Below are 72,089 nucleotides of genomic sequence, written 5' to 3'. Positions count from 1 at the left end.
GGTTTTGCAGCCAAACATTATGAGCTGTATTTCTGATGGTAGAAGTTCAATTAGCCTGTTGTCCCAGTGTCTACACATCCCTACTCTGTAACTTATAACAAAGCAGTGACCACCACCCTTTTAGGAAATCTCCAAACATCCTTAGTCCTCAACTGGGCTCCTAATAAGGCCTGATCTCCCAGCCCAGTAAAAGCATTGGAACGAAGAGGTTTTAGATAGGAAATTCAGCCAGTAAATAAGGTCAGAGAAAAGGTGGGGATTGAGCCAGAGGAAGCATAACTGCATGGATCCCCTGGCCATGCCCATCTGCTGTGGGAATCACAACTGCAGACTGGAAGCTGCTTTAGAGGTTGCTGAATGGCTGTGTTACTCTGTGGCCTGATTACCCATAAGCTTAATGGGCTTCCCCAAGAAACTAAGAAGAGAACCTGGCCCTTCTTCATTAAGGTAGCAGCCTTCAGTGGCACAGCCACAGAGATCCCCCCAGGCAAGTCGAACCCTGTGGAGAGGTTTGGGACTGCATTTCAGGGGCACCTCCCTGTGACTTGGAACCCAGATCCCTGTTCGTCAAAATGCAAGTGCTGAGCATGGTCAGTCTAGGGATGTGCACATCCTCCCCCAGCAGAGAGGGTGCATTAAGGGCGCGTCTGGCTGCTTCAGCAATGGGGCTTATACAGCCTCCTTGAGTAGTCATGGAACCATTCAACAGACTTCAGTGTGTGAGGGATAACTATATTCCCCTGCCCTCCAACCAGTGCATCTCATCATCATGCAGTTTAGCTAGTTGGCTGATTGGTAGAAGATCTGCCCCTAATTTGCAATAGATCATTTGTGCAAATGGGTGAGGTTCACTTATAGTCCACATGAAAGAGGAAAACACAGGGCGAAATGGATGCATGAACAAGAGGGAGGGAAGATTTGACCTATTCCCATTCCAAAGGCACAAAGCACGACATATTCCCATCAACAAATCACAACTCAGATTGAAATGAAGAAATGGACCCAAGTTTTCTGCCTTGATAAGACAGGAAGAAAAGGGCCCTCAAAAAAACATCATTCTCTGAGAAAGGACAGCCCTGATTCTCCTTGCACCTTGCGTCAGCATTGCTAATGCTTGTGATATTTGGTGTTTTCCTTAATGCCCTAGCTCCTGGAGTCACGTGATTTTGTGAGAATCTCAGCTTTCATTTAAAAACAAAAATGAATCTCTATCCCTCATGACAAGGGAGAAAAACTGAACATGGGTTAAAATTTTCAGAAGTATCTAAGAGGTTTAAAAAGTCAAAGGCCCATTTTCAAAAATGGCACTTTAGATTCCCTGATTTTCAGTGAGACTAAGGAGCCTAAGTCTCATTCAAAGTCAATGGAACTTAAGCGCCACTTTGGAAGATTTTACCCCCCTGAACTCTAAGGGCTTAAAAAACTAGAAGGCAAACACAAAAAAACCCCTAAAATTGGCTTTGGTTTAAAATCATGATTTTTCAGCCAATCTAATGATTTCTGGGGAGGCTGGGAAATCATTTTGGTACACTTGGGGCTGGTGACCCTATTTATACTTTTGTCAAGTATGTATAACACTACCACCAGTGAAAGTGGTGAACCTCCATTTGGTAGTATTTTACAGTCACCTTGTAGAGGTGCAAATGACTACAAACTGCAAAGCAATGATATATATCACACTCACACAGACTATTTAAAGCCATTTCAGTTTTCAATGATATTCAGCTGAGATCCCCCATAGATTTTTCTCTTGCTGTTCACATGCGGGAGGTGGGGGTGGAGGACGCAAGCACTGATGTGAATTTGTTACAGAAAACCCAATGCATTTTTCTCTGTTAAAATATCACGGGTGAATTAACTTGAAAGGTTAAAGAAAAAACCTATTGGTAACATTGCCTTTGTAATCGTTCTTCAGACATTCACTGAATTTTTCTCCACCTATTTTTTAATGTTGACTGCTGTTTGAGTACAGACTAAGCACAAGAGAAATTACAAGAATAAAGTGACAGCTACTGTAGTTATAGTTGTTGAACTGAATCCTCAGAGCAAGATTTAATATTCGCACCCAAAAGTATTTTTAAATAATATTAAGGTTGGGTTCTGCCACAAGCCAACAAATGCCTGGCAATTCAAAGTAAAGGATGATTCTTCATCACTGATGCTCATAAACCAAAGGAGGGGAAAATATGTAAATTAAAGACATAATTTCTGCCTCTCCTTTGCATTCTCTGGGATTTGTTACAATAAGAATGGCATTTTAAGCACAGCATTTTGTATATTACATGCAAAAATAAAACCCGGCATTCAGGCAATATTAGGTTTGCAAAATAAATCAGAAAATTTAAAAGCTAAGGTCCCTATAGAACTGCAAAATAAGTCACACTATAAATCCCACTGTTGGTGTTTGCGTACATACCTCACAACCTGCCAAGTGTAAGCGTGGAACATGATGTGTGACAGAGACCCAAAATCAGCGATACAAAAATATTATCCTCGCAGCAAGCATAAAATACGGTGGGTGTGATTTCTACAGTGTAAATAATTTTTTTGTGTAACCCCTATTTTTCTTATTCTTCATTCCTGATGTCAATAGTTTTCAGCAATAAGACAGGGAGCACTGAATCTTTGAAGAGGTTAGTTAACTTGGGGAGCAAAATGAGTTTTGCCCCTTGGAACAACAGTGAATTTTTTTTTAAAGTAGCAGCTGTTCTTGCAATCCTTTCTCAGGCTGGTAAGGACTAATTGTATATATTAAGGCTGTAGACCTGGGTTCATAAACTGCACTGTTTCAAGCTGTACATTAAAAAAGTAACCAAGAATAGAAAGTTCTACATAGATACAACATGGGTGAGTTTACACTGATATGGGGACTTTGATTTTTGCATTTACTGAATTTTGAAACCCTATTTCAGCTGTGCAATTTCACAATGGCATTGATTTGGGTATGTGTGTGGGGGGGGGGCGGGGGTGTTGTGTTTGCATTAAGTGTCCTAATATTTTGTAGGGAGGGGAAGAGGATCAAGACTCTACCATGCTTGGTTTTGTACAGCACGAACAAAAACATGAAGTTTATAATCCTAGGCCTCAATTTGCTCCCATGCAGAGTTCCATTGAATTCAGTGGGGTTGCCTGCATGAGTAAGTTTTTGGGAGTTTAATTTAAAGCAAGATGTAACAATGTTGACAAACTTGAGGAAAAGATGGAGGAGGGAGGACTAGGGCAACAGTAAGAACATATGGCTCCACAGACTAAGGAAACTATATGCATGACTTGATACATAAAAATAATTTTAAAGGACTGCTTTTTAAATAAAGACATATATATATATATATGCAAATCACAATGCACCTCTAACTAGCCATCACACAATTCCACAGTATATTTACATGTCCAACATACGTTTACCCCAGAGACATGTTTTTGTTGCAATTTTTGCGGTGTCCATTAAAGACTGTGAATTAAGAAGGCCCATTGTACTTTACATTTTCAAGGCTTGTTATATTTGGTGTTAGGCAAAAGAGTTGTCTCAGTTTGCCAAGATAAATGTGAGTCTCCAGATATGTTTCCCATGCGAGTTTACCTGGTTCCAAGCTATTGTCCATCCACTCAACTACATTGCAAACACAAACAATTCATGTAGTCACCACAGGGCTGTGTGTGTTAAGATGGAGGAGAGATGGGGGGAAAACACAAGAGAAGGTAAGAATACTCACCAGCTGGCAGAGCAAGCAGTTACAGAATGGTCATTTCAAGGTTGCAGCCATTTCTCTCTGCCAAATTAAAAGGGCCAGCTCCAGAAAGGCATGCTGGGAAAAAGTTTCGATAGAAATGCAAGTCTCATTAAAGGTCCTTTTGGGAAAGGAGTTGCTTCCACCTATGAAGCAACACAAGGGTTAGCAGGTAATGGAGTGAGGGTTTTATGAATGAGAATGGAACCTAAATTTTGGATTTAGCTGCCTAATGTGTGAGTGAATCTTTTGTGAATCTAGCCTGAACTGCCTATTCCTGTTAATACTACAATGTCTTCAAATCAAGATTAGATGCTTTTCTGGATGATCTGCTTTGGTCAAACACAAGTTATGCTTTCATCACACATCAGCTACTGGGTACAATATAGGGGCAGCTGGATTCGATGTAATGGCCTGTGGTATATGGGAGTTCAGATTACATAATCAAATGGTCCCTTCCCAACTCTCAAAATCTTTTAATCTATCAATGAATTTATTGTGCTTTCCTGAAGCAAAATACCTGCTTCAGCTCCCATCTGGGTTTTGTAGTTCTGCACCACTTGCAGTGCAGGGCAATCAGACACAACTGGGCCTTGTACAGGCCGTAAACTTTTCCACTCCCATCAGAACAGTATTTGAGAGGAAACAGGGTTTTTAATTTGTTGACAGGCTACTTAATGTAAAAGCCATTCCAGGTTACTCCTAGATCACCCACAAACTTTGCATGGCTAAACAGGCAATTACAAGATGTACAACAGATGTTACTTTGATCGTCACTCAGTGTAGGAACAACCAGTTTTGTGCAGTGTCGCCGCCATTTACAAGGGTCACCAGGTTTCAGAGTAGCAGTTGTGTTAGTCTGTATTCGCAAAAAGAAAAGGAGTACTTATGGCACCTTAGAGACTAACAAATTTATTTGAGCGTAAGCTTTCGTAACCTACAGCTCACTTCATCGGATGCATTTGGTGGAAAATACAGTGGGGAGATTTATATACACACACAGAGAACATGAAACAATGGGTTTTATCATACACACTGTAAGGAGAGTGATCACTTAAGATGAACCATCACCAGCGGGGGGGGAAGGAGGAAAACCTTTCTTGGTGACAAGCAAGGTGGGCCATTTCCAGCAGTTAACAAGAACGTCTGATGAACAGTGGGGGGTGGGGTGGGGGGGAGAAATAACATGGGGAAATAGTTTTACTTTGTGTAATGACTCATCCACTCCCAGTCTCTATTCAAGCCTAAGTTAATTGTATCCAGTTTGCAAATTAATTCCAATTCAGAAGTCTCTCGTTGGAGTCTGTTTTTGAAGTTTTTTTGTTGAAGGATAGCCACTCTCAGGTCTGTAATCGAGTGACCAGAGAGATTGAAGTGTTCTCCAACTGGTTTTTGAATGTTATAAAATTCTTGACGTCTGATTTGTGTCCATTTATTCTTTTACGTAGAGACTGTCTAGTTTGACCAATGTACATGGCAGAGGGGCATTGCTGGCACATGATGGCATATATCAGATTGGTAGATGCGCAGGTGAACGAGCCTCTGATAGTGTGGCTGATGTGATTAAGCCCTATGATGGTGTCCCCTGAATAGATATGTGGACAGAGTTGGCAATGGGCTTTGTTGCAAGGATAGGTTCCTGGGTTAGTGGTTCTGTTGTGTGATGTGTGGTTGCTGGTGAGTATTTGCTTCAGGTTGGGGGGCTGTCTGTAAGCAAGGACTGGCCTGTCTCCCAAGATCTGTGAGAGTGATTGGTCATCCTTCAGGATAGGTTGTAGATCCTTGATGATGTGCTGGAGAGGTTTTAGTTGGGGGCTGAAGGTGATGGCTAGTGGCGTTCTGTTATTTTCTTTGTTGGGCCTGTCCTGTAGTAGGTGACTTCTGGATACTCTTCTGGCTCCGTCAATCTGTTTCTTTACTTCAGCAGGTGGATATTGTAGTTGTAAGAATGCATCATAGAGATCTTGTAGGTGTTTGTCTCTGTCTGAGGGGTTGGAGCAAATGCGGTTGTATCGTAGAGCTTGGCTGTAGACAATGGATCGTGTGGTGTGATCTGGATGAAAGCTAAAGGCATGTAGGTAGGAATAGCGGTCAGTAGCTTTCTGATATAGGATGGTGTTTATGTGACCATCGCTTATTAGCACGGTAGTGTCCAGGAAATGGATCTCTTGTGTGGACTGGTCCAGGCTGAGGTTGATGGTGGGATGGAAATTGTTGAAATCATGGTGGAATTCCTCAAGGGCTTCTTTTCCATGGGTCCAGATGATGAAGGTGTCATCAATGTAGCGCAAGTAGAGTAGGGGCATTGGGGACGAGTGCTGAGTAAGCGTTGTTCTAAGTCAGGAAATCAATGCTACAACAGATCTTTTACTGAGTACCTGGCACATATCGGATACTTTATGCGCATTTTGCGCTGGTGTAAACCCAAACGCAGGAAGCAGATTTCTGCTCTTAGATCTGCATAGTTGATTTAGCATTTCGTATCCTGTGTTCCTTCCAGGCAGAGCCCTTTGTCCAACATCAGTGGCTAGGCTGCTAGTCCTTCGTTCAATCAAATCCAGGGAAGGAATCTGCCGGGTAGATCTGACAGAAGCAGCTTGCCCCCATCATAAATATAAAGGGAAGGATAAACACCTTTAAAATTCCTCCTGGTCAGAGGAAAAAACATTTCACCTGTAAAGGGTTAAGAAGCTAGGATAACCTCGCTGGCCCCTGACCACAATGACCAATGAGGAGACAAGATACTTTCAAAGCTGGAGGGGGGAGAAACAAAGTGTCTGTCTGTCTGTGTGATGCTTTTGCTGGGGACAGAACAGGAATGGAGTCTTAGAATTTAGTAAGTAATCTAGCTAGATATGCGTTAGATTATGATTTCTTTAAATGGCTGAGAAAATTAAGCTGTGCTGAATAGAATGGATATTCCTATCTTTGTGTCTTTTTGTAACTTAAGATTTTGCCTATAGGGGTTCTTTATGTTTTGAATCTAATTACCCTGTAAGGTAATTACCATCCTGATTTTACAAAGGTGATTCTTTTTACCTTTTCTTATATTAAAATTCTTCTTGTAAGAAATTGAATGTTTTTTTTCATTGTTCTTAAGATCCAAGGGTTTGGGTCTGTGGTCACCTATGCAAATTGGTGAGGATTTTTATCAAGCCTTTCCCAGGCAGGGGGGTGCAAGGTTTTGGTGAGGATTTTTGGGGGAAAGACATTTCCAAACGGCTCTTTCCTAATAAAAAAACCCGGTTAGACATTTGGTGGTGGCAGTGAAAGTCCAAGGGCAAAAGGTAAAATAGTTTGTACCTTGGGGAAGTTTTAACCTAAGCTGGTAAAAGTAAGCTTAGGAAGTTTTCATGCAGGTCCCCACATCTGTACCCTAGAGTTCAGAGTGGGGAAGGAACTTTGACACCCCCACTTTGTACATAAGAGGATTGCTGCTGCTGCTAATCTAATGCTGACAGAAAGCATGGCTCACAATTTGCCCCCAGAATACGTGAAATGTTTGGCAGGAAGTAAAGGAAGTTATCAAAGAAAAGGCTCCTCTTCTTACCTAAACCTGAAATGGCGCTCCTAAAAAGTCCAGGCAATAATCACGAGAAAACAGTTCTTGTAAGAAAAGTCACCACAGAACAAGAGAGTTTTTCTGCTCCACAGGAAGGCCACTTGTAAATTCACATAGGAAACATTAGCATTCTGGTTGTAGGACATAAAAGGTTCTACACATTGTAGAGGGTTTCAAGAGGCAGAAAGCTGCGGCAACACTAAGTGGATTCTGAGGACATCATGAGTCAGATGGCCAAATTTAGTTTTGGGGTCTGGATTGTCAGCTGGTGTAAATCAGTGTAGCTCCAAGAGCCATGTGCTGCTTTGCACTCAGTGAGGGTCTGGTTTTGGAGTGGAAATTGTGCTGGACCCAACAGGTTGAGGCTGATGATCCTCCACTATTTGAAATCAGGATGTGATACCTGTAAAGCAGAGGTGATTGGAAAATTTCTGCTGAAATTAATTTTCAGATGATCAACTTTGAGATGGTGATTATGGAGAAAGGAATATTTTCTTACAAGCTCTGCTTTTTAGAGTCCATACTTGGACAGGAGTTCTTCAAGGAAAACTCAGTTGCTTCAAGAAGCAGTGCTCCAGATGCAATAGATTACACGCACTCCTCTGGGTCATCTTAACCAGTGCTCCAGCACAGAGGACACTGCTGCTAGCGGTGTCCTCTGCCAAATAATATGAGCAGAACGTAGAGAAACTGGATAATTTCTTTCCCCCAGGGCTTGACCAAACTTTCCCTTCTGTTTGAATCTGCATGGATAAGCTTCTCTGTGAGTTTAGAGTAAGAAGAGAGCAAGCTCCGCTGAAAAGAGCCAAGTTTCAAAAGGTTTTCAAGTAGAAACTGTAAAAAATACCACAAATGGGAGCGGAGTTTGCATGAAACACCAAACGTTTATGAGCCTTAAGTCTAGATCTAATGCCTGTTGAAATCAATGGAAGAGCTCCCATTGACATCAGTGTGGTTTGGCTCAGGGCCCAAAGAACTATTCAGAGAACCCTCATCTGGGTTTTGTGAATTTCACAGGTTTTGGGGTTTTCTGGCAGATAGTTTTGATAGCTCTAGTCATTTTTTTGGTTATTACAAATCTCATGGCAGTTTTCACAAGGAACAGGAATACTGGCCCCATAGCTTTGGCTACATTCCAAATGAGTAAGAACATTCTGCCTATGTAACATTTCCAATGCAGTTTCAACTGGGTGTCGTCAGCCTTCATCTGCTGTTCTGAACAGCTACCTGATGTTTCTTTAAGACATTTAAAGGTGTCTGCCTTCCAGCCCGCCCCAGAGGAGGGAAGATGAGGGGATCCTGGCGCTGATTCTCAGTTCCTACATTGTTTCCTCTTGGTGCAGGGGCAAACATGGTTTTAGACTGGCCTTGCATCCCCACTGCTTTGGTACCATTCCATGGTCTGCCCAGTCCCTAGTGTAAGTCAAAGCCCTTTGTGAGCCATGGGAAGCAGAGAATAACTGTGGCAAAGGGTGCTCTGACTACACTTCCTCTCCAATCCCTCCCTCCCACTCCAGCCTCTCAACCAACCCCCCCCAACTCACCCCTTAGGCCAGGGGCTGGGAGTAGGGATAGCATATAGCCCTTATATTCGTTCTATGCCAGCGAGGGAAGCCCCCAGCATATTAGGCATTCTCAAGGAGCCATTTCTGTCCCTTGAATGCTGACATTTGTATCACAGATAACCAGGGTCCTGTACAAATGGGGGCCACTCCTCAGTTGGTATAAACAGTCATAGCTCTGTCCACTTCAGAAGAACTGCATCACTTTACACCAGCGGAGGATCTTTGCAATCATTCTATCAAGTGCTCTGGGATTTGGTGCCAATGGGTGCTGTACAAATGTCAATCATTCTTAGCATTATCATCAGACTTATGCATTATCCATCATTTATTCCAAATATGTATTCAGTATCTGAGATTAATTTAAACCACTTGAAGCAAATCTGGTTCTTACGGTAGTATTAGCTGAAGAAATTCTGTAACAGAAAAACTTTACCAAGAAAGGAGAGAGAGAGAAAAAAAATTTACTAAGCCGATTGATCCCACAGCTGTCAAATCGTATTATTACCAGTAAACTAGACACTGCTGGAAACACAGATGTTCATCTAATATATTTGGTTGTTGATCTAATATATGCCAACCTCCATCTCACACTTGTTACATTTTCAGACAAGCACCTTTGTGTTTTCTCCCATGCTTGGGAGCTGCTTCAACAGAGTACATCTACCCTGCAATTGACAGCTGCGGCTGGCCTGTGTCAGCTGACTCCGGCTCCTGGGGCATGGGCTAAGGGGCTGTTTAATTGTGGTGTAGACATTCAAGCTCGGTCTGCGCTCTTGGACCCTCCCACCTCACAGATTCCTAGGGTGGGGAGTACCGGAGGTGCTTACCTGGGGCAGCTCCCAGGAAGCATCCGGCAGGTCCCTCTGGCTCCTAGGGGTGGGGGAGTGTAGGTGGGGGGAGCAGGGGGAATGGCCGCTCCCCCCCACTGATCACATCAAAAGTGGCACCTTAGGCGCCGACTCCCTGGGTGCTCCTGGGCTGGAGCACTCAAAGGGAGAATTTGGTGGGTGCAGAGCACCCACCTGCAGTTCCCCACCCTGCGCCCGGCCCCAGCTCACCTCACCTCCGCTCCACCTCCTCCCCTGAATGCGCCGCCCCGCTCTGCTTCTCTGCCCCCCTCCACTTCCCGCGAATCTGCTGTTCAGTGGGAAGCCGGAGAGGGCAGAGAAGCAGGCAGCAGCTTTGCGCTCAGGCCCAGGAGGCGGAGGTGAGCTGGTGCAGGGAGCGGTTTCCCTGCGCACTCCCCCCCCCCCGGGGGGGTTACCTGCTGTGGTACAGGCGGCCCTTCTCGCGCCCCCCCACCCCAGCTCACCTCCGCCTCCCTGGGCCTGAGTGGGAAGCCGCTGCCTGCTTCTTAGCCCTCCCTGGCTTCTCGCCGAACAGCTGATTCACGGGAAGTGTGTGTGGGGGGGAAAGCGGGGCGGCGCGGCGCGTTCAGGGGAGGAGGCGGAGCGGAGGTGAGCTGGGGCCGGGGGTGGGGCAGGCAGCTGCCGGTGGGTGCTCTGCACCCACCAGATTTTCCCCTTGGGTGCTCCAGGGCTGGATCACCCATGGAATCAGCGCTTAAGGTGCCACTTTTGGCCGGTGAAATTTAGAAGCCCTTTTAGAACCGGTTGTCCCTTGCGGAACAACCAGTTCTAAAAGGGCTTCTAAATTTAACAACCGGTTCTAGCGAACCGGTGCAAACTGGCTCCAGCTCACCACTGGTTGTAGGGGGTTGTAGATCATGATAGCAGTGGAGCTATGTCTGCAGGTTTTGCATCTGTTGTTCTGGCAGGGTCTGGTGCCGCTTTGAATGGGTGTGTCCTGGCCTGTGGGGAGCTTGCTTCTGATGATGAGCTTGGAGAGGTTGGGGTGGTTTTTTTTGAAGACCAGAAGAAGGGGTTCAGGAAAGATTTCTTTTAGGATGGAGTCCCCATTGAGTAGGAGTTGGAGTTGTTTGATGATACCCTTTGGGGTGACAACTAGGGGTGTGTGGTTGGAGGGGGTTTTATTTCTGTGTTGAAGCAGGTGCTCTCAGGTTATTTGGGTTCCATTGTTTGTTTCATGGAACCAGCTGGAAGACATTGTCAAAAGAAAAGTTTAACCCAAAGGTCTAATTTCAGTTCAAAGAAAAAGATTAAACAAGTTTAGTTCCCCTCCCTCAATGTCTTTATCGGCTGGAACAGTCACCCTGAATTTTCCCCATCTCCTGGCAGGAACAATACCTGATTTATCTGAAAGGGCTCAATGAAAATTCCATCCCATAATTTCTAAGATGTCCTCTCTCTCTCTCTCTCTTCGCCACTGTTTGAATAGCTCAGCTCGTTTGCTTCTCCTTTTTCATATGTTACACTTCATCTTCAGTCATGAAACCATCAGCATGATTTCCCTGTGCATGGGTAACAATTCAAATGCCTTATTAGAGGTTACGCCCTCTTTGGAGAAAGTTGAGAAGGGAAATATTCAAACACACATGCACCTAAGGACACTTGAGCAGCCAACAAGTGCTGCTTCGGGATGGAAGTTCTACGGTGCAATGGAAAGCATAATTGCGCAGAACAAAAACACTTTTAAAGCATTAACAAGAGGCAGGAGGGTCTAGAGACAAAGCTTAGCAACACAGGGCTCAGACTGTGTGTGTGAAGAGCTGATGCAAAAAGATACGCAAAGGTAGCCACTTCCAGTGTGCAAAAAATGAGACTCCATTGGTCCTTTCAAACCCATAAACAATGTTATTTATTCTGAAGCACCATCTACTGGCATATTTTCTCTTAACTATTTACAGATATATTGATGTGGAGCACTCTTGTAACAACATGCTGGCATCAGTGTCAGGCCAGGAAACAAAGACATCTAAGTCAGGGTAACAGCTGGGTAGTGCTATGGCTTGTGTTGTACAGCAGTTCAGACGAGATAACAGTGGTCACGTCTGGCCTTACATTCAATTAAAATAATTTCCCGATCTACATATTGGAGATAGTAACTCACAGAGGTGGCATGAAGTTTCCTTCATTATGGCTTGAGCTTCGCTTGGAGAATCTGTTTGTTTATTTAAGACTTTGAGCTTTTGGGATAGGAGGTGCCATAGGAATGAAAGGTATTGTTATTCTATAGGTAAACATGCCTGTCACCTGTGACAAATATCAGAAATGGGCCTTGGAGGCACTGATGTGTTTATGTTTTATTTGACACTCAAGGCAGGCAAGATCCCTTGTACCACACAATACATCCTGGAGGCATCCCATGGAAATTCATCCAGCCTGGCCATGTTTCCCATTGCTCAGCTCTGAAGCCTGGGAAGCTGTCATGTTCAAACCTCCACATCAAGTTATGCTTCAAAGGCCCAAGCCTGTACAGAACACAAGCTCCGTCTGTGTGACTCCATGATCCTGGTCTCTCCTGGAATTTAGATTTCAGCTGACAGCTGTATGTTAAACCTCTCATAGAAGTGTCATTTCATGCTCTGCTAACGTCCCCCCAGAGGACTTGCTTAGAGCCTTCATACTCCTGATCTGTATGACAAAAGGGAAACAATATCTAATTAGCATGCATATTTTTTCAGCTGCAGCAACACCGTCTGCTAGAAAAGTGCTGGATCCTAATTGATACCAAACTAAGGTTTCTAAGTCTCCCCTGATTTACACATCTATTACACCAGTGTAATTCCATTGACTTCAACGGATTTAATGCTCAGTGCCTCTAATTTATTTAGTTGTATTTGTGGCATGTGAGGCAAGAGTCTTGCGGTGTTGTTCCCCATTTGCTTGAGACACAATTTTTTTAAAGGGCCCTGGAGGTTTCCGAGCCAGGCATCTCGCACAGAGTGAGGGATATTAACTGAAACATTGGGTTTCTTATGTGAACGATGTGTTTGTCTCTCATGGCATGTAAGGAATCAATCTATCCAGATACTGTTTTCCTGAGCGTGTAGCCATTGCCTTCGATGAGGCGATGCCTCTGAAGCCTTTGGGGCAATATGAAAACAGCCTTCTGAGGCCTTCATAATCTTATGACCAAGTGAACAATCCTACTGAGATGGGCGTGAAGCTGGGATCAGGATTTCATTCACATTTGAGGTATGTTGATGGCTCCCATCACTGCAATCGGTATTGAAGACCTCACACACACTAATTTATTATTAATTCTCCCAACCCCCTGTGGGGTAGGCTAGTATTATTACCTCTTGGGAGCCAGTGCACAGACAAAATCCAAAAGTCTGCTCCAAAGGCCATTTTTGCCAATGGAAGGACTCCTGAGACAGAGACATCTTGTGGACATGCCTCTGCACTTCCTGTTGGTTCAAGCCAAGAGGATGTAGCCTAGACTAGTGGCTCTCAACCTTTCTGGATTACTGTACCCCTTTCAGGAGTCTGATTTGTCTTGTTTACCCCCAAGTTTCAAAGGTACAAAATCAGACATAAAAATACAAAAAAGTGTCACAGGACATGATTGCTGAAAAAAATGCTTCCTTTCTCATTTTTACCATATAATTATAAATCAATTGGAATATAAATATTGCACTTACATTTCAGAGTGTAGTTTATAGAGTAGTATAAACAAATCATTGTCTGTATGAAATTTTAGTTTGTACTGATTTTGCTAGTGCTTTTTCTGTAGCCAGACCTCTGCGTTCCCTCAGGGGTACGTGTACCCCTGGTTGAGAACCACTGACCTAGACAGCTATATGGAGGCAGAGTTTGGTGACTAAGGAAGAAGTTAAATCCTGTTTCACCCTTGATGTTCTTGATGTAATTCATAAAAGCAATTCATAAAAGCAATTTGCTGAAACCTGAGACTTCCTTGCTTCCTCGAGAATTCTACCATGCTCTTTTAGGACAATTCTCTTTTAACAGTGAAGGTAACTAACCACTGGAACAACTTACCAAGAGATTCTCCATCACTGGACATCTGAAAATCAGGACTGGATGTTTTTTTCTAAGATATAGAAATCATAGAAAGGCTACGAGGGACCACAAGAGGTCATCTGGTCCATCTCCCTGCAATCAGGAGGGCCAAGTATACCTAGACCATCTGTGATGGAGTATGTAAACTCTGCACTAGCATGGAAGAGGTGAAGGAGCTGCTTTGGATTGGAGTGACTGTTCACTTCCACACCTGCAAACCATTCCAGGACTGGAGGAGGAGTTCAAAGATAGAAGTTTGTGGCCAAACTGTAATTTGAACCCAGGTTTCCCAAATCCCAGTCTAGTATCTTAACGAGAAGACCATTCTTTTTCCTATGCAGCTAGAGTTTTAGCTTGGGCCCATCTTGAGGGCTGACCTCATATTTCTGAACGCTTTCTGTCTGTATCTATGTAAACAGTTACAAGACAAGGTGCCAGAAGGTGACACTGAAGAATATGGGATTTGTGAGACCAATATAACTTGTTTTGCACTCAGCAAATGTCCTCTTCTAGCAGCTCTGAATATCCACGTGGTTTCTGAAATAAAACAATTTCAAAATACTCTGATTTTTTGCACTCTGAAAGGCAGGACAAAAAAAAAATCTTCCAGACCAACTGAACAGATTTTTTTTTAAATCCTTTTCAAATCAAAACATTGTCAGGGTTACCATTTTCTTTGACAAATATTTTTGAATATATCCCAAAGATGAGGGATCTAGGAATTTATTTTTTCCCCTGATGTGTTCACAAAGCTCCTGAATGTTATATAAGGCAGTGCTGTAGGTTAAAGATGGAGGTTACTGGTGTCAAAAATATTTGACATGCGTTAAAAACAAAGTGACTTTTAAATGAGCACCTCCTCCCATCCCTGCCACCACCCCATGGAGATTTGATTGATTTCCTGATGTTTCCGGTCAGGGAACAAAGTAACTAAAAGGTCAACACCACCACAATAAACACATGTAGTGACAGGTTTCAGAGTAGCAGCCGTGTTAGTCTGTATTCACAAAAAGAAAAGGAGTATTTGTGGCACCTTAGAGACTAACAAATTTATTTGAGCATAAGCTTTCGTGAGCTACAGCTCACTTCATCGGATGTAGTGAGAATATTTGCTAGCCTGGTTTAGTTTGAACCTCTAACCTGTTTATATCACATATTCAGCAGAAACAGCATATGCTTGTGGAACAATAGTCCATTTGTAAACACAGATAAGGTTCCAAGAGAAATATTCATCACAAGCTGAATATGCAAATTATTTGGGTAATGTCATTTGTCTTAATTTCATTCTAGTTAAAGACTGCCATCTTTTGAAGAACTCCCGTCTCTACTGCCTCCAACCATTTGATGTCTGTTTCATTTTGCAACTGTTTACAGACCCATGGAGTAATATTGGTAGTACACTGTTTTATAAATTTTCACTTTGGTACCAAACATGATGTTTTTAATCAGTCCATATGTTCATCAATTTCTGTGCAGCACTTGTAGCTAAAGCACATCTCCTTTTAACCTCATCCTTGATGGAATCGTCGGCACCAATCAAGCTTGAGATAAGATTTTACTTATTCTATAACTTCACCACCACTGAATTTCAGCACTTCATTATCCTTTCCCAAGATGCAATCACTATGTCTTCTTGGCATTCATTCTAAGCCCAAGTCTACAACACCAATTCTCCAAGACAGTGAAGAGTATTATCCTGAAGTCAAATGTGGCTGCCAATTGTATGATGTCATCTGCATAAATTAAGGCGCTTAATTCTAGATCCTCCAGTGCCACGCCCTCCAACTCATCTCACATTCCTAATGGACAGTTTAAAAACCATGACAAATGAAGTCCAGTTTAAAAATAAGAACTGAAGAAGTTAGGAAAGTAGGCTGTGAAATCAGTGTTTGGGATTGGCTGTAACAGAAACAATTATGATGATGGGAGCACCACAAGAGACATATAGATGATAGGATGCCAAAGAAAATAATGCAAACACAACCAAGTCAGTCCGACATATGGGTAGCCCACCAACCAGATGGCAAGATATTGTAAGCAGAGACATGACCAGGCTGGGCAGAATGGAGAAACAAGCCATGTCCAGGAATAAATGGCCGTGCTCTACGGCTCTCATTGTCTGTAACAATGCTTTGGGATGAAAAGAAGAAGAAGAAGAGGAAGTGCAACATGAATAGATAGTTATTTCTCTTTCTATGAAGTACTGAAAAATGCCCCTGTTCAAGAGTTTCCCAAGAGCCTGCAGTTTCGGCCAAATTCTCAGCTGGTGAAAAGGGGCATAGCTCCATTGATGTCAGTGGACCTGTACCCATTTGCACCAGATTGGGATCCATGTTTGGATCGTCAAAAGTATGTGGCTCCCAACGCCCATGGATTTCAGTGGAATTTAGGAGTTCTAAATACTTTTGAGGATCTGAGCCCTTGTTGTTTGTTTGGAAATTTGACTGGTTTGATTTAAACTGTGCTTTAAATGCACAGGGAGCTAAACTGAAGGTTCAGTTGTGGCCTGGAGATCCAGTGAAGTGTCTGTCCTTCAAGTCCCTCCTTAAAATTCTCATCTCCTGTAATATCCAGAAAAAACATGACAACACTTACGCAGCTAATGTGTCAAGACTGCTGTCTATCATGTTAATTAGTGCTGGCTTGTTATTTCTTTGCATTTCTCATTTGTTGCCTCCACCTATTGTCATCTATTGCCTTATACTGAGATTCTAAGTTCTTTTGGGGGTTGGACTGTCTCTTTGTCATGTCTTCTTGCCGTGTCTAAGATGCTAGGGCCTCTAGGCCCTACCATAAATAATAAAACATAATACTATAAGTGCAGGAAGGGAGACATTTTCTAGTGGCTGTTGCTTCCAAATATGTTGAGTAGGAAAGAAATGGCCCAGTTCCTCAGCTGATGTAAATAGACTTCAGTGGCACCATGTGGATTTATGAGAGCTGAGATTATCTTGTCTGCAGAGTGCAGCTGTAGGCATAATGCTTCCATGGGGTGCCTATGGGTGAGTGCACTAGAATCAACAGCAATGTGACAAAGTCTTTCATACCAACAAGTCTACCTTATAGCATGGTAGTATCCAGCTCAGGAGCTATAGTACGATACCCTGTGCAAACACGGAAACCCTGATCCCTTAATACTGTTCTTCAGTCAGGACATGGCCAAGTTCCCTCCTCATTTCATATTAAAATCTAATTAATCTTAAGCGCTTAGATAACTTTTAAATGAAGGCTAGAAGGGACTGCAGAGAAGCCATAAAGCCCATGGCTGGTATATTATTGAGCAGTTTTGTGGAACAAGGAGAAGAGGAGAAAGAGGGAATGATGGGCCATCAGGCCAACTCTATGAACAAATAGTTTACAGTTTTGCTTCTGAAGGTAGATGACTTCTGGCAAAAAGTGCTTGCAAGGGGGCAAGCAATTAACATTGCAAGCGACTGCTGCCGACTGGGAGAATGGCAGATAATCTCACCTTGCATCTACAAGTATCACTGCTTTTCTGCTTGTTTGTCTATGGGTGCCAGAAGGAAGTGGTAATATCACTCTCAAACATGTACAGTTAAAAGGATTTCAGTCCATTAAAAGGCAAATCAGCAAAGTTGCCTTTAAAAATATTTCCAGTATACTACTTTTTTTTATGGATTTCTTTTAAAAATACAAATATTAGTCACTTAATATGTATATATTTTAAAAGCGATTGGCTAGGATTTAATTGGCTACAGGGCTAAGAGAAAACGAGGGGATGAATGAGACTCAGAGGCACAATGTATTTCCTGGTTCCCCCTCTTTCTCTAGAGGAGACATAATCTGCTATTGGTCTATACCGGTAAGAGTTTACTTCCTATGCACAAGCCCAGCTGCTCTGGCCAGTACATTGTGGGATGTGTTTGAGGCTCCACCTACTCCCGGCCCACCTGCTTAGGAGAAGGATTTACTTCCAAGCAAGGTTATACTCTCCCCTGTGCTATGAGCTGTGAGGAATACAGGCAACAGTGTGGAGGAACCTAATTGCCCTTGACAGAACGGTCCGTCTCTCACTATGTGCACATACAGCACTTGGTATGGTGGAGTCCCGGTCTCAGTTGGGCTCTGGGCACTATAATAATAAGCAAAAAAGTGTTCCCAGTGTCAAGACTATACAAGACTTATCACTATGGTATCTCAGCAGCTATGAAATACTTTACAAACTACAGGATCTATAGGATTACCTCACCCACCCCAGATCTATAGGATTACCTTACCCACGGCAATAGCCCCTTTGCAGTGAAACATGGCAACTGCTTACCAGTACATAGCACCAACCGGTTAGGACAGGAAGTGAGAAAGAATATTGTATGAAACCACAAGGCGGGCATGGGGATTGAAATACTGCAGGAAGAAAACAATCACTCTAATTAAAAATTGTCCAGGAACCATATAACGAACAATAGTCCTAGTCTTGCAAAAGAGGTTTGGCATGTTAGTCGACTCAGTGATGGGTCAGTGGGTGGAGGACAAGTGAGATGGTCACAGATGCCTGAGAAACGAACCTATCTAACAGCTCTGCGATTTAGCACAAAGTTACTGCACCACCACATACAGGACAGATGCTTTGTCTATTGTTTGGTGGGTTTTGTGCTTAGTTATGTGAAACGAGGGAGACAAATATGTGTGTGTGTTAGAGTGTTAGAGAGAGAGATTTGGAAACATTCAGTCCAGATGCCAAAAGCAAGTTGATGTAAAATAGGGCAAGCAGTCAGGATTGAGTTAGTCACTTCCAAACTCTTGCCTTGCTTGGTTTTGAGCAGGTGCTTAACTTTAAGCACATGTTCACTCACTCGGACTGCAAGTGGAACTACTGTTCTAACAGAAACTCCTGGCTGAATCAGGGCCTCAGTGAATGAATATAAACAGCTCAAAGACATTCTGGGCTCAAGAGCCATTGTTAAAGGTAATCACCCTGGTCCTCCCCCTCCCTGAGTCTGCTCCTTCAGCAGACACCCATTCCAAGCGTTGTAATTCTACATTTATATTTTCTCCTCTCTGTTGTAGAAGGTGGGTAGCGGCTTCTTTAAATAGTCCTGATAACATCCAGTTGTGGTTTTTGGTAAAAATCTGCATTTCAGAAATCCTCTCATATCCACTCCCATTGTCCATTTCACCTGGCCCGTTTCAATCCTACCTGTGGGTACAGACAGCACATTTAATCTACTGTCTGTTGGAGTTTCAAAATTTATTGGAAGATGCTTTTTCTAAAAGGATGCTCAGGTGCAATTTCAGATTTGTGAAAACTGTCGATTATTACAGGTTTGTTTGCCCTTTTCTTTTCCTCTTGGCCTTCCAGCTTATAAATTCGGTGAGTTTGTTGAGCCTCTAAGCAGTGGGAGATGAAGGTTTGAGTTCAGGGATTGCCGAAAACATTTTTCTTTGTGGTTTGTCAACGCTGATACAGTGTACATAGATTTTAATAATATTAATTGTCCCCAGAGCTTTTGAATGGAAAACATTTTAAATAAGTACAAGAAATAAATAACTAAACTTGTTTTACCTAAGGGTAATGATCTCATTTACTCAGATCAATATCTATTGACTAATGGCTGATGCTTTTGTCTTTATGTATTACATTGGCTTGGACTGATCCCTTGGCTTTACTGCCTAAATTTACAAGTGTGCTCGTGGAAGGTATATGCTCCATTCAAATATGTGCAGAAGGCAACAGAAATGCTGATTTAACATGCAGTGTTGGCTGCTCTTCCAACTCAATATTTAACAGAGTTTAGACATGTATAAGTTAGTTCAGGCAAACACACACTTCCAAGAACCAGGCCTATAGAGTAAAAGATGCAACACATGGTCATCCTGGCATATTCATAGCCTAGACAAAATTTTGGCCCAGCCCATGATAGAAAGCTTAGTATAATATCAGTCTGTCACATATTAATAGTAATAATAAGAACTCACGCTTTTATAGCACCTGCCATCTGTGGATCTTAGAGGTCTGGACAAATAATGTCAGCCCCGTGAACTAGGGAGGTATCGCAATCCTCCTCTGGGGAGAAAACTGAGGCAGGGAGATTTGCTGAAGGTCACACAGGAAGCTTGTGTTGTCTCTGGAAAGAGTTTCCAGATCTGCTGATTCACTCAGATATAAGCCTATCCCTTTAATTGTTACCACATGGCGCATACTGGCTCCTACATTGTTTAATCTCATTCCTGCTTCAACATGCATTCTGTGATGTTCAAGAGGGTGTCTATCTTAGCACTAGACACGATGGAGGATTGTGTAATATTGCACGGTTCAGAGCCAAGATGAAGGTGAAGGAGATCATCATCAGGGACCTGTTTTGCGGATGATGCAAACCTTGTGGCTCACAGTATTGATGCCTTACTACATCTTATTACCAAGTCCTCCGATTCATGAAAAATCTTTGGGCTAGCAATAAGCGTGAAAAGGACTGTTACCATGCACCCAGGCTCTTCAGAACCAGTTCCAAATATCATCTTAGATGTTATTTGTCTGGATGTTGTTGACCAATTTTGCTACCTTGGCTCTACTGTTACCAGCCATGTAGATCTTGATGCTGAGCTCACTAGTGGAATTGGCAAAGAAGCCAGGAACTTTGGTCTTTTGCAAGACAGAGCCTGGAAGAATAAATTGTCCTCTAAACTGATAATCCATATTCATGAGACATGCGTTTTATCCACTCTTCTATATGGCTCAAACATGGACAACTTATGCAAAACATACCAAAAAAGGCTACACAGTTTTCATATCAGATGCTTGCATAACATTTTTCAAATAGGATGGCAAGACAGGGTAACAAATGTGGAAGTGTTAAATCATGCTGGTATGTCATTCATGGAAATGTTGATTAGTAAGAAAAGACTCAGGTGGCTTGGACATGGCAAGTAAATGCCGGATTACAGGATCCTGAAGAGTGTTCTGTACTTTGAAGCTTGAGACGGTCTAGAAAGAGAGAGAGACTGACGCACAGATTTTGGGATGCTTGCAAGAGGTGACTTAGTATCTTTTGGGAAAGGGGAGCAGAATGGCATTGCAAGGCAGCCTGGATCAAGCTTTGTGATGACTGGCATCAGAGGAAGAAAGAACCTGCTGCTAAGATTCAGAGCATTGCTAGTGCATAGGTGTGCCCTACCTGTGGATGGGACTTTCACACACATCTCGGACACAGCAGCCATCAAAGAACTCAGTGCATACACCATGCACTGTATCATTAACTGAATTATACAAAGGCAGATCCACATTCTTGTCTTGCACCTGCCAGGCTGATTAAAACATGAGTAGGTGTGTACTAGTGGTGGGGAGGTGATCACAAACCTCCTGCTTGTCTGGGACATTTATAACTACCATAAGGCTCAAGGGAGCCTGAACCAGGACGTTTTCAATGCCAGACTCACACCTCTGGTGCTTGGTACCTCCGGAAGACTGATCTAGGACTGAAAATAGCCACATTCTGAAAATGTTCTGGGGCTTTCCTATTTGGCCAGACTTCTGCTCATCATCTATTGCCAGGGTTCTCCTTTTTCCTTCTAAAGCTTTGGTGCTGAACGTGAGTCTAATTGTGCTCGTTGTCCAGGGGAACTGGTTTTGCGCCACGTATAAGGTATATATGATGGCAGTGATGGATTCTACTCATATGTTTGTAACTAATTACAATGCTGTCACATGCTGGGGTGCAATCAAGACCAGTGAGAGGTTGTTTCATCACCTGCCCTGGGTTCCTCACTATGCTTTGCTGTTGTAGCTGCCAGCTATGGCCCCTCACAAACAGCCTGCCAGCATGCTGGTCACACATTGATAGTCTGTGTCTTGCTACAGCCCTGGTCCAGCCACTCTGACTCCAGCAGCCTGTCAGCAGCACACCAGCCACAATTGGACTTCCTGTAGTTAGTAAACCAAGGTTGCGGGGTGACCCCAACACATGTCCAATCCTGAATTTTCCCCAGAACAGTGTTCTGCATTGTCCAGCCCTCGCATGCACAGTTCAGATATTAGAAATTGGGTCAATATTCAACAGTTTGTTACTTTACCTGGCATTACCAAACAGTTCTTCAGTTTAAACACAACACTGGATTAGTTTTAATCACAAAACAAAACAAGATATATAACTACAAAGAGAGAGATTTTAAGTAAGTACAAGCGACAGGTATTAAAGTCAGAAATGGTTACAAGTGAAATAAAGATAAAATGCTTAACAAGTTAGATTTGGTTCAATGTAACATCCTTACCACAAAAAGAAAAGGAGGACTTGTGGCAGCTCAGAGACTAACAAATTTATTTGAGCATAAGCTTTCGTGAGCTACAGCTCACTTCATCAGATACATTCAGTGGAAAATACAGAGGGGAGATTTATATACACAGAGAACATGAAACAATGGGTGTTACCATACACACTGTAATGCAAGTGAGCAGGTAAGGTGAGTTATTACCAGCGGGGTAGGGGGGAACCTTTTGTAGTGATAATCAAGTTGGGCCATTTCCAGCAGTTGACAAGAATGTCTGAGGAACAGTAGGGGGCGGGGAATAAACATGGGGAAATAGTTTTACTTTGTGTAATGACCCATCCACTCCCAGACTTTATTCAAGCCTAAATTAATTGTATCCAGTTTGCAAATTAATTCCAATTCAGCAGTCTCTCCTGCTGGTAATAACTCACCTTACCTACTCACTCTCACTTTCTTTTTGCGGATACAGACTAACATGGCTGCTACTCTGAATCCTTACCACAGGCTCCCAGCAATATAGCTGACCAAATGCTCAGGTCAGAAATTCCCCCAAAGTCAAAGGGCTGGTTCCTTTGTCTTTGAGAGAGACAGGGAGGGCTTGTGTACACTACCTGCTGGATCGGTGGGCAGCAATCGATCCAGCAGGGGGTCAATTTCTCGCATCTAGTATACATGTGATAAATTGACTGCTGAGCGCTCTCCCATCGACTCTGGTACTTTAGTAAAACAAGAATCGCAAGCGGAGTTGACAGAAGAGCTCCAGCTGTCAACTTAGCACAGTGAAGACACTTAGAAGTAGATCTAAGTACGTTGACTTGAGCTACGCTATTCACGTAGCTGAAGTTGCGTATCTTAGATTGACCCCGCACAGTAGTGTAGACAAGCCCACAGATGGAGAGAGAACAAACCTGGGGTAATTTTGCCCCTCACTTTTAGAGTCCAGTCACCCTTTGAAATGCATTTTCCTGAGGGTCATCCCTAGATAAAGTTCATTCCAGCTGTGAGGATGGAGACATGAAGTCTCACGGTGAAAGAGATTCCATGTTGCTTGCTAAATCCATATTGATCTGTTCCTGTACTGTTTTGTTGCCAAAGAATGGCCATTTGACAGGTGATTGCCCATCAACTTTGATGACACCTGCCTAGAGGTATTGTACTGTCCTTTGTCTTTGAGAAACTGGCCTACACACTCCCTAGGCTTCTCTGGTAAACACAAACTGAAATTATGAATACAATATATTCCTAAAATTCTTAATACACATTTCGTATGTACATTACACAGGAATATTGATGATCAGTGCACTATTAAGTTTTAAATGATACCTCACCAGGTGTATTTTGCAGAAAGATTATTACAGTACTGCATAGGATGTGAATGGAGGGGTACATTTGGTGACAAATATATATATGGGGAAGCTGTGCCCCCCAAATGACATTGTTCTGTGGGTTAATACAGAAACAACAGCACATTGGTGAGGCTGAACTCACACTTCTAAGCCCAGGCAAAGTGTTACACAATACACAGCACCGAGACCTAGCCTTTCTTGTTGGATTTCCAGCAGCCTGTTGGACTGTTCCTTCTGATGCAGATTGTTATGGTTACTTACTACTCGCTGTAGTGTTCTGTCCCCCTCTAGTGGTAGTTGGGTCCAATATAGAGGTTGATGAGCCTGCTATGCTAACAGAAGTGGACCTTTTACCTCAGGCAATACAGTCTCATGCTTTTAGAATCTCAGGTTGTAGGATCTGTTCCTGCTGCCAATGACCCACATAGGGGCATCTCTTGACACTACCATGGCAGGACAACAGCTAACCAAAATCTGCAAAGTGTTCTCCATAGAGATTGAGTTTTTGGACTATTTTTTTCTTCCAGGGACATGTCTCTGGTATCCCACCCATCTCACGTTTTATACAAAAGACCTGTCCTTCTAAGGTCCACTCTAGGAATTATTTTGGGGGAACTTCTAGTCTAACCTCTGTATAATACAGGCCATAGATGATCACAGTGCCCTTTCTGGTTTTGGAATCTCAGAGAGATGCTCTAATTAAGGTGAGCCCCTGTTTATCCTCTGAGCTGTTTGCACTTTGCATCACCAGACCTCCATACCTTGCAGCATTGGTTCTAAAGGCAGAGACACAGCTATGGACAACCTTAACAGGTCAGGCTGGGAAACTTCAGCTGGAAGTGAGAGCCACTGGAGAGGTTCAAAGAGGGGAGTGACACAGTCAGAGCAGCAGGTGAGGATGGTATTAGCCATTGCATTTTGGATAGGGGAGGAGAGCAAAAGGGGAATTGAGGAGCCCAGAAAAGATGATGGTGCAGTAATCAAGGTGGCAGATCAGGCGTAATGGAGCATTTTAGCCATAGGGGCAGAGGGGAGGGGGTTGGGTCTTTTAACTTGGATGCTGTGTAAACCAACATTAACATCAAAAGACCTATGATGATTATACGATCTAAGGATCTGGCCCACTAGTCTAGAAAGCACTAGCGGGGTCTGGTGGCAGCCTGGCTGTGCAGGCCTTTGTATCTGCCTCATTATGCTCAAATGACACAGTTGCCCTTCACTAAAAAAACAAAGCTCAACAATAACTTTCACTAACTTGACTCTAATTGAACTGTCCTGTGTGTAACTGTTCTAGAGAAATGGTGATTTCTGCAATCAGTTGAGAGGAAAGAGGCTGGGGGAAAGAAAATAAGCCACAGACACAGATAAGGAGATTTTATTCAGCTTTATTTGACAAGTTTTATTACACTGAGAAAACATAAGGTATCTAATCTCTTTGCAGCTGTTGCAGCCCTTCAGCCTTTATCACTTAAATCCTATTAAATATAAAATTGTTTCTATTTGTCAATGGCATGATATCTTTTTTTATTACTATTATTATCATCATCAGAGAGTCCCGTGAGTGTGGCCAAGAACATAATTTCTGGTTTATCTTCTTACCAAGTGGCAAAGTTACCCAATAATTTTGGTCTGCTTAAATGTCCTACATTTTAAAAAGGCTGGAAAGTTGTGCATGCTTTTTAATAGACATGTAGGGACACTAAATAGTGCTCAGGAAATGATGGAGCATTCTGTTTCTTTCCAACTAATCTGTATTAGAAGTTACATGAATTGCAAATCCCTGCAAACTATCCCATTTTATTAATTATTTCTATTATGATAGCTCCTGGAGTTCCCAACTGAAATTGCAGCCATGCCATGCTAGGTGCTGTACAAATACAAAGCAAAATAATCCCTATGCCAAAGATCTTCAAATTACAGCTGGTAAAAATGTTTTTTTCTTTAATCTTTAAAATTTCAGCACACTTCCATATTTTCCACAAAAAAATTCTATTTTTTTCAGCAGAAATTCAACCCCCAAAATATTTCAACTTGGAAATTCTGCTGTGGTGCACTGGACCTCAGGTACCTCATTCTCCACTATATCTGGGTTCCCTGCTTAGATAAAAATCTCCCGAGATGCACAACAGTCCCCACTCTTTTAGGGTTGCCAACTTTCTACTTGCATAAAACCGAATACCTTTGCCCTGCTCCTTGCCCCACCCCTTCTGAGGCCCCACCCAGGCCCCACCACTTCTTGAGGCCCTGACTCCTGCTTACTCCATCCCCCCTCCCTCTGACACTTGCTCTCCCCACCCTCACTCACTCATTTTCACTAGGCTGGCTGAGGGGACTGGGGTTCAGGAAGGGCTGAGAGCTATGGAAGGGGTGTGGGCTCTGGGGTGGGGCTGATGGGTTTGGGATATAGAAGGGTGCTCTAGATTGGGATTGAGGGGTTCAGAAGGTGGGAAAGGGATCAGGGCTGGGGCAAGGGGTTGGGGCCCGGGAGGGTGTCAGGGGTGCAGGCTCCAGGTGGCGCTTACCTCAAGCAACTTCTAGAAGCAACAGCACGTCCCCCTCCAGCTCCTACATGGAAGGTGCGGCCAGGCAGTTTTGCACATTGCCCCATCCGCAAACGCTGCCCTGCGCAGCTCCCATTGTTTGCGCTTCCTGGCCAATGGGAGCTGCAGAACCGGCGCTTGGGGCGGTGCCATATGAGGAGCCCCCTGGCTGCCCCTACAGTAGGAGCCAGAGGAGAGGCATACTTGCTGCTTCCCAGAAGCTTCGTGGTACAGAGGCTAGCAGGGATCCTGCCAGCCTCGCTGCACATTGCTGCCAACCGGACAGTGAAAGGCCCAGTCATTGGTGCTGACCAGAGTCGCCAGGATCCCTTTTCGACAGGGCGTTCCGGTTGAAAACCAGAGACCTAGTCACCCTACCCTCTTTCTTGGACAGGGGAGACAATGCATCAGGGAGATCCCTGGCCATGGTGCACGGTGGGAGGTGGATTCCAGCCCAGAATAGAAAATGAGGACCTGAGACAACCTAATTCCAATTCCCATGAGGTAACAGTCCAGCATTTCCAAATCAAAACATTTTGGTTTTCAGCTAAACAGTTTGAGTGCAGGGTATTTGGATTGTCAACAACTCAAAACACTTCCTGGACACTACGGTGCTAATAAGCGATGGTCACATAAACACCACCCTATATCGGAAACCTACTGACCGCTATTCCTACCTACATGCCTCTAGTTTTCATCCAGATCATACCACTCGATCCATTGTCTACAGCCAAGCGCTACGATATAAGCGCATTTGCTCCAACCCCTCAGACAGAGACAAACACCTACAAGATCTCTATCATGCATTCCTACAACTACAATACCCACCTGCTGAAGTGAAGAAACAGATTGACAGAGCCAGAAGAGTACCCAGAAGTCACCTACTCCAGGACAGGCCCAACAAAGAAAACAACAGAACGCCACTAGCCATCACCTTCAGCCCCCAACTAAAATCTCTCCAACGCATCATCAAGGATCTACAACCTATCCTGAAGGACGAGCCATCACTCTCACAGATCTTGGGAGACAGACCAGTCCTTGCTTACAGACAGCCCCCCAATCTGAAGCAAATACTCACCAGCAACCACACACCACACAACAGAACCACTAACCCAGGAACCTATCCTTGCAACAAAGCCCGTTGCCAACTCTGTCCACATATCTATTCAGGGGATACCATCATAGGGCCTAATCACATCAGCCACACTATCAGAGGCTCCTTCACCTGCGCATCTACCAATGTGATATATGCCATCATGTGCCAGCAATGCCCCTCTGCCATGTACATTGGCCAAACTGGACAGTCTCTACGTAAAAGAATGAATGGACACAAATCAGACGTCAAGAATTATAACCTTCAAAAACCAGTTGGAGAACACTTCAATCTCTCTGGTCACTCGATCACAGACCTAAGAGTGGCTATACTTCAACAAAAAAGCTTCAAAAACAGACTCCAACGAGAGACTGCTGAATTGGAATTAATTTGCAAACTGGATACAATTAACTTAGGCTTGAATAGAGACTGGGAATGGATGAGTCATTACACAAAGTAAAACTATTTCCCCATGGTATTTCTCCCTCCCACCCCACCCCCCACTGTTCCTCTGGTATTCTTGTTAACTGCTGGAATTAGCCTACCTTGCTTGTCACCATGAAAGGTTTTCCTCCTTTCCCCCCCGCTGCTGCTGGTGATGGCTTATCTTAAGTGATCACTCTCCTTACAGTGTGTATGATAAACCCATTGTTTCATGTTCTCTGTGTGTGTGTGTGTGTGTGTGTGTGTGTGTGTGTGTATATATATATAAATCTCTCCTCTGTTTTTTCCACCAAATGCATCCAATGAAGTGAGCTGTCGCTCACGAAAGCTTATGCTCTAATAAATTTGTTAGTCTAAGGTGCCACAAGTACTCCTTTTCTTTTTGTGAAAACAGACTAACACGGCTGCTACTCTGAAACTCAAAACACTGACATCCAATTTTTTTCTGTTGAAAAATTTTTTTTGATGGCAAATTTTCAACTGCTGCTTCTCACAGTCTAAACACTCAAGACAAATGGTGGGAGGAATATTTTGCTGAAAATGATTTGCTCAAGATCAGGCAGTGGAGCCATGGACTAACACGTCTCCTGAATCACAAACCCAAGCTCCCACACCACTTCTCAGAACCCCTCAAGAACATTCATCTCATTACTGAGGGAACACGTTTGTTCCTTATCATTGCCAAAAGGAATGATAATGTGAGAATCCCTTACAGACTAGGCCATAAAAGATTAAACAAATGACTAAGACAGTGATCCTGGATGTATACCATTAAGGAATGGGGTATTTTTTCCCATTTTGTTTTTATTGATGGAGTAATCTCTCCTGTGCTTTTTATTGGTTTAATTTTCTTTGTGTAGCATTGGTTTTATGGAACGGATTCGTTCCTGCTGCTTCTCCAGTGGAGATTCGCTGGGGAGCCCCCTTTATGTCTTCGGGAAATAGATGAAGGTTTTTCCAAAGGTATTAATGTTTTATTTATGTATGCTTTGGGCAATTGCTCTACCGCATTCTCTTCACTAGCTATGGCCTCTATTTGGCCAAGCCCCTACGCGAATGCTTTACATTTAGCCTGGAAGTGACCACACTGGGTTGCTCAAAGTTAAATACATGCTTAAGTAGTTTGCAGGAGCAGGGCCTGTGGGCCCAATCCTGCCATCCTTACAAAGACTCTTGCGCCCATTGAAATCAACAGAAAAATTAAAGGCCAGCAGGATCAGGTGCTCAGCCAAGAGCCCCACTGACTTGGTGTTCAGTTTCTGCATGTGTTGTTGCAAGGACTGGAATTCTGCTGTGGAACTCAGCGGGTCAAATCTGGCCTCAGACCCTGAGGGGCGAAATCAGCACTGAGCAGTCCCAAGGGTTTATACTAGGCCTGATTTTGGCCTGGTGCATCCATGGAGATGGGCTTTTTGCAGAGTCATTTTCAAGGATTATTTCCAGTGTTTCACTGAACTGGTTTTGGATTATTTTTTTCAGTGCAACTCCTGGTAAAGGTGTTCACCTTTTAGCTGCAACCTAAGAAATCTCTCAGGTGTACAAGGGGAATATCACATGGGACACTAGAAGACAAAGCACAGTGAAATCCTAGTTAAAGAGCAGGGTTAGGATAGTGGTGGGATAACTTCATACCTGCAGGTTTCAGAGTCGCAGCCATGTTAGTCTGTATCTGCAAAAAGAACAGGAGCTTAGTCTCTAAGGTGCCACAAGTACTCCTGTTCTTTTTGTTCATACCTGCAGATTCCCTGAACCCAAGATCATACCATTCTCTCCGCTCACTTCCTTCCTGGGCCTGCAGAGACAATAAGCAGGCCGAGTAGGCACAAAATGGTCCTGATTCAGCAAATCGCTTAAACGTGCTTAAGCATGGTTGAATTTTCACTGACTTCAACTGGGATTACTCACGTACTTAACTTTAAGAGTGTGTTTAAGCCCTTTGTTGAATCAAAGCGAAAATTCTGATCCATAACTTGAACCCCCTTAATGTTCAGATATGCTCAGACACAAAGTTTTGGAAGGGTCGGGCAAAGAGAGAAGAGAAGGGCCAGAAACACCCCCAATTCAGACCTGGATCCAGGCTCACGGTGTAACCCCTCCACTCCAGTGCTCAGTTTGCTTGGATGTTTGGTTTTGGGGGGGGTGCCCATGTCAGCTACAGGCACAGAACTGAACCAGTGACTAACTGCTCAGAATGCTACTACTCACTGACAGTGGTTGAAACAGAACAGTGCAAAGGCTTATTTCCTGGAGCCTTTGTACATTTATAAACACAAGACAGTTTTTCAGCAAGACAGATTTGCCATGTTTTATGCTAGAGTGCACATATTATCACTGTTTTCTGATTAATAACTAAATAGCTCCTATCCGACCCTTTGGCATTAAAATCATGTTTGTAGAGTGTACCTGGAGCTCAGTTGTGCACATTTCAGGGTATTTACAAGTGTCGGCTTTGGCAACTACACAAAATCACTGTGTACTGTGCAGAATTTACATCCTAGAGAGTGTAAAATTACAGTGGTGGGTTGGTTTTTTGTCGTTTTTGTGTTACTTTGTCATTTATAATGTAAAACATTGAAGACAAGCTACACATTAGAAACAAAACATTCACATTCACTGGATTATAAGTCACAAGGATTTCAATAATGACAGGTTTCAGAGTAGCAGCCGTGTTAGTCTGTATTCGCAAAAAGAAAAGGAGTACCCGTGGCACCTTAGAGACTAACAAATTTATTAGAGCATAAGCTTTCATGAGCTACAGCTCACTGCATCCGATGAAGTGTGCTGTAGCTCACGAATGCTTATGCTCTAATAAATTTGTTAGTCTCTAAGGTGCCACGGGTACTCCTTTTCTTTTTAAGGATTTCAATGGATCACATTGTATCTCAAATTTCGACTGATTAAACTCATTATAAATGTATTGACCAGAACCTCAGCTGGTGTAAAATGGCACACCGGTACGTATCTGGCCTGTTGTCCACAGACAGGTGAGCGCGACATTTAGTTTAGACACTATGGTCAGGGGGCCATATACATAGCTAAAATAGATAGACTGAACAGACGTAAAGAAGATCAGACTCAGGCAGGTTCTCTGAAAGTGTTGCTAACTACCAGGAAAATCTGTGTCCATCACATATTGCGTAACTGTCCATACAGCTACTGTATCAGCTATCCAACTTCATTAACACAGTCAGTAATTTGTTCCACCCTGCCTGGCACTAAAAGCCCTTGCTGACAAAACAGTACTTAGCCAGAGAGCCTAAGTAACAGACAAAGTTCTGTACAAACATGAACTAATTAGCCCTCAGAAGTCTCCTTTGGGCAGGAAATATTTCCCCCTTTTTACAATGGAGAAACTGAGGCTGAGAAGAGTAAGACTAAAGCTTTTGCTCTGAACTTTTAAATCCAAACTGTTACTGAATTATTTGGATTTGTAGTTGTTGGTTTGGGCACATCATCAGTAAACATGGCCTTTTCATACTAAATGCAGTGGGGATTTTGCTCGAGTAATGACAAAAAAGATTCAAGGCTCAGATGAATTATATATGCATACTTTACTGACGATATATATATAATTTTACTTTTTAGCACATATGAAAGAATAAAGTTGTTTCTATTCTCACTTGGTAAAAATCAATCAGAATTGTCCAGTATTTTCTCATTGATACACATCTTTATTACCAGTGATGAAGCAAAAAGCAGGAAGACCACAATGATCAGCTTTCAGGTTGACTTTGTTGGGTTGGCACAGGCAATTAGAAAAAACTGTCCCTTTTCTTTTAGCAGTTGATACCAAACAGAGAAAATTTGGTATGAAACTCACAAAAAGAGACCAGATTCTGCTCTTACTTGCATTGGAGTCGATCAAAAGCTACCTTCCAATGAAGTCAATGGATTTACAACAGTGGAAAACCAATGTAAATGATAGCAGAATCGGAGCGTAAGTAAAGGATTTCTTTTGCTGTCACTTTCCTGACTTACTCTGAACAGTAGATATGCTATGCATAGTTTAAATGAAGTTGCTTAACTAAAAATCAATCCAATGTATTTTTGTTCTTATGCCTGCCCTTTAAAATCACAGGGCAGCCAGATGCTCTGATGTGATTGCTTTACGGGTTAATGCTCTTAATACAGAACATAAATGAATTAACATGCAAGTGTGCTGCATATTCCTTTGCTTTTCAGTACCCTGGTCAGTCTTTGTGGTTCTATTACTCCATTCTAAACACTCACTGTCAGAGGGGATGGGGAAAATGAGTAAAAAATTTCATAGAGAAGCTACTGAACTGGATTTTCACTATAAAGCATGTGTTGGGATGCCCCACTAACCTTCCTATGGCTTAACTTTGGCGGTGACATTTTATAATTACCCAGGACAGACTCTGCTTATCAACATGTAATGGAGAGATGGGTCAATAATTTATTGCAACAAGCTTCCACGAGATATAAAACATGACTTATGAATGGATGCACTTCAAACAAAGTTCTCAACAGAAGTTGATTTTTCTCCCCTTTTTCTTCCTTGGCTCTTGATTCAGGCTAGAGGAATCTGCATACAAGGAACAGATGTTACCACAAGACTAATTAGGTACTAAAATAATAACATTATGTTACAGAAACTCTTGTGAAATTTTTGGAATCAGCTAAATGTAGCACATTAAAATAAACTAATTCAGTGAGCATGATTTAGTAACAACTGATCTGGTTCATCTCCGAGGGATGCAAAAAAATGGAAGATGGGAAATGATTTTCTAGGGCCAAGATTTTCAGAAGTGACTAGTGATTTTCGATCTCAAGGAGTCCAGGAGAGCTGGCTGTATTTTATGTATTCTGTCCACATATCTATTCAGGGGATACCATCATAGGGCCTAATCACATCAGCCACACTATCAGAGGCTCGTTCACCTGCGCATCTACCAATGTGATATATGCCATCATGTGCCAGCAATGCCCCTCTGCCATGTACATTGGCCAAACTGGACAGTCTCTACATAAAAGAATGAATGGACACAAATCAGACGTCAAGAATTATAACATTCAAAAACCAGTTGGAGAACATTTCAATCTCTCTGGTCACTCGATCACAGACCTAAGAGTGGCTATCCTTCAACAAAAAAGCTTCAAAAACAGACTCCAACGAGAGACTGCTGAATTGGAATTAATTTGCAAACTGGATACAATTAACTTAGGCTTGAATAGAGACTGGGAATGGATGAGTCATTACACAAAGTAAAACTATTTCCCCATGGTATTTCTCCCTCCCACCCCACCCCCCACTGTTCCTCTGATATTCTTGTTAACTGCTGGAATTAGCCTACCTTGCTTGTCACCATGAAAGGTTTTCCTCCTTCCCCCCCCCCTGCTGCTGGTGATGGCTTATCTTAAGTGATCACTCTCCTTACAGTGTGTATGATAAACCCATTGTTTCATGTTCTCTGTGTGTGTGTGTATATAAATCTCTCCTCTGTTTTTTCCACCAAATGCATCCGATGAAGTGAGCTGTAGCTCATGAAAGCTTATGCTCTAATAAATTTGTTAGTCTCTAAGGTGCCACAAGTACTCCTTTTCTTTTTGCGAATACAGACTAACACGGCTGCTACTCTGAAACCTGTATTTTAAAGAATCCTTATTGAGAATGCAGGAACAAACCATCCTGATGTGTAGAAAGAATAGTAAATATGGCAGGCGACCAGCTTGGCTTAACAGTGTAATCCTTGCTGATCTTAAACACAGAAAAGAAACTTACAAGAAGTGGAAGACTGGACAAATGACCAGGGAAGAGTATAAAAATATTACTCGGGCATGCAGGAGTGAAATCAGGAAGGCCAAATCACACCTGGAGTTGCAGCTAGCAAGGCATGTTAAGAGTAACAAGAAGGGTTTCTACAGGTATGTTAGCAACAAGAAGAAGGTCAGGGAAAATGTGGGCCAATACTGAATGAGGGAGGCAAACTAGTGACAGAGGCTGTGGAAAAAGCTAGTGTACTCAATGCTTCTTTTGCCTCTGTCTTCACGAACAAGGTCATCTCCCAGACTACTGCACTGGGCAGCACAGCATGGGGAGGAGGTGACCAGCCCTCTGTGGAGAAGAAGTGGTTCGGGACTATTTAGAAAAGTTGGATGAGCACAAGTCCCTGGGGCCAGATGTGCTGCATCCGAGAGTGCTAAAGGAGTTGGTGGATGTGATTGCAGAGCCATTGGCCATTATCTTTGAAAACTCATCACAATCGGGGGAGTTCTCGGACAACTGGAAAAAGGCTAATGTAGTGCCCATCTTTAAAAAAGGGAAGGAAGAAAGATCCGGGGAACTACAGGCCAGTGAGCCTCACCTCAGTCCATGGAAAAATCATGGAGCAGGTCCTCAAGGAGTCAATTCTGAAGCACTTAGAGGCGAGGAAAGTGATCAGGAACAGTCAGCATGGATTCACCAAGGGCAAGTCATGCCTGACTAACCTAATTGCCTTCTATGATGAGATAACTAGCTCTATGGATGAGTGGAAAGCAGTGGATGTGTTATTCCTTGACTTTAGCAAAGCTTTTGATACGGGCTCCCACAGTATTCTTGCCAGCAAGTTAAGAAGTATGGGCTGGATGAATGGACTATAAGGGGGATAGAAAGCTGGCTAGATCAGCAGGCTCAATGGGTAGTGATCAATGGCTCCATATCTAGTTGGCAGCCGGTATCAAGCGGAGTGCCCCAAGGGTCGGTTCTGGGGCCTGTTTTGTTCAATATCTTCATAAATGATCTGGAGGGTGGCATGCATTGCACTCCCATCAAGTTTGCAGATGATACTAAACTGGGAGGAGTCGTTGATACGCTGAAGGGTAGGGATACGATACAGAGGGACCGAGACAAATTAGAGGATTTGACCAAAAGAAATCTGAGGAGGTTCAACAAGGGCAAGTGCAGAGTCCTGCACTTAGGATGGAAGAATCCCATGCACTGCTACAGACTAGGGACCGAATGGCTTGGCAGCAGTTCTGCAGAAAAGGACCTAGGGGTTACAGCGGACGAGAAGCTGGATATCAGTCAACAGTGTGCCCTTGTTGCCAAGAAGACTTACGGCATTTATATATGTATAAGTAGGAACATTGCCAGCAGATCGAGGGATGTGATCATTCCCCTCTATTCAACATTGGTGAGGCCTCATCTGGAGTACTGTGTCCAGTTTTGGGCCCCACACTACAAGAAGGATGTGAAAAAATTGGAAAGAGTCCAGCGTAGGGCAACAAAAATGATTAGGGGTCTGGAGCACATGACTTATGAGGAGAAGCTGAAGGAACTGCGCTTATTTAGTCTGCAGAAGAGAAGAGTGAGGGGGATTTGATAGCTGCTTTCAACTACCTGAAAGGGGGTTCCAAAGAGGATGGATCTAGACTGTTCTCAGTGGTAGCTGATGGCAGAACAAGGAGTAATGGTCTCAAGTTGAAGTGGGAGAGATTTAGGTTGAATATCAGGAAAAACTAGGAGGGTGGTGAAGCACTGGAATGGGTTACTTAGGGTGGTGGTGGAATCTCCTTCCTTAGAGGTTTTTAAGGCCCAGCTTGACAAAGCCCTGGCTGGGATGATTTAGTTGGCGTTGGTCCTGCTTAGAGCAGGGGGTTGGACTAGATGATCTCCTGAGGTCCCTTCCAACCCTGATATTCTATGATTCTATGAAGTGCTGGATGGCCGACATGAGACATTGTAAAGAAGCTCTGATATCAAACATTGCTGAGCACATGGCCCCATGAAAATGCCCCAGCAGTCGGGCACCCAAAAATGGAGGCTCCCAATGTCACCAGTCACTTTAGAAAAACGTGGCCTATATACATATATGAACTGAAGATATACAATTATTTGTAGCACTATAAATTCTCTGAGCCAGAGAATGTTAATACTCTTTATATGATCATGATAGTGCCTAGAAACTCCATCAGGACTGAGACCCACACTGCACTAGGTGCTTGCAAAGAGACAATATGTGTTCTGAAAAGTTTACAGTCTAAATAGCTAAAGGCTGAGAGGGAAAACAGAGGCACGGGATGATTAAGTGACTTGCCCATGGTCACACAGTAGGTCAGTTGCAGAGCTGGGGACAGAACCCAGGTTTCCCAGTCCAATATCCTATCCACTTGGCAACCATGCCTCCCAACATATTATATAACATCTCTAATGTGGAGTCTACTATTTCGCAGCAATTCAGTGTTAGATAAGATCATGTAATCACACAACTGAATTCACACAATTTCAGTTCAGCTCATTGGGCTCCCATTTACCCAAAAGGCAAAGTTTTCCATTGGTTTAGAGATGGATGGAATCCTGGTCCTACTGAAGTCATTGAAAGCTATGCCAGCTATTTTATGGTGCTGCAAGACTCAAGTCTGTTCTTGGATGTTTCAGAAGGAACAACACACAAAGGCTGAGGTTTTTGGAAACAATAATGCTTTACAATCTTATTCTTGAAGCAAATGCCCTGGGATCTATTGGATTCAGATCACTCAGCATTTCAGTTTTATCCTACTAAAATATATGTCTTTTAGCTAGATTTGTTTCCCTCATTATTTAAGTCAGGATTTCTAAACAGACCACATATCCCCATGTCTCTCAGTGGATTGTCTCTGAATTTAGCCAGCTTTATAAATTGCTGTGCACATAATTAGGTTCCTCGACCAAGTATGGTTTCATCAACATGCCAGCAAAGGACTTTAATGCCAGGCATGGTGGAATAAATTACTGATGGTGTTAACAAACTTGGCTATCTGGTACAGCAGCTGTATGAACAGCCATGCAGTATGTGACAGACCTAGATTTTCCTGGTAGTTGGCAACGCTTTCAGAGAACCAGCCTGATTCTGGTCTTCATTATGCCTGTTCAATCTATCTATATTAGTTACTTACATGGTTCCAAATACTATAGTATCTGAGGTTTCAGAGTAGCAGCCGTGTTAGTCTGTATTCGCAAAAAGAAAAGGAGTACTTGTGGCACCTTAGAGACTAACAAATTTATTAGAGCATAAGCTTTCGTGAGCTACAGCTCACTTCATCGGATGCATTTGGTGGAAAAAACAGAGGAGAGATTTATATACACACACACAGAGAACATGAAACAATGGGTTTATCATACACACTGTAAGGAGAGTGATCACTTAAGATAAGCCATCACCAACAGCAGGCGGGGGAAGGAGGAAAACCTTTCATGGTGACAAGCAGGTAGGCTAATTCCAGCAGTTAACAAGAATATCAGAGGAACAGTGGGGGGTGGGGTGGGAGGGAGAAATACCATGGGGAAATAGTTTTACTTTGTGTAATGACTCATCCATTCCCAGTCTCTATTCAAGCCTAAGTTAATTGTATCCAGTTTGCAAATTAATTCCAATTCAGCAGTCTCTCCTTGGAGTCTGTTTTTGAAGCTTTTTTGTTGAAGTATAGCCACTCTTAGGTCTGTGATCGAGTGACCAGAGAGATTGAAGTGTTCTCCGACTGGTTTTTGAAGGTTATAATTCTTGACGTCTGATTTGTGCCCATTCATTCTTTTACGTAGAGACTGTCCAGTTTGGCCAATGTACATGGCAGAGGGGCATTGCTGGCACATGATGGCATATATCACATTGGTAGATGCGCAGGTGAACGAGCCTCTGATAGTGTGGCTGATGTGATTAGGCCCTATGATGGTATCCCCTGAATATTTCCAACACACCTCTGACCAACATATTAAACCACAGAGACCTTCCTGCCAACACTACAAAAAGAAGGATTCTGGGTGGACTCCTCCTGAAGGTCGAAACAGCAGCCTGGATTTCTACATAGACTGCTTCCGCCGACGTGCACGAGCTGAAATTGTGGAAAAGCAGCATCGCTTACCCCATAACCTCAGCCATGCAGAACACAGTGCCATCCACAGCCTCAGAAACAACTCTGACATCATAATCAAAAAGGCTGACAAAGGAGGTGCTGTCGTCATCATGAATAGGTCGGAGTATGAACAAGAGGCTACTAGGCAGCTCTCCAACACCACTTTCTACAAGCCATTACCCTCTGATCCCACTGAGAGTTACCAAAAGAAACTACAGCATTTGCTCAAGAAACTCCCTGAAAAAGCACAAGAACAAATCCGCACAGACACACCCCTGGAGCCCCAACCTGGGGTATTCTATCTGCTACCCAAGATCCATAAACCTGGAAATCCTGGACGCCCCATCATCTCAGGCATTGGCACCCTGACAGCAGGATTGTCTGGCTATGTAGACTCCCTCCTCAGGCCCTTCGTTACCAGCACTCCCAGCTATCTTCGAGACACCACCGATTTCCTGAGGAAACTACAGTCCATTGGTGATCTTCCTAAAAACACCATCCTAGCCACTATGGATGTAGAAGCCTCTACACCAACATTCCACACAAAGATGGACTACAAGCCGTCAGGAACAGTATCCCCGATACTGTCACGGCTAACCTGGTGGCAGAACTTTGTGACTTTGTCCTGACCCATAACTATTTCACATTTGGGGACAATGTATACCTTCAAATCAGCGGCACTGCGATGGGTACCCGCATGGCCCCACAGTATGCCAACATTTTTATGGCTGACTTAGAACAACGCTTCCTCAGCTCTCGTCCCCTAATGCCCCTACTCTACTTGCGCTACATTGATGACATCTTCATCATCTGGACCCATGGAAAAGAAGCTCTTGAGGAATTCCACCATGATTTCAACAATTTCCATCCCACCATCAACCTCAGCCTGGACCAGTCCACACAAGAGATCCACTTCCTGGACACTACGGTGCTAATAAGCGATGGTCACATAAACACCACCCTATATCGGAAACCTACTGACCGCTATTCCTACCTACATGCCTCTAGCTTTCATCCAGATCATACCACTCGATCCATTGTCTACAGCCAAGCGCTACGATATAACCGCATTTGCTCCAACCCCTCAGACAGAGACAAACACCTACAAGATATCTATCATGCATTCCTACAACTACAATACCCACCTGCTGAAGTGAAGAAACAGATTGACAGAGCCAGAAGAGTACCCAGAAGTCACCTACTCCAGGACAGGCCCAACAAAGAAAACAACAGAACGCCACTAGCCATCACCTTCAGCCCCCAACTAAAACCTCTCCAACGCATCATCAAGGATCTACAACCTATCCTGAAGGACGAGCCATCGCTCTCTCAGATCTTGGGAGACAGACCAGTCCTTGCTTACAGACAGCCCCCCAATCTGAAGCAAATACTCACCAGCAACCACACACCACACAACAGAACCACTAACCCAGGAACCTATCCTTGCAACAAAGCCCGTTGCCAACTCTGTCCACATATCTATTCAGGGGATACCATCATAGGGCCTAATCACATCAGCCACACTATCAGAGGCTCCTTCACCTGCGCATCTACCAATGTGATATATGCCATCATGTGCCAGCAATGCCCCTCTGCCATGTACATTGGCCAAACTGGACAGTCTCTACGTAAAAGAATGAATGGACACAAATCAGACGTCAAGAATTATAACATTCAAAAACCAGTTGGAGAACACTTCAATCTCTCTGGTCACTCGATCACAGACCTAAGAGTGGCTATACTTCAACAAAAAAGCTTCAAAAACAGACTCCAAGGAGAGACTGCTGAATTGGAATTAATTTGCAAACTGGATACAATTAACTTAGGCTTGAATAGAGACTGGGAATGGATGAGTCATTACACAAAGTAAAACTATTTCCCCATGGTATTTCTCCCTCCCACCCCACCCCCCACTGTTCCTCTGATATTCTTGTTAACTGCTGGAATTAGCCTACCTGCTTGTCACCATGAAAGGTTTTCCTCCTTTCCCCCCCCTGCTGTTGGTGATGGCTTATCTTAAGTGATCACTCTCCTTACAGTGTGTATGATAAACCCATTGTTTCATGTTCTCTGTGTGTGTGTATATAAATCTCTCCTCTGTTTTTTCCACCAAATGCATCCGATGAAGTGAGCTGTAGCTCACGAAAGCTTATGCTCTAATAAATTTGTTAGTCTCTAAGGTGCCACAAGTACTCCTTTTCTTCATGGGGAAATAGTTTTACTTTGTGTAATGACTCATCCATTCCCAGTCTCTATTCAAGCCTAAGTTAATTGTATCCAGTTTGCAAATTAATTCCAATTCAGCAGTCTCTCGTTGGAGTCTGTTTTTGAAGCTTTTTTGTTGAAGTATAGCCACTCTGAGGTCTGTGATCGAGTGACCAGAGAGATTGAAGTGTTCTCAAACTGGTTTTTGAATGTTATAATTCTTGACGTCTGATTTGTGTCCATTTATTCTTTTACGTAGAGACTGTCCAGTTTGGCCAATGTACATGGCAGAGGGGCATTGCTGGCACATGATGGCATATATCACATTGGTAGATGCACAGGTGAAGGAGCTTCTGATAGTGTGGCTGATGTGATTAGGCCCTATGATGGTATCCCCTGAATAGATATGTGGACAGAGTTGGCAACGGGCTTTGTTGCAAGGATAGGTTCCTGGGTTAGTGGTTCTGTTGTGTGGTGTGTGGTTGCTGGTGAGTATTTGCTTCAGATTGGGGGGCTGTCTGTAAGCAAGGACTGGTCTGTCTCCCAAGATCTGAGAGAGCGATGGCTCGTCCTTCAGGATAGGTAGTAGATCCTTGATGATGCGTTGGAGAGGTTTTAATTGGGGGCTGAAGGTGATGGCTAGTGGCGTTCTGTTGTTTTCTTTGTTGGGCCTGTCCTGGAGTAGGTGACTTCTGGGTACTCTTCTGGCTCTGTCAATCTGTTTCTTCACTTCAGCAGGTGGGTATTGTAGTTGTAGGAATGCATGATAGATATCTTGTAGGTGTTTGTCTCTGTCTGAGGGGTTGGAGCAAATGCGGTTATATCGTAGCGCTTGGCTGTAGACAATGGATCGAGTGGTATGATCTGGATGAAAGCTAGAGGCATGTAGGTAGGAATAGCGGTCAGTAGGTTTCCGATATAGGGATATATACTATTTCCCCATGGTATTTCTCCCTCCCACCCCACCCCCCACTGTTCCTCTGATATTCTTGTTAACTGCTGGAATTAGCCTACCAGCTTGTCACCATGAAAGGTTTTCCTCCTTCCCCCCCCCGCTGTTGGTGATGGCTTATCTTAAGTGATCACTCTCCTTACAGTGTGTATGATAAACCCATTGTTTCATGTTCTCTGTGTGTGTGTATATAAATCTCTCCTCTGTTTTTTCCACCAAATGCATCCGATGAAGTGAGCTGTAGCTCACGAAAGCTTATGCTCTAATAAATTTGTTAGTCTCTAAGATGCCACAAGTACTCCTTTTCTTATAGTATCTGAGCATCTCAGAATCTTTAATGTATTTATCTTCACAAAACCCATGGAAGGTAGGTAACAGAGGCACAGATAGGGCAAGGACCACCTCTTCAAACAAGTTAGATGGACTGCAGGGACCTAAAGTGTGTGAGAAATGTTATGCACTATGAAAGCATGTGCAGTTACCAGATTTTGTGTGAAAGATCACTATAACTGCATGCAAATTAGGCTTGCACATATGTTAAACTAGGCAACAGCATGAATACATTTGCAAAAATGACCTTTGCCCAGTGTCACATAAAACTGCACTGGATTTTCAACCTCGGGACCAATGTTCCTACCATTCGCTGTAGACCTTGGATTATTTAAAAGAACATTTGGACACCGAGACTGCAAAATCTAGTGCTAGCTGGAAAATGGGAAGTATTTTCTGAAAAAATATACAAACCCAATTTCATTTTATTCAAGAGTCATCATGGATAGAGGCTGAAGTTTTCAAAGTAAAAAAAAAAAGAAAAAAGAAAAGTGTCCCATGAGAACTTTATAAAAGTAATTTTTCATAAAAAAAAAATAATAAAAATAACCAGCCCTGCTATAAACCCTTTAGCAAAAAGAAAGTTTACTTTGCACATCTAAGCAGGTATGATACATGAGAATTTATTGCTCCTATGTGGAAGAGATGATATCATTAAATGTTATGGGCAAAATTCAGCTGTGGTATAAGTGGATGCAACCTCCACTGATGGTGGTGATGCATGAGAGAGAGATCTGCTTAGGTCAAGGCAGACTTTGGCTGTGTCAGGGTGGGAATGCATTTTACTTAAGCAGAGATGGATCACATATAGCAACAAATTCTGACACATTATGCGGAAAAGACTGTGAAACACAGAATATCCTGAGATCCCCTTTTCATTTTTAAGAGCAGTAACCCAATAAAGACTTGGTTAAGAAATGCAAAAGGAGCATATTTAAACACTAAAAACGGAATGCTAATGGAAAGGTTGCATGGGTACCCTTATCTCTGACTGCTTGTGCATTTGTACTGTGATACTTCATCCTAGGCAGGCATTGACTGCAGATCTAGAAATATTTAGATCAGCTGAACATACAGCCCATAGCTTTTAAATAAGTGCCTGATCACATGCAATTTCTCAAACACACACACACACACACACTACTATGTTTGTTTCATTCATGTATCATCTACAATACTTATTAGCATTTTCTCTGAAAATTTTGGTGCTTTTTAGGAGCAAATCCAGGTTTTTTTAATGGCAAAATGTGATTTTTGGCTGTAGAGACCGCTTTTCATCATTGCTAGTTCTTCACAACAAGAACTGCAGTGGCAGCAACATTTTTGTGAGCTTTTGCCAGTATTTTCCTTTTTGGATATCTCTAGTCAGTTGTATTTTGCTCTTAGGAGCTAATATAATATGACAAATGTAATCCACAATAACATGCCACTGCTCAATAAATTATCTCCAAAACTTACAATACAAAACAAGTTAATTTTGTATAGCATCTTTCATATAAACCCAATCCCAGAGCACTTTACAGAACTAAATAATACAGGAGCGTGGATCGCATACTGGCGTGGTTGTCAAATTGAGGTCTGTGGACCACCAGTGATTTAGAAAGTCCTTCCTGGTGGCTCGTAGAATGAAATATAAAGAACCACTTCCTGGGGGCTTACAGGGAAAAATATAGTCATAGCCAAGTTGTGACCAAGTCAGGGTGTTAGAGGGGAAATGGGTCCACGACAGTATTTTCTTCTTCCAGCCGTATGGCAAATCGGAAGGATTAACAAAAAAATCTGCAACTAGGGTTTTTGATTTCAAAAGGGCTGACTTTCAAAAATTAAGGAAATTAGTTAGGGAAGTGGATTGGAATGAAGAACTTATGGATCTAAAATTAGAGAAGGCCTGGGATTACTTTAAATCAAAGCTGCAGAAGCTATCGGAAGCCTGCATCCCAAGAAAGGGGAAAAAATTCATAGACAGGAGTGGTAGACCAAGCTGGATGAGCAAGCATCTCAGAGAGGTGATTAAGAAGAAGCAGAAAGCATACAGGGAGTGGAAGATGGCAGGGATCAGCAAGGAAAGCTACCTTATGGAGGTCAGAATATGTAGAGATAAAGTGAGATAGGCTAAAAGTCAAGTAGAGTTGGACCTTGCAAAGGGAATTAAAACCAATAGTAAAAGATTCTATAGCCATATAAATAAGAAGAAAACAAAGAAAGAAGAAGTGGGGCCGCTAAACACTGAGGATGGAGTGGAGATTAAGGATAATCTAGGCATGGCCCAATATCTAAACAAATATTTTACCTCAGTCTTTAATAAGGCTAAAGACGATCTTAGGGATAATGGTAGCATGACAAATGGGAATGAGGATATGGAGGTAGATATTACCATATCTGAGGTAGAAGCGAAACTCAAACAGCTTAATGGGACTAAATCGGGGGGCCCAGATAATCTTCATCCAAGAATATTAAAGGAATTGGCACCCGAAATTGCAAGCCCATTAGCAAGAATTTTTAATGAATCTGTAAACTCAGGAGTTCTACTGTATGATTGGAGAATTGCTAACATAGTTCCTATTTTTAAGAAAGGAAAAAAAGGTGATCCGGGTAACTACAGGCCTGTTAGTTTGACATCTGTAGTATGCAAGGTCTTGGAAAAAATTCTGAAGGAGAAAATAGTTAAGGACATTGAAGTCAATGGTAAATGGAACAAAATAGAACATGGTTTTACAAACGGTAGATCGTGCCAAACCAACCTGATCTCCTTCTTTGAGAAAATAACAGATTTTTTAGACAAAGGAAACGCAGTGGATCTAAGAAAAGGAGTACTTGTGGCACCTTAGAGACTAACAAATTTATTAGAGCATAAGCTTTTGTGAGCTACAGCTCACTTCATTGGAAGTGAGGGGAGATATTAGATGGGTGGGATCTGAGTTACCCAGGAAAGAATTTTCTGTAGTATCTGGCTGGTGAATCTTGCTCATATGCTCAGGGTTTAGCTGATCGCCATATTTGGGGTAGGGAAGGAATTGTCCTCCAGGGCAGATTGAAAGAGGCCCTGGAGGTTTTTCGCCTTCCTCTGTAGGATGGGGCACGGGTCACTTGCTGGAGGATTCTCTGCTCTTGAAGTCTTTAAACCACGATTTGAGGACTTCAATAGCTCAGACATAGGTGAGGTTTTTCGCAGGAGTGGGTGGGTGAGATTCTGTGGCCTGCGCTGTGCAGGAGGTCAGACTAGATGATCATAATGGTTCCTTCTGACCTTAGTATCTAGGAATCTATGAAAATCAGGCAAGGTAGTAATAAATGAGCAGAAGATCCTCATTACTCATGAATACATGCTACCTGGTTCATGGGCAGTAAACTGGAGGAGAGTAGGAGGAAGAGCTGGCACTGTTGATAGCTACTTCCTCTTCTGCTCAGGCAGGTTTGGAGTATACTCCACTTCCCCAAATGCCAGATCACCCCACTGGGCCTGGAAAAGAATTACCCAGGCTTATTTCCATCATGGAGCAAGGGGGGAAGAAGGGACCCAGTGATGACCAAATTGTGACTCTCACCTAGGTACTGTCCCTTAACCTTACAATCTGCCCTAATTGTACGGTTACCTATAAACTACAACTTCTGACATGGCCTATGGAATAGAAATGTTTTTGTAATGTCTGAAGAGCAGAGGTGGCACACACACTATGGTAAATACATTCAACGCTCAGCGGAGGAGAGGCAGAACTAAGCAATAATGATGTAATGGAAAGGCAGTTCCAGGTACTGCAGGCTGCAAAGGAGAATTAATTGTTAATTAGTTGTTAATATGAGAGAGAAGAGGCCAGTGTTCAATGACAAATGGGAGAAGGATGGACAGAGGAAGTCCAAGAGGCAGGCTCTTGAGCAGTCAGCGAACAGAATCATGAAATGAATGGGCCCCTTGCAAGATGGGAATGATGCAGATGCACGTGAGAAGATAGAGGCAGCATTCTGTTGGAGTCTGAGAAGCTGGATCTCAGGGAGGTAAAGTGAGTCTCAATCACAGTCAGTGCGAGAGGGGATGAAAGCAGAGGTGGAGTCAAGGCAGTGCTCTATGGGCACTGGTGGCAGTCAGAAGCCATATTATTGGAAGAGGTTCATTTTATTGGTTGTTCCTCTTAACTACTGATGCATATAATCAGATGTTAAGTTGGTGCCAATGATGTCAGCATTGAAGTCAGTGGAGCTACACCCATTTACACCAGCTGTGGATCTAGGCCAAAGCCTTTGCTAGTCAGTGGTCCGCAAATAATGAGATGACTATTTCACTCGGACGGTGGTGAAGCACTGGAATGGGTTACCTAGAGAGTTGATGGAATCTCCATCCTTAGGGGTTTTTAGGGCCTGGCTTGACAAAGCCCTGGTTGGGGTGATTTAGTTGGGGTTGGTCCTGCTTTGAGCGGGGGGGGGGGGGACTAGATGACCTCCTGAGGTCTCTTTCAACCCTGATCTTCTATGATTCTATGACTCAGACTTTAAGGCCAAAAGGGACCATCGTGATCATCTAGTCTCACCTCCTGCGCATCACAGGCCACAGAACCTCGCCCACCCCATCCTGTAATAGACCCCCAACCTCTGGCTGAGTTACTGAAGGCCTCATGATTTTTAAAGACTTCAAATTACAGAGAATCCACCATTTACTTTATTTCAGACCAGCAAGTGACCCACGCCTCACGCTGAAGAGGAAGGCAAAACAACAACAACAACAACAAAACAAAAAACAAAAACAAACAACCACCCCTCTGGTCTCTGCCAATCTGACCTGGCAGAAAATTCCTTCCTGAGCCCAATTATGGTGATAGACAAGACCCACCAGCCAGCCACCTGGGAAACAATTCACTGTAGTAACTCAGAGCCATCCCCTTTTAGTGTCCCATCTTTGGCCATTGGAGATATTTGCTACTAGTAGTCACAGATGGATCACGTGCCATTGTAGGCAGTCTCATCATGCCATCCTCTCCATAAACTTATCAAGCTCAGACTTCAAGCCAGTTAGGTTATTTTTCCCTCTCTGCTCCCCTTGGAAGGCTGTTCCAGAACTTCACTCCTTTGATGGTTGGAGACCTTCCTCTAGTTTTAAGCCTAAACTTGTCGATGTCCAGGAATGACCTTTTCTGTTATTTAGAGACTGGAAGAGGGGGATGCTTTCAGAACCACCCCATTTCTGCTTTTCTAGTTCCATGTTTTGAATTTTGAACATGTTTTTTTATTATTTTAACACTGCCTTGTAACATGCAATGCTGCTGTCATGACAATTTGTGCAGTCTTGTGACTTACATTGGGTTACAGAGCATTTGCTTTAGAGGTTGCTGGTTCTGATACAAGCCCAGATTGGTAGTAACTGAAAGTCCTTATCTGAGAGGACTGACAGGCTTCATGAAGTAAGTGTTGGCTGAGAACTGCAGCGAGACTGCCAAAGTTGTCCAGATAGCCAAAATCTCACCACCAAAACTGGCATCTCCTTTGGCAGTCTAAGAAGAGACAATAGTTTAATGGACATGGAGGCTGAGCTATCCTGTGTTGTGCTCCAAGGTTGAGGCAAACAAGTGGAGAAACGTGGAGGAAACGAACTACTGCAGATAAGTAGAGAACTTCAATATGTAGGGTTGTCATTCCAGCACTTTAAGACTTAAATTCACACTCATTCTCAAAGTAAAAATAATAACCTACATCTACAGCAAATACTACTGATGGATATTGAGTTTTTTAGATAAGTTATCTGCTTAAAGCACCATGTCTTTTTGGCTCATAATAGAGGATACCATGGCAGTGGCAAATATTCAGGTTGGAAATGGTGCCCCGTGTTTATAGCACCTAAAGAATTCCCGGGCCCTTTATCAATTTTACATTCAGGGATCTCCTCCCCCACCAGGAAAGGGCAACCACTTCTGGTGTGCAAAATGGCAGCTGTTTAACAGCCACATTGTCAATTTAGGACAGATGCTGACAAGTAATATCATAGACATGTCCCATTTTAGGGGGAATTGGGGTAATCTGGGATAATCAGAATGTGATTGCACAATCGCAACCTTAATGTGACACCTCCATGGTATCCACCTCAGACCAAACACATGGCCGATGGAGCCCATGATTCTCCAAAGCATGCCCTTTGACCCAAAAATTGAGACTGTGACCATGCTAGGTCCTGTCATTGGAAAAGGACTTTCTGCCACTATGTCCTTTCCTTCTCCCCCAGGGGAGGAAGCTGGGTCCTGCCATGCTTCTAGATTGGTCATTTGACCTCTGTGTGTGTTTGATGATCATTTCACATCAGACCTTCCAGCAGCATCAAGTGATTAGAATGTAATAGTTCTGATTAGTCCCTTTGCATTCTCCAGTATATCACATTAACATTTCAATAATCTAGTCCCTTAGCTGGGTCTGATAGGAACTTTCCAACTACTGGTATAACATGAGCCTGAAAACTCTCCCATTAGCTAGACAGATCCCCAGTTACAGATACATCATTGAACAGCTATAGACACAGATGTGTGCATTACTAAATGGAGTCTTGGTTTTCCATCTCATCCAAGGACAGCACCACAATGGTCCCTAGAATCATCTCGACACTGGATCAGTCCTGAAATGCTAATGCCACTTCCTGAAGCCCACTGCATGTTTCTGGAGCTCTTCCAGTGAAATTCATCCTAAACCTGACCCCATTTGGCTTGCAAGATCTGACAAGATCACAGTTTAGGTGAACGTGGCTGCAGGCTTAATTGTGGCTATAAGATGTCTAGCAGGCAAAGCATGATAGAGAAAAATCACACAACAAGCATCTTTTTGGGGTCATCTTCAAGATTTGTTAGCATGTAATCTCTCTGAATGTTGATGCTAATGCACAATGCAATTGAATAGCATCAATTTGGTTGGGTAATATAAAAATGTAAATCAATCTGGCTTCTGTCCTCTTTCAGTTCACTTTTCCCATCCCCGAATTAGAATAGCTTCAGGGCCCAGTAAATCCACAGTGGCAAAAATAGAGCCCCCCCCCTTAGCTCAGTATTATTTTAGAAACTGAGCACACAGGGGCAGGGGTCAATCAGTTCATTTCAGTGAAATGATCCAAGCTTAAAACCAGAAGGGACATTTCTGATTTATTGCTTTTGTGATTTCACCTTGCACTTTACTTATTCCAAAAAACACTTTGCAAGAGAAACTCAGACAGGCAATAAATAGTTGTTTTCATAAACAAATATGGAGGATATACACTCCAAATACTGTCAGGAGTGTTTAAATAGAAAGAAGCCAAGGCCCCAAATCATGAAGTTAGCTCTTCATGAGCCATTTCAGGCACCAGCATAAAGTGCCCATGACTTCCATGTGGGTGCAAAGGTCCATCAATTCTGATCTCAGCGTAGGATCTGAGCCTTCAGTGACTTTCCTTAGAGCTTGTTGAGATACATAATCTCCACCCCTTCTCCGGACCGTAGTGATCCGTGCACATTTTTCACATCAGGACTGGATCACTGTAATTCTCTAAGTCTAAAGCTGAATGTGAGAACAAAGCAAAAGCTGCAGCTTTCTCAGAACATACTGCCTGCCTCCTACATAATTTAGGCTCTGAGAGGACAAGCTTGTGCTGTTCCTTTCACTGGCTCCTTGCCTTCTTCCACTGACAATTTAAGGCCAAGTCCCAGCCTTCAAAGCAATCAATGCAGCAGGTCCCAAGCATACTAGAGACCACAGTTGTACTCCTTTGGTACAAAGTAAATCACAATACTCAGAACAAAGTGCATGTGTAACCCACACACCTCCTGGGTGTGGTGTTCTGGCTCATCTACTGGCATCAAGACCATTTAGTGAGAGTTAAATGAGTCTGCACTACAGCCTGAGCTAAGAGCCAGTTGTAGTGCTCATGCACTAAGCTCCAGAAGTCCCCAGTTCGATCCTGCCTGCTGACAATTGGGGTCTGTTGGTGTTATGATATGCAAGTTATGGACAATGCATTCTCAACTGAGGGGAGCTGATTGACCCAAACTGAAGAGGAAATTAAATGGATATGAAAGCGGATTCCCTTCGTGAAATATTGAAAGACATTGCCATTTGATAAATATAACCAAAACATTCACAGCATGCACCCGAGCCAAACCTCAAGAAAAGAAAAGAAAAAACCACACACACACACGCACACACCTATCCCAAGCAGAACTTACTATAACTGGAAAGGAAAAACACTCAGAGACTGCAGCCAGACTTCGATTGCTAATGTAATTTACACGGAGAGGGTTCAAAGACATGGCGATGAGCAGCTGTACAAAACCACAATTTAGGTTGATCAGAGGCAAAAACTGAAATCTGGCAAAGTGAAAAAGTTCCAATACGTTGGTGAATTGATCGTGTAATGAGCAAAATGTTCAACACTTAAGTATCATTCTCAACACAGCAATGTGAATCGGCTCCTGTGTATGTGCACCACTGCCCGCTATCAGATGGAATCAGAGCTGCTCGCCTGCACAGGAGAGGCAGAGCTTGATAACTACTGGCAAAAAAAAGTTTCCACATAGTTTGCTCAATTTTTAAAAATGAATTTGCTCAGCCACCTTTATGCACCTCTGCTGTTCACTCTGTGAAACTGACTCTTCATGACATACACAAGGGCCGAATTTCTAAGTTGTGTGTATAATGTGTTCTGGGAAAACAAACTTTACATTAGTATTGGCACGAAAAAGTGTTTTTACACTCCATCCAATCAGAAAACAGAAACAATCCAGTGTGACAATCACCCAATCAGTGAAACCAATACAAATTGAATTGCAAATAACTTGTAAGAGGATTTTTTGGATACATTGAGATTAAAAAACAAACAAACAAACAAAACCATTGAGTACTTTCAAACAGCAGATAAAGTTGAGGAAATCAACAATTTTAATGATAGTCATTCCTGGCAGATCCATTAGACCCGCTTCTGTGCAGAGCTCTTCATTGGAATGCCAACATGTTGTTTAATATTTCTAAGACATCTGAGCACTGAAAGATGTGGATTACAAAGGAGGGCAAGAAGCCTAGAAAGCTGCTTGAAAAGCAGCTCTGCCCCTGTTCAGTCAATACTCAATGTTTACAGATGTTTGGGTACATTTTTAAACCTCATTTTCATTTACTTTTTCCTTTTAAATGGCAACAGCAAGCAGCAGCAGCCACAACACCTCCACCTCCAGCTGTGATAATTAATACCCTGTCAGGAAGGGATCTGGCTGTTTTAGGAAACAATGTCTGGCTAGAGGTAGTGAGAAGTGCTGAGGAGGATCAGATACCAGAAGAAAATGCATAGAGAAATTTCATAAGTCATAGGTAGAGTCAAACCATTTTCCAGGCGTCTATTTGTAAAGCAAAGGAGCTCCTCACAGGAAGAGTGCTGTGGACATGCAAGGCATTCTTTTTTCTTTATATTTATATAAAGGCTGCTCAAGTGCATTTATTCCTGATGATAAATTAGCATTCACTTATGGCCTGATTCAAAGCCCATTGAAAGCGAATGGAAAGACTCCCATGGGTTTCAGATCAGGCTCTTGGGGAAAACAATCATTCACAAAAAGATTACGTAATCAGGCTGTAATCTGGGTGGAAAGATTTAATCCACTGTCCTCAGCCTGGATTCAGGGCACAAGTCTTCACTGCAGCTCCCCTTGCCATTACTTCAGTTTATGAACTTGAATAATGGCTATAGAGCCTCTGAATGTCCCATCAGAGCCACTGGAATATAAACATGGAGCCTTTACCTCCATCTCCAGCATGACCCTGCCTGTTGTGTAAGCCACACCCACTCACTGTGGTGTGCTGTCCCCCTCTAGTGGTGGATGGGCCACAGAGAGAGGCTCCGTGCTACAGCCTTAGCTGGGTCTTTTAGCTCTGGCAATAGAAGGCTCATGCTTTAAGATCAGAGAGATTCAATCCCTGCTAGCAACAACCCACCAATGGGCATGGTATAAGGCACGGCTATATAGCAACTTGAGGGGCCTGGGCCCCTCACCCCAGCTCAAGCTATCAATCTCTGCGTGTAAGATATTATCTCACCCACCTTAGCGTTCATTTTGAAGTTTCCAGTGGGGGAAAAAAAATCAAAAGGAACATTTTCCTGTGAAAAATTTGTGTGCAAAAAAAAAAAAAAATTTCAACCGGCTCCATTGTTCTGGGATTATGTTACCTATGACTCCAATGCACCCAACTGTGAGGTGGAAGGTAGTAGCCTTTCAATCTTACAGAGCAATGCTACACAGCGCTTCAGGACAGTACGTGATGAGCACTGCATCAAACTGTAACTACAGGGCAGCTTTGCAGAATGTCCATTCAAGAAGTCCATTGATAATACTTTTACTTCATTGCAAACTAATTGCATATGAAGAATGTCAGCAAATCCACTGTACTAATTTAAGAGGTAAAAATTCCAATTTAACTCCAACATTTTCCTATTAAGATATTACAAATGTTAATTAATATCTTGATTAGGTGTCATTACTCATTGCTGTCTTCCATTCACTGACATCAAGTCTTCATTGCAATATTTCTAGTTTAACACAAAGTGAAATACGTTGGGTTTGATTCTCTAACACTGGTGTAAATCACAAGTAACTCCATCTGAAGCCAATGGACTGTCTGTAGTAAAATCACTGTGGGTGAGAGGAAAAATATCAGGCCTATTATCTCTTGCAGTTTGGTAAGGGGCATGTTGAGATCTTGAGTGCAAATACAAGTACATCTGTCATAAACATACAGCAAAGGGTAGCATAAAATCCCTCCTTTACTTGTAAAGGGTTAAGAAGCTCAGATAATCTAGTTGGCACCTGACCAAAAGGACCAGTAAATAAATATAAAGGGAAAGGTAACCATTTTTCTGTATACAGTGCTATAAAATCCTTCCTGGCCAGAGGCAAAACCCTTTCACCTGTAAAGGGTTAAGAAGCTAAGATAACCTCACTGGCACCTGACCAAAATGACCAACGAGGGGACAAGATACTTTCAAATCTGGGGCGGGGGGGGGGAACAAAGGGTTTGTCTGTCTGTGTGATGCTTTTGCCGGGAACAGATCAGGAATGCAGCCTTACAACTCCTGTTAAGTTAGTAAGTAATCTAACTAGAAATGCGTTAGATTTCCTTTTGTTTAATGGCTGGTGAAATAAGCTGTGCTGGATGGAATGTATATTCCTGTTTTTGTGTCTTTTTGTAACTTAAGGTTTTGCCTAGAGGGATTCTCTATGTTTGAATCTGATTACCTTGTAAGGTATTTACCATCCTGATTTTACAGAATGGATTCTTTTTACCTTTTCTTTAATTAAAATTCTTCTTTTAAGAACCTGATTGATTTTTCATTGTTCTTAAGATCCAAGGGTTTGGGTCTGTGTTCACCTGTACAAATTGGTGAGGATTCTTATCAAGCCTTCCCCGGGAAAGGAGGAGTAGGGCTTGGGGGAAGACGTCTCCAAGTGGGTTCTTTCCCTGTTCTTTGTTTAAAACGCTTGGTGGTGTGAGCATACAGTTCAAGGACAAGGCAAAGTTTGTACCTTGGGGAAGTTTTTAACCTAAGCTGGTAAGAATAACCGTAGGGGGTCTTTCATGCAGATCCCCACATCTGTACCCTAGAGTTCAGAGTGGGTAGGGAACCCTGATGACATCCAATGGGGATTACAAGTTAAACAAAGCCAAATACTAATTGTAGTAATTACTAAAGGGATCAGTACCTGTATTTAGCACTACACCCAATAGTAAGTGTTTGCAGCATCAGGCCTATAAACTACAACTAGGTTTTCATAATCTTAACCCCCAGGATTTAAATATTTATACTATAAAAATTCTCTCAAACCCACTCATTTAACAATATCAGACAAACAGATGCTAAAGTTCAGAGGTGCTTAATTTAGGGCCACACCCTACTCCTTTATACCTAACCAGGAGTAATTGTATTTTAAGTCAATGGTGCTACTCATGTGAGGAAGGGATGCAGGACTGGACTCTTGAATCCTGATATTGTAACCTGAGCCTGAGCAAATTCCCACCGACTTCAGTGGGTTCTCTGCAGGTGTAGGGGTCCATGCGTGCAGGACAAGTTGCCACACAGGTATTCACAAAAAGAAAAGGAGTACTTGTGGCACCTTAGAGACTAACAAATTTATTAAAAATTTATTTATTTTAATTATTTAATTATTTAATTAGCTTATTTATTTATTAAAAATAAATTTGTTAGTCTCCAAGGTGCCACAAGTACTCCTTTTCTTTTTGCGAATACAGACTAACACGGCTGCTACTCTGAAACACACAGGTATTGTTACGGTCCTCATGGACATGTTTGGTTTGTCTGTATGGTACCTTGCATCCTTATATTGCCGTAGAAATAGTAATAAGAGAAGGCTCAATTTCCTTCAGTCATGCCTTTCAGTGCAGTTGACAAACACAGCTAGATTGACATGCAAGTGGGAAAAGCTGAGCTTTGAAGCCTTAGAAGCTGAGTGCCCTGTTGCCTTTTGCTCACACAACAGAGCTGAAATAAGCTGCCAATCACACCACAGGCAGAAAATCCTCGGCAGAGTTAAGCCAGCTGGAGAGAATTATTTTGACCTGATCTCAAAGGAAATAGAAGCATTGTATGTATTCCCCATGGAAAGGCAAAATAAGTTGTCTCTTGGCTTTGTTCCAGACATCTCAGACACTTAAAGATACAGTTGAGAATGAAAGGCTTTAAAAGAGCTCAGGAGAGGACTAAATAATTGGAGAGTGTAACATTACCAGTAAATTCCAGCAAAAGAATGAGAAGTTATTTGAATGGAAACCTGTTCCCATTGTTTGGTTACTAGCGTTACTTTAACGTAGCTTTTAGCTGAAAGGTCACTGTTAGGGCTGGCCAGGAAACAAGAATTCTGTTTCACCAAAAAGGATAAGATTTCGACATGTGTTTTTCATGCCGATGCAGACCAAAAATGAGATTTCCAGTCTTTCGCTGGCCCAATGAATAGTTAATGTATACACTTGACCTGAATTTCCAGTCTGGACCTGAGGAACCTTCTCAACAAAAATATTGTTGAAAGAGACATTTATCCAAAAAAAAAGTTTGTTTCGATAAGTTGGCATTTCTCCAATGAAAACATTCCCAACCAGCTGTCGCCATTGTGGAAACTGGCTTGCAACTCAGCAAATCAGATAGCCCATGGGATTTAATTGCTCTCATATCCTCAAATCACTTTCTCACTAGGAGCATTGTTTAACCAAGGCCACTTCAGGAACACTGGTTGAGAATGGCTGGGTAAAAACAGCAGGGTTGGCAGAAGAAACACATTGGTGCCAACACACTGTGTGTTTGCTTGATCTCAGTTAGGGGCTGTAATCCCTATTGACAGAAAGGGACTTGGCAATGCTGTGATCAACACAAGTGTTCAGAAAAATTGTGAGTCCCCCTGCCCCTCCAAAAAAAAATTATGAGATTGGCTTAAAGATCATGAGATTTTAAAATTGTACATTTGAAGATTTTTATTTACTTTTTGGCTTTTGCACCTCTAGGGAATTATGTTTTCCTGCATTTTGCTGCAACCATAAAGACTAGAAACTTTATTTTACGAATGAAAGCTAAGATTCTGATGTGTTCATATGACGCCAAGGCAAAACACCCAGGAAATACAATGGGACCTGAATTTAACTCAAGGGATTTAAGAAAGACAGCAAATATGATTAAAAAAATCACAGGAGTAGATGATACTGATCATATGCAGTGTGTGTGATGGAAGGATCATCCATGGAATAGGCAAGAATGATCACATTGAGGTAAGAACAATCTTGTTCTATGAATTGCAGCGGCTTGTTCTCCCCAGATTGATCCAGAGAACTAACCAAACAGTAGGTGAAGATGGCTGCCTCTAAGCACCAGCCATCCCAGCTGTGGCTAATTAAAAGGCTCAGGTGCAGTACTGAACTGGAACCAAGACAGTATTGGAGATTGTAATGCATACACATCCTGAAGCTATACCCTGATTTTCACTGCATTCAGGAGATAGATTTTGTTAGTATACAAGAGCTGAGGAAGCCTTAACCCACCTTCTTTTCTGCTTTTCCTTTGCTAATCAGTATTTTATTCTGGGCACCTTAAATCAATTGAGAGTGTCATCTCTTCACCAAAAACTCCCCCATTAATAATGCCTCCATTCCATTCTGGAAGGATCACACGGAGGGATCTAAGACTAGTTCAGGCTTCATGCTCATTTGCCTCTTTACTCAGACTCTTATCAATGGTACCTGTAGATTTATTCTCACTTCATTTAATGGCTTGACCCATCTAACTTTTGGCTGTTTTTTTCAGTGTGTGCTCAGGGTTTCATGTCTGAGCTTTTCTCTCTCAGATTGTTCCTGGCAGGCTGCAGCTTCCCATTTATATAATTAGCCCAGCTGTGAGGACTAATGATCCTTTCCCTCTGCAAAAAGAGGGGGAGAGTTAACTTTGCACACTTAAAAGCCGCTTCAACTGGTCTGATCACTCTGTTACTTGTTGCACTTTCCTGATGAAATGAAAGTGGTTCTCATGTCACTAGGAGACATCAGCTCAAGGGAAGACGAAGAGTCCCGACTTTTATGAACAAGTTCAGAAAATACAAACCTAGTTCTTTATTTTCTGCCCTTGACACAGACACCATCATCTGAGGGCTTTTTAAAAAAAAAAAACAAAAAAAAAACCCTGGGTTATTGTATTGGAAAAAGTCACCTTTAATAGTACTCACTGTACAGTCTTCATTGGGTTGAACCCTCATCAGGCTGCTATACTGGACCCAAGACTCAGATCCCACAAGAGTTCAGGTATCATCTCTCCAGCTCTGGATCTCCAGTCACATATGTCATGTGCAGACACAGCATCTGACACCTCTTTGGGCATAAGGGACCCCACAGTCCAATTGCTAAGCCCCTGATACTAATGCCAGCTCTCCCAAGCCTCCACATAGGTCCACATCTTTGGTGAACTGTGGAGCAATTGCTCTGTCTAAGGTCCTTCAGTCAGCTGGTAGTATCATCTTTACTCCTGTGGCTCAGGGCAGCAACTATTTTCATTCTGGCCCTGCATCTCTTTTAATACTAGCCTGCTGGGTCCTGATTGGCTGCTCCATGCAGCCCCTTTTTTGATTGGCTATGTCCCACACAGCCACTCTAGGCAGCTTAGAGGACCCTCTCCACTGCCCTTTTCTGGGATGGGGTGTGGCAGAGCCATCAGTCCTCCAGCAGAGGCCGGAGGACTCAGTCCACCCAGTCACAAAGATATTACCTCACTGACCTTGCCTCTCACATATAATCTAGCTCAGCCAGAAGCTATGGGCTTGATAAGAGGCATCACATTTTAAGCTGCATTTTGATTCAGCCATAAAGCTGATGAAAATTTTTCAAATTTAAAATGTGGATGAAGTTCAGAAATTTGATATTTTAGAATTGGGAAAATAGTAATCAGCAAAAACTTGAAACAACATCTTCATAACATTGCTCTTCTGTTTGTCAGGCAACCATAGAGCTGATAAGAAAAATTTCAGAAGAGTTTAAAACTGAAAATAAATCAAGGACATTTGAAAAAAAAATCAACTTTTTTTTTTATACCTACCAGCTCAGTGTAACCATTTCTCCACCCCATTTAGGTTTTATTTCCCCATGAATATTCACATAAGTGTCCTGTTCACACAAACATTTGAGGAGGAACCTGTACTGGTGTTTGTGGAAATATGCCTTTATATGGGATAGGCTTCTTTGCTTATCTAGGTGTATATTTGTGTCAGATGCTTCTCTTCCTTTCATTCTATGTCTGCTCAGTGCCCTTCATCTTCTGTTGCTATTCCCTCCCATTCTCACGTGTGGGTTTGTGCAAGGACCATGTGGTTTAGTTGATGAATATCCTGGGTCTCAAATCCAGGCCTGGGAGGCCACAGACAGCTGTCACTTGCTGGTCCCCAGCCAATGTACTGTGTGGTGTCTGGAGGACAAAAACCCAACAACTGGCAACAAGGATGGGATTCTACCAGGAATAGAGCGGGAAAAGACTGACGGCCAAAGTCACCGGAACCTAACGGAGAAGTAGTTAGGCCTAGTATGTTTACATGCAAATTAGTAAAAAACAGGGTATTTAACACTCAGCTGTGTAGTGTGGTTCCCTGATATTCTTAATGCTACAACAAGAGTAAGGACCCAACACAGTGTTTAGAAATATTTAAAGAATTATTTTGATGACATACAAAGAGGAATGGGATCACTTGGGTTTCCATTAGCTGTGCTGGCTCTGCCAAACTGGCAGGAAAAAAGAAGTTATTTTTCTCACTAGAGTAAGCAGATGAGACTGAATACACCCAGAAATTGATCTGGTGAGAGGGAAGCTGCCATCTGTACAGTCTTTCCTCTAGCTTGACTACCTTGAGTGTATTAGTATGTGTGCTTATTCCCTGAAAATAAAATGTATCAAGTTTGGTTAGCTTCCCTTCCTGGAATGATTTTCTTCATTCATGAGAAATGTTCACCAACAAAAAGAAAAGAGCTTGACATACTTTTCCAATTTACAATGGAATTATAGTATTTTAATGCTACAAGCCCCAGCCCAAATCTTGCACAAGAGCACACAGAATTTTGAACTCTTTTCTTGGAAATAATTCTTATGATTTGGAAAGGGTAATGGCCAAAAAAACAAAATTTCAGTGATGCAATGCAGCAGCTGCTAAATCAAAAGTTATTTAAAAGAATCCATTTAAGTCCAAATTTGGGGGTTCACTGAGTATTTTAAAAAGGAGTTTCCCCTTCAGTTAAAGCACCATTTTACAGTGACAGCAAAGCCTCTAGAAATCTCACTAGGGCTGCTGAAGTAGCTTTAAAGCATTAGCGGTATTAGTGACCACCAGCTGAATGTGTTATTAAAAAGATTGTTTGAGGCTTTGTATTTGAAGATAAACAACCTACAAAGCAGTAGAATCTGGTTTTCTATTATAATAATGATTTGTATTCCTCTAGTGCCTTAGGATTTCAAATCATTTTGAAATCATGAATAGATTCAGCCTCAAGGCCCCTGCATGGTAGGTAGAAGCATTACCTAAAGGAAATATGCAATATGATTTATCGTGTCATAATTTCATGGAGTTTGAGGCAAGAATGGACCACCAGATCATCTAGTTTGACCTTCCATACATCAGAGGCCACTACCCACCACCTAGAGCCCTTACACTAAGCCCAATTAGACAGTGCATAGGACACTAAACTATTGTGTGCCACAGGCAGGGAACAAGACTGTGGTGCACCAGTGCTCGAGATCTCTGCAATGGCAAGGAATGGATTAAATGAGATATACTCAGATCTGAAGAGGAAGGCAAAAAACCAAACGAAACAAGATTACTGCCAATCTGACCTGGAAGAAAATTCCTTCCCTACCGTGAATCAGGTAATTAATCTAAACTGTTCTTGCCTCACGTACCTTCATGGCACTAATTATTACTTTGGGCAGGCCTCTTTTCTGTTTCTAGGTTCATTCTGGAGCTAGCTAGGAGAAGGCTTTCCCAGTCAAGGGTCCTTGGTGTGGAAAATGTCTTACCTACAAGAGGCTCACCATGCTCTATTGCTGGTTTTAAGGGAGAGTTGGACAACTTTCGGAGTGTGATTGTGTGCCGGTGTTACTTGTAATAGTAAGGGGCACTGCTCAACAGCCCTGTGACTCGCTTCTGGTTTATGTCTTATGTTTCTAAGAACACATGCTTCAGGATTTCAGCCAGCCACCTGCAGGGATCAGGAAGGGATTGCCCTCACCCCAGTGTATTCCGGGAGATTTTTTTTTAAAAATCTTCTTCCTCTGAAGACAGGGAGGGTCACAGTTCTGAAGTAGCACCAAACATATTCTCTTTTTTTTTTTCCCTCACACTCACACAGATGCTTGCTGGCTGGTTCTTGCTCACATGGTCAAGGTCTAGCTGATCACCATATGGGGTTGGGATGTATATAATATACATATAATAATATGTATATTATGTGTATATTAATTATTTGTATAATAATATACATATATAATTCCTTCCCAATCCCATATAAGGTCTCTTATGATTTGATTAAATAAAATACATAAACATACTAGAAGTTTCTGATAGTCTGCTTTAGGAGATCAACATGTCTTTGGTTTAAAGTACCATGCAATTGCCATCTAGCTAGCATGAGTGACAGTATTGCCAGAAGCAGGGGAGTTGGGAGCTGTTTGCACCCAAGATAATGGCTGGTGCAGAAAACATCTTAGAACAGCTGTTTCCTTGCTTGACTCATCATTTCATTTGGAAGAAGGACCTGAACCTCAGTGTCCTGTGTCCCAAATGAGTACCCTAACCAATTAGCTATTTTGGGGTAAGAAGGGAGTGTAGGTGTCTCTCTCCATGAAAACATTGAAAAGGCTCAGTTTTGTTTGACACTGGAATGAAAACAAATATCAAAACCTTGAAATTTTTCACAAAATGGAAGTCTTTTTTCCCAGGCAGCCCTACTTATATGGTCCTTGTCAATCTAGCCTCTGTGGGTATGTCTATACTGTAATTAGACACCTGCAGCTAGCCTGTGTCATCTGATTCGGGCTCAGGCTAAGGGGCTATTTAATTGTGATGTAGATATTAAGGTTTGGGCTGGAGCCAGTGCTCTAGGTCCCTATGAGGGGGGAGGGTGCCAGAATATGGGCTGGAGCCCGAGCCTGAACATCTACATCACAATTAAACAGCCCTATAGACTGAGCCCCAAGAGCCCTAGTCAGCTGGCACAGGCCAGCTGCAGGTGTCCAATTGCAGTGTAGACATACCCTGGGTGTCTCAGTATCATTACATTGACTATATTCTCCCAACATTCCTGTGTATTATATTATTCCCATTTTACAGATGCAGCGCAGGGGTGTAACTATAGCACTAGAGCCATTGAGTGACTTAACACACAGGAGAGTTGAGGCTGATCTGGGAGTTGAACCCAGGTCACCTGAGTCCCAGTCTAGTGTCTATGAGACCATCTTTCTTACCCTACCTTTAATATTCTCCTAGAGAGATACAAACTTCGTCTATAGGGAAGACTGCTTCCTACTGAACTGAATTGAGACCTACTAGAGAGGACCTTTGCATGAATTGTTTCAGAGACGCCCTTTTATATTAAATTTCTGATGCCCTTGAAACAAATTCCTATTACAGGGAATATGTTTTCTCTCAGGGGAGCAGTTTCATCCCTGGTTTGTATATGAAACATGAAAGCAACCTAACGGGTACAGGCCACATTGAATCAAAGATACTCACTTCTTTCTGCTCACTCTTTATGATCCAATTGTGAATTATGTTCTCTCTCGCTCTCTTTTTTTTTTCTATTTGTAATTAGAGGGCAAAACAGATGGTGGTGGCTTAGTTTAAAGTGACGTCTTCATTAAAATACTCTTCAGTATGCTGCCAGATGACTGAGATCCAACAGAGAATTTTTTGTAGTGATGAGCAAACTTCAGAAGATTTAGAGGTTCATTCTGAGAAGCATCCGAAATTTCACATGCTATTCCAGACACGTCAAAACCTCTGAGGCCTGGAAGTTAGACTGGCAAGTTTCTCAAGCACTAGACTAGGAGACAGGAGATTTACCCAGCCCTGATGCAGATTCCCTCTGTGGTCCTTGGCAAGTCACTCAGGCCAAAGTTTTATTATTACTATTAATTGTTACAGTAATACCAACTGCACATGTTCAAAAACCATACGTGAACCCTTCCCCGCCTGCCAAAAAAAAAATCATGAGATTGGTTGAAGATCTCATGCACTGCTACAGGCTGGGGACTGACTGGCTAAGCAGCAGTTCTGCGGAAAAGGACCTGGGGATTACAGTGAACAAGAAGCTGAATACGAGTCAGCAGTGTGCCCTTGTTGCCAAGAAAGCTAATGGCATATGGGGCTTCATTAGTAGGAGCATTGCCAGCAGATCCAGGGAAGCGATTATTTCCCTCTATTTGTCACTGGTGAGGCCACACCTGGAGTATTGCATCCAATTTTGGGCCCCCCACTACAGAAATGATGTGGAGAGAGTCCAGCGGAGGGCAACGAAAATTATTAGGGGGCTGGGGCACATGACTTATGAGGAGAGGCTGAGGTAACTGGGCTTATTTAGGCTGCAGAAGAGAAGAGCGAGGGGGGATTTGATAGCAGCCTTCAGCTACCTAAAGGAGGGGTTCCAAAGAGATGGAGGTCAGCTGTTCTCAGTGGTGGCAGATGACAGAACAAGAAGCGATGGTCTCAAGTTGCAGTGGGGGAGGTCTAGGTTGGATATTAGGAAAGAGTATTTCACTAGGAGGGTGGTGAAGCACTGGAATGGGTTCCCTAGGGAGGTGGTGGAATCTCCATCCTTAGAGGTTTTTAAGGCCCGGCTTGACAAAGCCCTGTCTGGGATGATTTAGTTGGGGTTGGTCCTGGTTTGAGCTGGGGGTTGGATTAGATGACCTCCTGAGTGCTTAGCACCTGGAAAGATAGAGCCCAAAGAGAAGAAAGTGAATAGGTAACCATAGAGGGCAGGGTGGTACTTTTGCACATCTTGTGGTCCAGTTTTGGGTGTGGGGGGGAAATAGTAAGGTTCAGGGTTTAGGCCAGTTAGCCCTGAAAAAACTAGCAGAGGTGAGTCAATGGAATGGAGCAAGTAGCTGCAGTTTGTCCCACTCTTTTTCAGCCAAGGGCTGTCTGTGGACTGTCATTGCTAACGGCCCATACTGTTACTCTGTGATTTCAGTAAATCAATACCCACACCTCCATTTGTCATTGTGGATATAAATCATCATGGTATTCGGCTGGTCTGGGCTGCAAAGTGGATGAGCAGGGATAGATAACTCACCTCCCTGCTCATAAATAAGCTCTTTAAACATGAAGCAAGTCCGGCTTCTCTTGTATTGATCCAGATATCCTTTTTCTGCTTTCTTCCACTCTGCCTTCCCCTTTAGTGTAACATGGAAGTTCTGAGCTGTTCAAACTAACTGAAGGTCATGACTACATCGTGCAGTGATGTGAAAATGACTCAGCTCTAGCTGGCCAGCTAGGACTAATAGAGAACCCATCTTCCCTGCAGAGTTGGTGAAGAGATGTAATTGTGTGGTATATGGTATAGATCTGAGATATCAAGTTATTGAGGAGTTAGACGATAAGCCTTCCTTACAAATTAGTTTGTTCATATTTTCCAAGCCAGGAGTTTCACCTAGTAAGGCCCTATGTTAGCAAACTTACTGCAGAGATTCCATAAGTAAATTTTAGTGTCACAAAGACCAAACCAGCTGTGCTGGAGTCTCAATGGGCAGACCACCACCAATGGTTTTCATTATTACCATTGCTCTGAGAGCCATCAACTTTGAGCATGGTCTCATTCTTCCAGGCAAGTAGGAAGTAGCCCCAACTCCAAAGAGCTTCCAATCTAAATTGACAAGGAGTGGGAGGAAGGATATACATATCCTGATGGGAAACTAAGGCACAGGGGAGGTTAAGAGACTTATCCAAGGTCATACAGAAAGCTATGGGCAAAGCTGGGAAATGAACTTATCTCTTCCAAGTCCCAGCCTAGAGCCTTCAATACAAGAACATCCTTCTTCAGTGATGTGGGACTAGGCACAATCCATCCCTGCTGATACTGGAAGACAAAAACAAGCATATGGTCTCTCCCCTATTGAACTGAGTGGAAACAGTTCTATGCTACAAATATTTGAGAGTTTGAAATTCCCACAATCCTCATCTCGAATCGGGATGAAAAGTCAAAATAGTGACAATATCCATAAACCAAAAATCCATATTTTGTTTTGTTTCAAAAGTTTGGAAACATTTAATTTCAATTTTGATGCCTCTCCCCCTTTTTAAACTTTTTCTTCCTTCAGTCTAATAGCTTAGATTCCTGAATAGCATTATTTTTCAAATTAAAAATCTGGAAGATTTTACATAGAAAATGCCAATACATTTCATTTTGAAAATTTTTCCCTCAACATTTTTTCAAGTTGGGAAATTCACTGAACTTGATACTGATTTGGGAACATTTCCAATGAATCAGCATGTTTGGATGGAAGAACAACTATTTGGAAAAATGTCTGACTAACTCTACTCCCATGACTCCAGTCACTACATCAAGATTTGCTTTAAAGGTTTATTGTGTTTCTATTTGTATCTAATTGCATTTTTAAATTGTTTTATGGAAGCCCAAGTGCTTAGGGGATGAGGGATGCTCATAAAAAGAATATCTATGATAGGAGAATTGGCATTAAGCTGTGGTTGAATCATAGCAACCCACTGGTTAGAGAAGAGAAATGGAAAAAACCTGTTTGACTGAAAGAGCTGTCTCTGGGTGCATGCAGGATTATTCCACATATTATGGGTAAGGATTGAAAGAACCCTGAGGAAATTTGGATCTGAATTAAACTCTGTTGCTGACCAAGACATTAGGAATAAATCAGTACTTGCATTATGGACAAAGAATTAAGGGAAAGAAAAAAATATCACAAATGTGAAATGAGACAGCAAACTGATAAAAAACCAATTGTCTTCATAGAATCATAGAATCATAGAATATCAGGGTTGGAAGGGACCCCAGAAGGTCATCTAGTCCAACCCCCTGCTCAAAGCAGGACCAAGTCCCAGTTAAATCATCCCAGCCAGGGCTTTGTCAAGCCTGACCTTAAAAACCTCTAAGGAAGGAGATTCTACCACCTCCCTAGGTAACGCATTCCAGTGTTTCACCACCCTCTTAGTGAAAAAGTTTTTCCTAATATCCAATCTAAACCTCCCCCATTGCAACTTGAGACCATTACTCCTCGTTCTGTCATCTGCTACCATTGAGAACAGTCTAGAGCCATCCTCTTTGAAACCCCCTTTCAGGTAGTTGAAAGCAGCTATCAAATCCCCCCTCATTCTTCTCTTCTGCAGACTAAACAATCCCAGCTCCCTCAGCCTTTCCTCATAAGTCATGTGCTCTAGACCCCTAATCATTTTTGTTGCCCTTCGTTGTACTCTTTCTAATTTATCCACATCCTTCCTGTAGTGTGGGGCCCAAAACTGGACACAGTACTCCAGATGAGGCCTCACCAGTGTCGAATAGAGGGGAACGATCACGTCCCTCGATCTGCTCGCTATGCCCCTACTTATACAACCCAAAATGCCATTGGCCTTCTTGGCAACAAGGGCACACTGCTGACTCATATCCAGCTTCTCGTCCACTGTCACCCCTAGGTCCTTTTCCGCAGAACTGCTGCCGAGCCATTCGGTCCCTAGTCTGTAGCGGTGCATTGGATTCTTCCATCCTAAGTGCAGGACCCTGCATTTATCCTTATTGAACCTCATTAGATTTCTTTTGGCCCAATCCTCCAATTTGTCTAGGTCCTTCTGTATCCTATCCCTCCCCTCCAGCGTATCTACCACTCCTCCCAGTTTAGTATCATCCGCAAATTTGCTGAGAGTGCAATCCACACCATCCTCCAGATCATTTATGAAGATATTGAACAAAACGGGCCCCAGGACCGACCCCTGGGGCACTCCACTTGACACCGGCTGCCAACTAGACATGGAGCCATTGATCACTACCCGTTGAGCCCGACAATCTAGCCAGCTTTCTACCCACCTTATAGTGCATTCATCCAGCCCATACTTCCTTAACTTGCTGACAAGAATGCTGTGGGAGACTGTGTCAAAAGCTTTGCTAAAGTCAAGAAACAATACATCCACTGCTTTCCCTTCATCCACAGAACCAGTAATCTCATCATAAAAGGCGATTAGATTAGTCAGGCATGACCTTCCCTTGGTGAATCCATGCTGACTGTTCCTGATCACTTTCCTCTCCTCTAAGTGCTTCAGGATTGATTCTTTGAGGACCTGCTCCATGATTTTTCCAGGGACTGAGGTGAGGCTGATCACTCAGAGATCATTCAAAAACTGCAGAATAATATTTATTTTGTTAATTTCTTTGGCTAAAAAGCATTTACACTAATAGCTCGTACAATGATTTGCTGCCAACGGAACCCAGAAGTTATGTGAGCATTCTATTGCTAAACTTTTCTGGAAAGATGCAGGCAAGTCTCAGCGACCCCTTTCGGGCCTGTTCGGTCCCAATTTCCCCAAATGGAACAGTAATCAATTCCGAATTAAAAGCCCGGGACAAGGAGAAGCCAGCACACATGAAGTAAATGTCATGTCCCTTTAATAAACTTCAGCCCTGGAAGCATTACCACAAACAGTGCCTCAGCCCAGGAACCAAGAACAATTGTTTCATTAGGGCCCAGGTTGAAGGCTCCCACACTTACTGTTCCCAAGTCTATGAATCAATTTAGGCTCATCTCCAAGTGCCTCAGGGAGCAACTGCTACCCACTGCAGGAAGCCAGCCTTCTGGCAATACAATAAAAGTCATCAGCAAGATCAAGAAATGAAAGATCCATGGAAACAGCTGAAGGTTAAGGACAATTGGGCTGCCTCTAAATCGTTTAAAATAGAACAAAGGAGACTTTAATTATGTTTGACAAAGGAAATTGGTGGAAAATTTTGCAAATATCATTCAAAAGGTGAGACAAGATTTTATTTGTGATTGGCCACTTAGATTTTTGTTCAGATTTAAGCATTTTTCTTTCCATCATGCACACATATGTACACACACTGACCAGGTGGTCTGCATTGCAAGAATGTGTTTCTGTTTTGAATGCATAAAGAATAAAATGAGTTTTTTTAAAAAGAGAAAGCACATCCATGCTGAAATAAAAATAGCAGGTTATTCATGGAAGGACTCCAGGCAAAGAAACTGAAAGGTTACTTTGAAAGGGTTGGATACTGTAAGGTACAAAGCACCTTCTGCTCCTACTGAAGTCTGAGAGCAGAGGGCTCTCAGCATCTTATGGAAGATGCTTAAAACCTCACGGAATAGGCCCCTGGGAGACCAGGATCATAAAATAACTTACTGATAAGCTTGAATCATGGCACAGCATGGCCCATTTTATTACAATCTCCATTTCAGGCTGTCTATGTGTACCACAAGTCCCTAGAACTTGAGAGTTTCAGAGAGAATTTGCACTGACATCCCTGGGCTGATTAGAAGTCTTAGGACATGGAAGTAGTGGAATGAAGTAAATGTCAGAGTCTTTACTGAGTTATAAGATAAATCGGATGCCTTACTACCAGGCTTCTGAGCAGAAAGATTATAGGCCTAAAAATGGAGGTAAATGAATGAGGAGCTATAGACAGGTCAGAGGCTAACAACTCCTGAGAGGAGAATTCATCTGGCAAACAAAGTGAGGGGAATTTGTTGAACTGAGCACAGGAACTTTTCAGTCCATGTTTCCTTTTCCGTCCTATTTAGGATTTTATATGGACATCACCACAGTAGCGGAGTGAACTTTGACTCAACAGATCCTGAATCTATAGTAAAATGTCAGGTTTCAGAGTAGCAGCCATGTTACTCTGTATTTGCAAAAAAAGATACATCTGATGAAGTGAGCTGTAGCTCACGAAAGCTTATGCTCAAATAAATTTGTTAGTCTAAGGTGCCACAAGTACTCCTTTTCTTTATAGTAAAATGTGAGGGTCCGATTCTCTACTGCTTGCACTCATGCCGGTGCAAAGTGGAGGTACACAGCAGTCTACTGATCTGGAAGCATTTTATGCCCAACTTTGCACAAGTATCAATAACTACACAAGGTGAAAGGTGGGGAAGAATCAAGTCTTATGTCTGAGAAATGAAAATATAAAATAATGGGCCAGGTACTCAGCTGATGTAATTTGATGTAGCTCCATTGTTGTGCCAATTTACACCACAAGATGTGGTCCTACGAAAACAGGCCTTGAGCATCAAAATTAAACCCTTTACAACTCTTTCTTCTCAAAAAACATTGGATTGATATTTGTTTTTTGTTTCCTGCATTAGCCCTTGGGAAGCATGGAGTCTCAGGTTTCAGTGATTTGCTTTTATTAAGCTATTATGTTAAGAACATCATGGATGAAACTGATTTAGGTTCTTACTGTAAACTCTTTCCATGTCTCTCTAGTTTACTTTCTCTTGCCTCTGTACTTTCTATTAGATAAATAAAGATGGCAGTATGCCATCATTTTCCCATGACAGTGCGCTTCCTGGATTTGGCTGGGATCAGAAGCGGCAGCAAGGAAGGGGCATTTCTGACTACTTAACTGGAAGTTTTAAACAGACAGGTTTTTGTAAACAAAAATAGCACCAATCGGAAACTTGTACTTCATTGGCTACATGCACAAAATTCTCATTTAACATTCCATGCTCTTGATGCCCCTAAACCTCTGGCTGCCAGAAGTTGGGACTGGACAACAAGGGTTGGATCACTCAATAATTGTCCTGTTCTGTTCATTCCCTCTGAAGCATCTGGCACTGGCCAGTGTTGGAAGACAGGATACTGGGCTAGATCGCCATAGGTCTGACCCAGTGTGACTGTTCCAATGTTCTATTTAGCCAAAGTGGACTGGATAGTCCCTTGCCTAATTTGTAAAGTTTCCCTTGTTTTATTTACAAAAGAAATTTTCCTACATCATAGAGACCCCCTCCCACAAGCAGATCTGCACTTCTGTTCTTTGATTTTGATGGTCTTAAAGTTTCTGGGTTCCAAGTTGTCTCATAGCATTTACAAAGAGTGCAGTTATTTAACTTTCACATCTGCAGCTCCATGTGTACATTCAGGCTCCACGATGACTATATTAAACTGGAAGGGCTGATTCTACTTTCACACAAACCAACATAAGTCAGTATTAGCTTCAAATAGGCCAAAGTCACGTGAACTGTACTAGTCTAAAGCTGCTGGGGATATTACCAATGGAGTTAAAGCAGTGTAACAGAAAGTAAAATCAAGCCCATAAGGATATTGCCTGTCTCACTGTAAAACTAATTTTGAATCCTTTAATGTTGGTCTGTGTTTACAGTATTTTTCAGAGTCTACTATTTTAAAACCAGATTAAATCTTGGTTTGAATGAAATCTTCCAGTGGCGTCAGACTTTGTTACTTATTTGGGATCTGATTTTGAAACAAAGAGCTTTTCAATTCACTTTTAAATATCACTGGTTCCAATTTCAGATCCCCTACTGCTAAGGCATTTAAATGGACTACCACATTGCAATACAGTGAAGTTACAAAGGTTAGTTACATAAATAATGGACAAATTTCCACTTGAAAGCAAGACATGATCTATAAACTTCAAACTTGAGCTGCTTTGCTACCAAAAGCCACTGCATAAAGTTTGTGTTAGTTTGTTGACTATTGAAGGATCTACACAGTTGTGTTTCTAATAGTGAAATCTTGAATACAAGAAATGGATGTTTCAACTTCTGACTGGCTGACTTGAAATTTTCTTTTTGAAAATATTAGGGTCAGGTATTATTTATGGCCAGTTTTTCCAATGTATTATATTAGTACTCTAAACCAGACCCTGAAAGGACCAGCTTGTATGATTAGAAATCTTAAAAAAAAAAGCCTATGTATTTTTCAATAATGTTTAGGTAACTTTGTAACAGGACCACTTAGCCCAAGAAAAATAAGTCTACTCACAGAATTGCAGGCGGGGAACTTGCAGCTGTATTCAACTGTGATACAGTTAAATGAGGTGGGGGGCAAAACTTTCACTGACTAAACAGGAAGTAAGGGAGGAGTGGAACATGGCTCCATTCCATAGTAATCTGGATAAAAATTAACCCTATCACAACCTCTTTACTACAGATAATACAAGCCAAACCCTTTAAATCATAAAAAAAATCAAGAAAATTATTCAATAAGCCATCTACTACATAGTGCCATCCTGTGGATCCTGTATGGTATATAACAGAAAGGAGGCTAGAGAGAGAGAGTCAGATTTGAGGGGTTGTCTGAATAAGATACTGAATCTAATTCCATTCATTATGTTGTTGAGGACATTTCTAATTAAATAAATGGAATTCATTTAAACTTGAAAATCTACCTCCTCAAACACGGCACTTGTATTCCCTGGCCTGAGAAATAGGAAACAAAAGGGGTATCTGAATTAGTGTGAGTCTGAGATTGTCAACAGCTTCCTGAGTGATGAAAAAGTGACAATTGTCTGTTGTGGAGGGAGGTCTTAATGGGAACAGCAGAAGCGACCCACCTTGAACTTTGAAGAAACCTGGGTTTAAATGTAGATCTGCTCTTCAAGATGTAAATGCATCTGATGAAGTGAGCTGTAGCTCACGAAAGCTTATGCTCTAATAAATTTGTTAGTCTCTAAGGTGCCACAAGTACTCCTTTTCTTTTTGCGAATACAGACTAACACGGCTGCTACTCTGAAACTCTTCAAGATGTGTGGCTCTCTTTTGTTGAGCAATAACCACTTTTCTCTAAAGAAACTGATAAATTAGCACCATGTGTCATAGCTCTATGCAATAATGTTCATGTCCCTAGAAAGCGTTGGGACTTGGATCAGAACTACCACTTATTCTTCTCTCTCAAAACAATATATTAGAATTGGGAAATACAGAGAAGGGCAACAAAAATGATGAGGGATGGAGCAGCTTCCATGAGGAAGGATTAAAAAGACTGTGATTGTTCAGGACGTGTTATTTACCCCTTCATGTAACACATGGACTAGGAGTCAACCAATGAAATTAATAGGCAGCCAGTTTAAAACAATCAAAAGGAAGTATTTCACACAATGCACAGTCAACCTGTGGAACTCCTTGCCAGGGGATGTTGTGAAGGCCAAAATTATAACTGGGTTCAAAAAAGAATTAGATAAGTTCTTGGAGGATAGGTCCATCAGTGAGATGGTCAGGAATGCAACCCCATGCTCTTGGTGTCCAAGCCTCTGACTGCCAGATGCTGGGACTGAATGCCAATTGTTTGATTACTTGATAATTGCCCTCTTCTGTTGATTCCCTCTGAAGCACCTGGCACTAGTCACTGTCAGAAGACAGGATATTGGGCTAGATGGACCCTAAGCCTGACCCATTATGGCCATTCTTATGTCAGTTCACACACACCCAGAACTCATTTCTGATACAAGCATTGAAAGTCCTTCCTTCCTGATGCAGCTTGTAAGCTCCTCTCTCAGAAGCTAGTGGCCTTGTTGATCTTGTGGCTGGTGGAGCTTTAAACGAGCTATAAGATCATTAGTCTGGTGCTTTATGACCTATACTGGCTGCTTACTGGTTTCCAAGCAGAGAGCAAAATATCATTTAGAACCTTAAAAAATCCTTCATGTTTGAAGAGAAGGTTACCTCGGAGACCACTTTGCACACTGTTGACAGTGTCACCATTACAGTCAGTGGAGGCACTTGTGTGAAAGCTCTCATGGTTTAAACAGAGGGGAATTGCTGGAAGGACATTCTGTACAGATTCCCCTTACTTGAAAAAGTATAAATATTTATTACACATTAAAAGCTATTTTAAAAAGAACATTAAGGTTTCAAAGTCAAGTGCTCAAAAGTTAGGAAAGGCAGGTATTAAGTTTCATCCCCAGATGTGAAGACTATGTACCCCACATGTTCACTCGGTAGTTTTGGGTTCCCAACTTTCTTGCCCATTTTCCCAAGGCAAGACTTTCTGATCTGGCTCATCCAACCTATCCTGTCTCTTCCCAACCCGGGCTCCTTGACCCAGTCCCATTCTCCTCACCTAGCCAGTCCCAGTCTCCACTCCTCATGCTTCTCCACCCAATCCAAGTCTCCTGTGCCAGCAACTTCTTGTCTCACCACTCTAGAACCTTGTCACAGTACCAAGTCTCTCCCTCCCCCAGTTCCAGTCTCCTTGCCTAGCCAATCCCAGTCCAGTCCCCTCCCTCCTGGCTCCTCATCCAATCTCTCTTCCCCCCACTCTGACTCCCCCTACCCACATTCTCCATCTCCACTTGGTCCCAATTCAATCTTTGCCCTGTGTTCCCCCATCCCTACTCCCAGGTCTTTGTATTAGTATCTTTGCCCAGGCAGTTCCATTTCTTCCTCCATATGTAGCTCTTTGTCAGATCTGTCTCCCCCATTATCTCTTTTCCTCAATCCCAGTGCCATTGCCCAGCCAGACCCAGTCTCCCTCCATGCGCCTTGTCCCAATCTACTCTCCCTTTATCCCCGTAGGTCTGGCTCTTGTCCCCTCGGCATTTGAATCAGACACTTCTCCCCCCACACTGCCTGGGCTCAGCAGGGGTGTCATTCAGAGCACAGGAGACAGTCTCTCAGCTCTCAATTTAGGTGTCGGGACCTGGTTCCAGCATGTCCCAGAGCAGTCCACAGGTGTAATTACAAGGCAAGTCCTACTCATCCCACATGACCAGGGCAGACAGAACGTTCAGGGAATTTAGCTGCTAAACCTAAGCCTCTGAGCATATGCAAACTAATTTTTAGAAGTTTATAATGTAGCCAAATTTGGATAGATTTTTCATAGGAATGGCAAAAGACAAACCTCCATGACATGCAGCATGGAAAATTTCAGCCCAAACAACAGAAGTTTGGCAAATTATAAGCAACTGAAAAGAGGTCTTATAATGGGAAACATCATGAAACATCACTAATAGGTGGTCCCTATAATTCACTTCCAACCCTCTCAGAGCCTGGATCTTACGAATGTTGGCACATGCTCATGCAGCCCTTCCTGTTCCCCCTCCCAGCAGAATTTTTTTTGAGAAGTGGGTGTGACGGCAAAACTGAGGGGTTTATTTAACTACGTAAGTATTTAGTGGTCAGTAATTCTTTATCTGAAGCATATGGACAGTTGATTGTATTGTGTTGTGTTTCAGATCCTGATCCAAATTTCTCCAGAGATCCCAGGTTTTGATTCAGGCCTGTCACTATATATAGCAATGCCTATGTTTTCTCTTGGGACCTCACATTGATAAAGCATATACCAAAACTAAAGACAGATATCTAAAGGGCATTTTGAGAAGACCAATAAGCAGATAATGAAAGGCCATATGGAAAACTAAATAACCTTATTCAAATATCTGTTTGTAACCTGTGGTATTAACCATGCAAAAATGCAGGGAGAGATAACAAGAGGGAATACCAAGGTCGCAGAATGCCAGACTCCTTAGTCACAGCAGACTAATAATGATTCTACAAAGCAAGTAGTGAAATATTAGAAGGGAGCAGGAAAAAAACAAAAAACCAAGCAAGCGTTGAATTCAAAGAATTTCTCAATTATCCTGTTCCTTGTTTTTAATTTACTGGAATGGGCTGCTAGGGGCTTCAAAAATCCATACGAAAATAGCGTGCTTTTGTCAATACCAAATGACACATACAGCACCTTGTGCCTTCATCCCAGTATGACAGTAAGAAGGGTGAATCACAATATGGCCCTTGATCTTCTGCCATTGAGTAGTACAGTCTCCATATCTTCGCAAGCCGAAAACTAGATTGCAAGGTCTCCTGAGAGAACACCAGTGGTGTCAGGGAGGCATCACCTTCTAATTAATCTTCCCTAAAAGAGGAAGATTAAAGACTCGGCCATAA

The 72,089-nt window shown here is 42.6% G+C and overlaps 1 long non-coding RNA gene across 1 annotated transcript; it reads right to left on the bottom strand.

The window, feature by feature from the left end:
- Positions 1 to 11,776: 11,776 nt before the first annotated feature.
- Positions 11,777 to 55,691, bottom strand: LOC119863766. The gene is made up of 2 exons (XR_005295735.1): positions 55,408 to 55,691; positions 11,777 to 12,349 (listed from the first exon to the last, which is right to left on the bottom strand). It is a non-coding gene; the product is annotated as an uncharacterized LOC119863766 (long non-coding RNA).
- Positions 55,692 to 72,089: the final 16,398 nt, after the last annotated feature.

This window comes from Dermochelys coriacea, chromosome 11, assembly GCF_009764565.3.
Source record: "Dermochelys coriacea isolate rDerCor1 chromosome 11, rDerCor1.pri.v4, whole genome shotgun sequence".
NCBI lineage: Eukaryota > Metazoa > Chordata > Testudines > Dermochelyidae > Dermochelys > Dermochelys coriacea.
This window is presented reverse-complemented; position numbering and strand designations above follow the sequence as displayed.